Source organism: Aristolochia californica, unplaced genomic scaffold (genome assembly GCF_029961685.1).
Source record: "Aristolochia californica isolate CCGP_79_NKW_82.1479 unplaced genomic scaffold, dmAriCali1.0.hap1 SCAF_8, whole genome shotgun sequence".
Lineage (NCBI taxonomy): Eukaryota > Viridiplantae > Streptophyta > Magnoliopsida > Piperales > Aristolochiaceae > Aristolochia > Aristolochia californica.
Genome location: NW_027182279.1, coordinates 7,644,415 through 7,716,503, shown reverse-complemented (window position 1 = coordinate 7,716,503; position 72,089 = coordinate 7,644,415). Strand labels below are relative to the sequence as shown.

The following is a 72,089-nucleotide window of genomic DNA, read 5'->3' as shown; positions in this document are numbered from 1 at the left end:
TAGACAAGATAACAAAGATTTTGACATTCTGAATTTATTCATCCCCACCTGATATCATCATCATCTGTTGAGTCTGAGTGCCTTACACTTCCACTCAAATCAAGCACAAGCTCCCTAAATCCTTCGACTTTGACAAATTTAATCCATTCTGTGAGATCGGATGAGTATCTGTCACTGAGACAAAAGAATGGGAGAAACTTCTTAATCTTGTCCAGAGTACGGAGTTGTAGAAGTTAGTAAACAGCTTGTACATCCATAATAGTGTCAAGCCTATAATAGCTTCTTTAAATTTGTTGTGACCTCCTTGTCAAGCCTATTATAGTGTTGTAAATCCATAGGGTTTCCACATGTTTATCCATTGCCTAGATAGAATTGATGTCATCACTGCACACTTCAATGGAAGAAAAGAGAGTATGTAGTTGAATAATATTTTATAGTAGCTTGCTGATATTGCTAGTCTTCTGAGTAAAGGTTCTCTTACGCTTTCTGTTTGTTACACTCTGCTATTTGTGATCTGAAATAACAAAAAAAGTATTGTGTTAATCAATCTATTTTCTGGGCAAAAACTTGAGTTCAAGTGATCTATATCCCTGGATAGTTTGAATTAGAATTCGAGGTCAAGGGTGAGCATCACCGTAGCTTAATCCAGGGAGGGTGTTGTTGAAAGTGGGCTTATTTTAAGCTCGACCATTGTACTTAAGACTCTTCAGGTTCGGCTTACTTATCTCCATCTCTTCAGCCGAATATTATCAATCTTCATTGCTTTCATTTTTTAGCGATTTGAGACCATTGAAAATTTAATGAGGCTCCTTTATGCATCAGGTAAAGTCGAGTGAATATTTTGATTGACAAGAGAACAAACAATCCAATTTTCTGAATTTCATCATCCATCGAATATCATCAAGTTCAAGCTACTGAGCTCCTATTGCAGACAAATCAATCCACAGGGTTCTAAAAATAAATGAATATTCTGTTGGTGTTGTTTGTGATACGAAATCAATATTCTGTAACTCTCCAAATTCTCAATAAAATTGTAAAAAAACGTTTTCTGTGTATAGTAATGAATCTTCTGAGGGCTGTACATTTATTCCTTAACTTGTTCCCTCAATAGGATTGTTTGCTGCATTGAAGAGATGATTCGCTACTTCCTCTCACCCCCCTCAACCTCTTAAGCAAAACGAGAGTTGAGTGAAAATCCGAGAGATAACAGAAAATCAGATTGATTTTGGATCTTCAAAGAAACGAAAGCGATAATGACAAAATCGCAAAACCCAATTGCGATCTCTGTTTGACGAGTTGGAACCGATTTCAATTAAACTCAATTAGTTTCGATTTTGACTATGACTTTTTGCCGAAAATCTACCGAGCGAATGTCTTTCTGCTGCTGCAACTCGCTGCTCATCTAATCATCATCTCTGCACGCTCAGCTCTGACTCCCACACATTAGTCTCTTTGCTCTTCTCTCTTCTATTTTATTTTCCTTTTCAGCTTTTTGTCCCTATTCTTCTTCAATCTTTTCTGTTTTAGTTGTGTGTCTCTTCTCTTCCGTATTTTCCACTTCAGGGCAGTTTTTCATCTGCGAACAAGGAAGATAAGCAAGGAGGAGAGGATTTCTCTGTATCTATGATAAATATTGGCATATGAAGAACGTATTGTTTATATGTATGATGCATTAGTTGATGCATATGGTATTTAAACATTAATTTTATTTATTATTTGTATTTAAGGTTTAGGGTTTAGGGTTGCGGTTCAGAATTGGGTTTTTGAAAACATGGCCTTGAACACACATGTCAAGAAACAAGGTTGCGGGAAAAAGAAATGAGTAGGGTTGGAATTGGCCAAGGTGGCGTTTAGAGGTCATGTTTGGAGTGAGGGTTAGATTTTGGTTGATAACAAGGTCAAGGAAACAAAAACACATGTGGGTAAGAATCGATTTTCTAATTTTGGAACTTTTACATGCTTGAGTTGTTTTTTGAAAACCTAAATACAGTTTCGAATAAGAAGGAGTCGAGGGAAAGGGAGCAACCTCTATCTAAAATCCAAATTTTTTTTGAGCCTTGGCTTGGAGACATACCTACATCACGAAAAGTCTAACCCTTAGAGATCTATTTTAGGTTGGGTCCTTTTGGGATAACATTTGGGTTTCCAAGCTTGTTATTCCAACTTCTTTTGGGTTACTACAACCTTTCTGGTTGATTTGGGTATCCCATGTTTGTTTGATGCCTTTTTCATTCTTAATTTCATAAATGTGGGCATAGTGACTCATCTCATTGCAATAGTGGCATCTAATGTGAGGAATGGGAGAAATTTTCTTATTTTGCTTTGTACTCTTCTTTCCAACTTTCTTCTTAGATGTGGATTTGAGAGATGGATTTTTGACTTGATGTTCTAAGTCTAAACTCTTCTTTTAAAATGCAAGCCAATCACATGATAGCTTGTCTATCAATTCATTTTGTCTTGAGGCATTTGCTATATATCTTTCATTAGCCTCCAACAAGCTCTTCCTTGAGCCTTGCATTCTTATGTAATTGAGCATTGTATTTTTCCTTATATTTGTTTAGACGATGAATAGACTCTTTTCTTCAATTGTACCCCAAACTGAGATCAAGACTTTCTTCTTTTTGTTCTTGGGATCTTTGCTTGTAGATGGGGTTCTTTTTTCAAGCTTTGGATATTTGTTCCTTCTATGTCCTAGTTTCCCACACTCAAAACAAACATCAGTTTCCTTATAGAATTTGTCATTTTGAGTTGTATAATGGCCTTTTATGAAATTCTTCTTTTCCCTATAGATTCTTTGAAGAAGTCTAGTGATGAAACTTACGTCATCAGAGCTTTCTTCACTAGAGTTACTTTCAACTCTCGTCTTGGGCTTAAGAGATGTTTTTTTAGCTTGCTCTTCCTCAACACCTTGAGGTTCCATCTCATAAGTGAGAAGGATTCATAGTAGCTATTCTGAGCTTATAGTTCTAAAGTTATCATTCTCATGCACGGTTATCTTCCTTGCCTCTCATAACTTTGGAAGTGCCTTCAGTAGCTTGTCATTTTGTCTATACAAGGAAATTTCTTCTCCTAGAATGCTCAACTCATTAATTATATGAGTGAACCTAGAGTTCATCTCAGCTATTGATTCACCTAGTTTCTTTTTGAATTCATCTTCTGGGGCTAGCAATAAACTAATTCTAGAGTCTTTTACACTAGTGATTCCTTCATGTGTGACCTTTAGTTTTTTCCAAATTTCCTTGACAATTTTACATGTGGGAACCCTATTGAACTCATTTGCTTCTAGGGGGAAGGCCTTAGAGATTGTCTTGAGCTGCTCTTTCTCTTTCCTAGTTAGCTTATTGAATTCATTTTCAATCGGAAGGCCATATTCAAGTTTTTGTGGCTCAAAAGGACCATTCTCTGTTACATGCTATATGTCCAAATTCATAGATTGAAGGAAGAATTCCATTCTTACCTTCAAATATCCATATTTTTTTCCATTGAACAAAGGTGGATAGTTGGCATATTGTTCTTCGGGGAAGAGCAATTTTTCTCGAGATGCCATTTATTATTTTTTCAAAATCATGAGGATTTTGATTTCAATTAAGTGTTTGGCCCACTCTGATACCAATTGTTGGCCCAATGGCTTCTCAAGGGGAGGATGAATTGAGAATATTGAATTAACATTAAGTTGCACGTGTAATAAAAATCATGCATAAAAGTAATTCGATGTAAAACAAAACATGCACACACCATAGGAGACAAAAAAATTTTGTTATTGATGTTCTCCTATTGGTATTCACTGCGAGAGAACCATTGCTTGGGAAATTCCACTATTCAAAAGCTCTAATAGCCGAAATTACATAAAGAGATTTCAGTTTTCTTTAAACCACGTGTAGCTCAATATATGTATTTTACAACACCAATCTTCCCAAGAGATTGCTAATAGATTCTAGCTCTAGCTGGCCCTTTGTATCTAGATTCTATAGGTTCTAGATGTACCTTTCATAAATTTAAGTAAATATATAGGAAAAATGTACACCCTTACTTGGAGAGATCATTCTCCTTGAGAGATCCAAGCTTCCTCTTCCTTGGCAACACAATGTGAAGTGATTGAAGGAGCTTGACTAAATTAAAGCATGGATGGGATGGAAAGAGACTTGAAATTTCAAAGAAAATGACTCACTCCTCCACTCTAAAGCATTTTTCAGAGATTTTGCAAGATTGAGAGTAAATGCTTAGGATATTTGCAAATAAATGCTCATTAAAATTTTCAATACAATGTTTAGTGGGGTATTAAAAACTTTACCAACTCGAACTAGTCATTTTTTTCCCGTTAGCAAAAATCAGTACTTTTATTGATTGATCATTGTTATGTGACTAATCTATCAATTGATCATAACAACTACTTTTCTATTAGACAGTGACATATTGATTGATGGACTGATTGATCAATATATTACAGTTGGTCTAGAAAAGTTAAGTTACTCATTCATTGACTACGGGATGATTGATCAATCAGAATTCCCTTTGACTATGCAATACAAATATGATCGATTAGTGCATTTCCTATGATCAATCATATTTTATGCCTCAGACTTGCAAGATTATGTTTGATTTCCAAGATTATGTCTGATAAATCAATCAGGTGGGGTGATCAATCATTCCATGTAAAATTTGTTTGCCTGGGTAGAATTGATCAATCAATCCAAATGGGATGATTGATCAGGCTCCATAGCATGAAATAGTCATGTTCTAGATGATGGATCTGTCGACTAGTGTTTCTTAATCATGCTTTATATTTCTGGCCCCTGCACTTCTAGATGATCGATCACTCCAGTGTCAGTTCAACTATGTTGACATTTAAAATATGAGAATGTTTTTTTCTCTAAGTTCTCTAACAAGTTCGAAGTCATGTTCTTAAACATATCTATATGCATTTTGTGACTTAAAGCTCCAATTTCACTATTGTACTTAACGAAGGGAGTTTAGGAATACTCTCTTACATTGTGACTTAGTATGGACATTTAATTTTTACATTTGAACTCTAGTCTTCTCGTTGTCTTCTTCCTCGTGGGTGCTTCTTCTTGTGTTGTCCTTCATTGATGCTCGAGATATTGTGTAGGCTTGATCGTTTTGAAGTTTTAAACCTTGAGATGCATTGACTCTTGAAGGTGAAATATCTGAATACTTAGTTTTTCAAATTGTTAGATAAATTTAGTTATGTTATCATAAAAAATAACATAGGAGTCAACCTATGCTCAACACTTAGCCATGAATTTGAAGTGCCTCACATTCATACTCTGTGATCCACTTGTCCCATACTCTAAAATTAGAAGAATGGAGGTCTTCAAATTGAGCTTTTCAAGCAAGCTAAGTATTTGCTTTTACATTCATAGTTATTTTAGTACTTTGTTTGGTTGATTTGAGTTTTGATAAATTATTTTATCTGAGTTTTGAATTTTGATATCAAAACTCTTTGAAGAGATTATTGTATACTTTTAATTTTTATACATAGTGGGGCCAATCATATTTGTAGAACCACTTAAGTATTTTTTATATTATATTATGTTGTTCCATTAATCTATCTGTCTATCAAGAGGCATATTGTGCTTGATTGAAAAGCAAGAGACCTTTGTTATGTAGTCAATTTGTTAACTTGCTAAGCATCTATACTTAGTGTTGTCGTAAGTCCCTATGTGGACAAGTGTTGTTCTTGCCATAAGATCTATGTGGGTTAGTATTTTCTATTGCCATAAGACCATGTCCGGGCAGGAGTTGTTGTTTCCATAAGCCCATATGTGGGCAAGTATAGCTGTTGATGTTGCTATTGTTGTTGTTGTTGTTATTGTTGTTATTGTTATTGTTGTTTTAGTAAGTCCTTGTGTGAAAAAAGTGTTGTTATAGGTTTTTTATTTAGAGTTTGTTAACTATAAGCCCCTAACTGTTAGGGGAAGGTGTTGTAATTGAACCTGTGTGGTTCTAATTTGTAGATGTCGTTTGGCTTTACATAGTGGATCCTTTAACTCCAAGGTAAGAGATCCCTGGGAGTAGAGCCACAATCTAAGATAGTGATTGTGAACCACTTTAAATATTGGTGTTGTGGATGTGATTATGCTAGATTGATTTAAAGTTCATAATTTTTTAGTAAACCTATTCACTCCCTATAAGTTTACTTTGAACGAATCCTTTTCAAACTCTGTCTTAAGTCTCATGCCAAGTGTTGATAGCATTGTGATGCAAAATCCATAGGAACTAGCTCTTAGTTGTGTTTTTTTTTTCTTGTGAGAGTGGCACACACATGGATGGGAAGGGGATCTTTACTCCTGAGTCTTACTCTTCCCCTCTGCTGCACAACCTAAAGCTACACAAAGAAACATGAATATAGAAGACATGCCCAAGGAATGAATCATTAACATAGAAATCATGCCCATGGAAAACCTACAAGAAGATAGGTTCACACCCATGCAAAGGAGACATTATTCTCAGTTAGCAAGCCATGCAAAGGGGGACGTCTTCAAGCATGGATGAATCTCAGCCACCTCAAGGATCTTCTATAATTAGTTATCCTACAATCACCCAAATGAGGGTCCTACCACAAGCAAAATTAGCTATTCAAGATTCTCCTACAAATCATACTCAATTAATCAAAATCAATCAAGGATAATTATCCTGACAAATCAGTCAATAAAAGGAAGAATCAAGGACAAATGAATCACTGAAGTGAAGAGGATCAAGATCCAATAATCGCAGAAGAAGAATGAAAGGAACAACCCATTGATTTGTCCAAATTTGTAAAGACGCCTAGATGACACTAAGACACTTCAATGTGAGGAATTCAGACCTTTGCATTCCCATTTTTTGGGGTTTTGGTAAACTATGTAAACCCATGTATACTTATGTCTTCACACTGATTCAATTCAAGCAATTCTTTTTGTTCCTCTGTTGGTGGTTCAAAGACTTGTTCTTGTGCATTGAAGCGCCTTCTCAAATCTTCCATGATTGCTTGAATTTTCTCACCTTCATCATGATGAATTTATGAAAAAGAGAAATACTTCATTGAATTATTGTAACCAGAGTACATTAACCTCTATTTATAATAGAGGAAGGTAGCAGAGTCCAATTACAATAAAATTACCTTTGTCCTAATTACACCCAAACTCTAACTCTTAAAGATAAGTCCTAGTATAATTAAATAACTCAATATAGGTAAAAGACAAACATTACTCAAACTAGAACTCTTCTAGGACGTGACCATAAGATAAAGATGCCTTTGTGAGTCCTTATTGATCTTCCAACTAATGTGATAAGGATGTCAGCTTGTGGTAATCATGGTTGGTGGTCCTTGGGCCCATCTTGTGGGCCTTTCTTGGTCAGGTGGCCTATGTTATAATACTCTTAGATATGTGGGCCTTCCTTGGTCGTGTGGGCTGGAGCCCATCTTCCAACACATCATTTGGCTACTTCACAATCACCTCCTTTATCTATCCTAGACAAGGTTGAGAAAGACCATACATGAAATTTAATGGGATGCCTTTCGTGATTTTCTCTTCTGAAACACTTAAAAAACATCATTGTGGATCTGGAGCTTTTAGTCCTCTTACCAAGGGATGCGTTTGTCACTTATATAATGTATCGAGTAATATGTGTTGGACTTTGGGTGTGTTGATTAGCTTTGAAAGATGATACATAACTAATACAATCCAAAAAATGATGCATATTAGATGTAATGATACAGATATTATCAGTTACGTCAATTCTTGAGGTTGATACTTAACACATTACCCACCTTGTCTACTTTTTAGTGTTGCTAATTATAGCAAGTTAAACTACAAAGACTAAAAAAATCTTAACTAAGGTGTAGTTTTGGATAAAATTGAAAAGTCACCTACAAAATAATAATTGTCATTTCTAATTAATGTGAAAGGATATCATTTTTATGGGATACCACATTTCCCAAAACTACACCTTAGCTAAGATTTTTCAGTCTAAAGGTAATAGAAGTTAAAATTATTCATAAAGCTGTTTTATTTCTTGAATATTTTTGGATATTATAAATCATTAGAGTTCACGATGTAGCAATTCAATATCTTCTTTTACATTTCTTTTGATTATAAACTAGGAGTATGTTTGTGAGAGTAAGAACGTCAAATAGAGATGTTCTCATCTTGAATATCATAAATTTTAAAATCATTGATGATGAGATTCATCTTGGATATAATAAATGTTTTGGCTGTATTTATTTTAAAATCCATTATTATATTTGTGTGATTTTGTGTTTTGTTTGCTATGTTGTTTTGAGTCTATAGGGTAAATTCAGTCAATGAATAGTGTGCAAGAAGCATGAACGTAGAAATGAGATAGAACGCATATTCTAAAATCAGCATATCTTTTTTGAAGTAGTAAAAGAAGAAGAAAGCAACCTCATAAGGAGTTTGAGATAGAGGCTAGCAAATAAAGAAGCCAAAAAAATGAGATAAGTTGAAAACCAAAATCCCAAAATCTCATTCGATGTCTGCAAATGAAAAACTGAAGGCTCAAAAGGAACTATAGAGTATGGTGAAAGAAATGGAGCATTGGGCTAGTTTATAGAAGAATTAGGGAGAAATGTGCATGAAACCAAATGAAGGGTGGTGAATAAAAGAGATGATGAAGTCACCTGAAGTTGAGAAAGTTGGTCATGAGACCAAGAGTGTCCATTGAGCATAGTTGGTAATAAAATTGAAAAGGAGAAAGAAGCAGTAGGGGAAAGAACGAGAAAATGTAGCCCAAAAGGAGGTTATATACTCTAGACAAGGGTCTTGAAAATTAGCTTCTAGGGAACCACTTAGTAAATATAGGTGAAAGTAGAGCCAAGCTAGCTCAACTTTAGAAGTGAAAATTGACTAACAATTTTGACCAGTGTTTTAGTCATTGTAAATGGTTTTGTGAGTATGAAATGAGACATGTAGTCCCAAGATCCCTATAAAAAGAGTTGTGTTTTTATTTTGATATTACTTGAGACTACTTAAGGATGCTTGAATGCATGAAAATAAAGGGAGTGTAAAATTTAAGGGGGAGTACAATTACAAGCTAATGTACATATCTTAGGGGTAGTAGAATGCAATAGCAAAAGAGAGAGCATCGCATGACGTCGGGGGAGCATCACTATAAGGGGAGCATACCTATAGTCCCCATTATAAATTTTGATGATATCAAAAGGGGGAGAAAATTTGGAGTGAACGTAAAAAAATCCACACAAAGTCAACATAGCATTGAACTTCGAGGAGTCACGATGAAAGAGTTTGATTTTTGTATTTGGTATTCCTTTTATGCATTCATAACATTTGTATCACTAAAAACTTATGAGTGTCTGCTATAAAAATGGAGGGAATGTTGGTTTTAAGAACCCCATTGAGATAATTTTTATAATAACAAACACTGAAGTTACCAATTATATGGCTTAAGTTTGTTATGTAGTTTAGAAATTCCTCAAAGAAAATTTTTGTATTCATTTTATGCACTCGTAACATATGTATCACTATAAACTTGTGAGTGTTTGTCATCATAAAAATGGAGGGAATGTTGATCTTAAGAGCTCCATTGAGATAATTTTGATGATAACAAACACTCAAGTTACCAATTATATGCTTTAAGTATGTTGTGTAGTTTAAAAATCCTTCAAAGGAAATTTCTAGTAGTATATCCATTTGATTGGCTATGGTCCACTTTAACTATTCATATAAAATTAGAAATATTATATTCTAGGATTCCATTAATTTATATTAAGTTTTCTCTTAAGGTTGAGTGTAGAAGAAGAAGAAGGAAGGAAATTGAAGAAGAGAGGAGAAAGAAGAGGAAGAAGAAGAGGAAGGAGAAAGCTACACAAGGGAGAGAGAATTAAGAGGAAAAGAAAGAGAATCTTAGAGCATGTTCCTTTCTTCTCCCCTGGAAAGACTAAATTTAGACAAAGTTGCCCTTTTATATAAGTGAAATAGATGGATAGACATATAACAAAAAAATCAAGAAAAAAAATTACGATTTAGTCTTTTCACTTCTGCACTACTCCCCCTCAAGTTGGTGCATACACATCATACACACCCAACTTGGAACAAGTATACAAAAGTGGTCTCATTGGAATCTCTTTAGTGAAGATATCGGTCACCTGGCTTTGGGAAGAGACATATTCAAGGGATATAATCCCACCTGATTTATTTTTCTCAAAAAAAAATGATAATCAATCTCAAAATGTTTTGTTCCTTTAGAAAAGACTGAATTGTAGATAATTGTTTGATTGTCACAATGAAGTTTCATCAAGGTATCTTCAAAGAGAAGTGAGTTTACCCATAATATTTCACTCAATATATGTGTCATTGCACTTGATTAGGTAACCACATTCTATTTCTTATTTCTATAGTCTAGGAACTCATTTAGTTTATTGAACTCAGAAAATTATTTGAAAGAAATCTCGAAAATCATGTGGAAAGAAACTTCATAACTCAACGAAACCCCATTAAGGTATAACTGATTTTTTTCACATTACTTTGTAAGCATTGAACCAGGCGTAATCTTACTCGGTCCAATTACGATAGGACTAGACTAACGGGCCAGATCTTCCGGTTTTAAGCTAAATCTATTTTCCCTATATAAGAAACAAAAAATCATTAAACCGATGGGTCAGTTTTGGTTCTGACACCACTCATCCATGTGGCTGTTGGCACTTTCTGCTTCCATCCTAAAATGGTTGCTAACACAGCAACATCTGTCACGCCCCATCATCAGGTTTGTAACAACCTATTTCCTAGTGTCTTACAAGTTAGAATTAATTTTCAGGTTTGTAACAACCAATTTTATGAGTGCAATCAATGACTGCATTGTTTGTTAGAGCCAAAAATGCATTTACAAGAGTTATATAAAGCAGGAAAGAGTAGGGGAGGCCACCGATTTGCTGGTGTCCTACATGTTACAGCAAACTTTTAGGTTTGTTACAACCAATTTTATGAGTGCATTGAATGTCTGAATTGTTTGTTACAGTCAGAAATACATAAACAAGAGTTATATAAAGCAGGAGAGAGTTAGAGCAATGAGAGTAAGGGAAAGAGAATAAAGAGTGTTTTGTCTTTCCTTTAATCTTCTTCTTCTTTTGCATTCTATAAAGAAATTGTAGAAAAGAAGAGGAACTACATAGCTGTTCAAACTTGTGATCCTCTTTCTTCTAGGAGACTGGATTCCTATACTGCAATCGATCCATTTGTAAGCCTTTTCTCATTCATTCATCTGTTTAAAATGTGCAATTCTGGTGCTGTCTCCATTGCTATTTGAATCCTCTTTGTTTTTTTTCTTTAATGGTGCTTTCTTAAATATTCTCAACTCCATTTAAGTTCGCCTGCTTGCTTATAGGTAAACATTGCTGGAGCTCCGCCAGTACAAGAGATATTGACAAGTTGAACAATCCAGTTTTCAAATTGAAATGCTCAACCCAACCGGTTTAGATGCTGAACTGGTTGGGTTGAGCATTCAATTTGACAAACTTGATGGTTCAAAGTAGCAGCTGGCTGGGTTGAGCATTCAATTTTAAAGTCTCGAGTACAAGTGGTTTACATCCCTGGATAGTTCGAAGTAGAAGTCGAGGTCAATGATGAGCATCTCGAAAGCTTCATTTAGGGAGGGGATGTCTTTGAAAGTGGGCTTGTCACAACTCAACCCTTGACCTTGAGATTCTTCAGGTTCGGCTTGCTTATCTCCATCTCTTTAGCCAATGTTGATCAATCTTCATTACTTTCATTTTTTAGAGATTTGAAGCCATTGAAATTGTATTCATCAGGTTAAGTTGAGTGAAGATATCGATGGACAAGAGAACAAATAGTCCATTTTTATATAGTTCTTCATCCAACGAATATCATCAAGTTCAAGCTACTTAACTCCACTCTTAATCTTTTCAGTTGAAGATGATCAATCTTCACTGACTTCAGGGAGTTGTAGCAACTCAAAGTCAAGTCCTCGAGAAGAGGGGACCCACTAATTATCTCACCTAATTGATCACCAGTAATGACCACACGATAGAGAGCAACACTTCTTAGGGTTTTGAAACCCTTGACATCTTGTGGATGTTCCAGTATCCAGCAAGTTAAGTTGAGAGATGATACTGATAGAAAAGAGAACAAAGAGTTTGACATTCTGAATTTATTCACCCCCACCTGATATCATCACCATCTGTTGAGTTTGAGTGCCTTACACTTCCACTCAAATCAAGCACAAGCTCCCCAAATCTTTCAACTTTGACAATATTAATCCATTCTGTGAGATCGAATGAGTATTTTTCACTGAGACAAAAGAACGGGAGAAACTTCTTAATCTTGTCCAGAGTATGGAGTTGTAGAAGTTGGTAAATAGCTTGTACATCCATAATAGTGTCAAGCCTATAATAGCTCCTTTAAATTTGTTGTGAACTCCTTGTCAAGCCTATAATAGCTTCTTTAAATTTGTTGTGAACTCCTTGTCAAGCCTATAATAGTGTTGTAAATCCATAGGGATTTCCACATGTTTATCCATTGCCTAACAGAATTGATGTCATCATTGCACACTTCAATGGAAGAAAAGAGAGTATGTAGTGAATAATATTTTCTAGTAGCTTGTTGATATTGTCAGTCTTATGAGTAAAGGTTCTGTTATGCAGAAAGTCCATTGACTGGCTTTTTGTTTGTTACACACTGCTATTTGTGATCTGAAATAACAAAAAAAAGTATTGTGTTAATCAATCTATTTTCTGGGCAAAAACTTGATTTGATCTATATCCCTGGATAGTTCAAATTAGAATTCAAGGTCAAGGGTGAGAATCTCCGTAGCTTCATCCAGGGAGGGTGTTGTTGAAAGTGGGCTTGTTCCAAACTCGACCATTGTACTTAAGACTCTTCAGGTTTGGCTTACTTATCTCCATCTCTTCAGCCGAAGATTATCAATCTTCATTGCTTTCATTTTTTAGAGATTTGAGACCATTGAAAATGTAATGAGGCTCCTTTATGCATCAGGTAAAGTCGAGTGAATATATCGATGGACAAGAGAACAAACAATCCGGTTTTCTGAATTTCTTCATCCATCGAATATCATCAAGTTCAAGCTACTGAGCTCCTATAGCAGATAAATCAATCCACCTCATGAGATCAAATGAGTAGCTCTCACAGGGTTCAAAAAACAAATGAATATTCTGTTGGTATTGTTTGTGATACGATATCAATATTCTGTAACTCTCCAAATTCTCAATAAAATTGTAAATACACGTTTTCTATGTATAGTATTGAATCTTCTCAGGGTTGTACATTTATTCCATAACTTGTCCCCTCAAAAGGATTGTTTGCTGCATTGAAGAGATGATTCTCGACTTCCTCTCACCTTCTCAACCTCTTAAGCAAAACGAGAGTTGAGTGAAAATCCAAGAGATAACTGAAAGTCAGATTGATTTTGGATCTTCAAAGAAACGAAAGCGATAATGACAAAATTGCAGAACCCAATTGCGATTTTCGTTTGACGAGTTGGAACCGATTTCAGTTAAACTCAATTAGTTTCGATCTTGACTATGACTCTTTGCGGAAAATCTACCGAGAGAACGTCTTTCTGTTGCTGTAAGTCACTGCTCATCTAATCATCGTCTCTGCACGCTCAACTTTGACTCCCACACGTGAGTCTCTTTGCTCTTGTCTCTTCTATTTTATTTTCTGTTTCATCTTTTTTCCCTTATTCTTCTTCTTTCTTTTCTGTTTCAGCTGTGTTTCTCTTCTCTTCCGTATTTTCCACTTCAGGGCAGTTTTTCATCTGCGAATGAAGAAGATAAGCCTGCGTGCCTTCATTGGATCATACTGGCCTTTTTTTTTGTTTCACCTTCTTAATGTTGACTATTTATTAAAAATTTTACATTGTTTTTGTTTATTCATAATGGGAGCTTTTTTAATGCCCAATACTGTTTTTGTTCCTACCATTATGTTGGGATTAAGATTTTGAATTTCGGCAGAATTAATTCAGAATGGAATGGATGAGCAAGGAGGAGAGGATTTCTCTGTATCTATGATAAAAATTGGCATATCAAGAACGTATTGTTTATATGTATGATGCATTAGTTGATGCAAATTGTATTTAAGCATTAATTTTATTTATTATTTGTATTTAAGGTTTAGGGTTTAGGGTTGCGGCTCAGAATTGGGTTTTTGAAACCATGGCCTTGAACACACTGGTCAAGGAACAAGGTTGTGGGAAAAAGAAATGAGCAAGGTTGGAATTGGACAAGGTGGGGTTTAGAGGTCATGTTTGGAGTGAGGGTTAGATTTTGGTTGAGAACAAGGTCAAGGAAACAGAAACACATGTGGGTAAGAATCAATTTTCTACTTTGGAACTTTTACAAGCTTGAGTTATTTTTTGAAAACCTAAATACAGTTTCGAATAAGATGGAGTTCAGGGAAAGGGAGCAACCTCTATCAAAAATCCAAAAATTTTTTGAGCCATGGCTTGGAGACATACCTACATCACGAAAAGTCGAACCCTTAGAGATCTATTTTAGGTTGGGTCCTTCTGGGATAACATTTGAGGTTCTAGGTGATTTGGGTTTCCAAGCTTGTTATTCCAACTTCTTTTGGGTTACTACAACCTTTCCGGTTGATTTGGGTACGCCAAGTTTGTTTGATGCCTTTTTCATTCTTAATTTCATAAATGTGGGCATAGTGACTCCTCTCATTGCAATAGCGTCCTCTAATGTGAGGAATGGGAGAAAATTTCTTGTTTTTCTTTGTACTCTTCTTTCCAACTTTCTTCTTAGATGTGGATTTGAGAGATAGAAGTTTGACTTGATGTTCTAAGTCTAAACTCTTCTTTTCAAATGCAAGTCAATCACATGATAGCTTGTCTATCAATTCATTTTGTCTTGAGGCATTTGCTATAAATCTTTCATTAGCCTCCAACAAGCTCTTCTTTGAGCCTTGCAATCTCATGTAATTGAGCATTGCATTTTTCTTTATATTTGTTTAGACAACGAATAGACTTTTTTCTTCAATTGCATCCAAAACTGAGATCAAGACTTTATTCTTTTTGTTCTTGGGATCTTTGCTTGTAGAAGGGGTTCTTTCTTCAAGCTTTGGATATTTGTTTTTTCTATGTCCTAGTTTCCCATACTCAAAACAAACATCAGTTTCCTTATAGAATTTGTCATTTTGAGTTCTATATTGGCCTTTTATGAAATTCTTATTTTTCCTATAGATTCTTTGAAGATGTCTAGTGATGAAACTTACGTCATCAGAGCTTTCTTCACTAGAGTTACTTTCAACACTTGTCTTGGGCTTAAGAGCAATTTTCTTAGCTTGCTCTTCCTCAACATCTGGAGGTTCCATCTCATAAGTGAGAAGGATTCATAGTAGCTACTTTGAGCATATAGTTCTAAAGTTATCATTCTCATGCACGGTTATCTTCCTCCCCTCTCATAACTTTGGAAGTGCCTTGAGTAGCTTGTCATTTTGTCTATACAAGGAAATCTCTTCTCCTAGAATGTTCAACTCATAAATTATATGAGTGAACCTAGAGTTCATCTCAGCTATTGACTCACCTAGTTTCATTTTGAATTCATCTTCTTGGGCTAGCAATAAGCTAATTCTAGAGTCTTTTACTCTAGTGATTCCTTCATGTGTGACCTTTAGTTTTTCCCAAATTTTCTTGACAATTTTACATGTGGGGACCCTATTGAACTCATTTGGTTCTAGGTTTAAGGCCTTAAAGTTTGTCTTGAGCCGCTCTTTCTCTTTCCTAGTTAGCTCATTGAATTCATTTTCAATCGGAAGGCCATATTCAAGTTCTTTAGGCTCAAAAGGACCATTCTTGGTTACATGCTATATGTCCAAATTCATAGATTGAAGGAAGAATTCCATTCTTACCTTCTAATATCCACATTTTTTTCCATTGAACAAAGGTGGATAGTTGGCATATTGTTCTTCGGGAAGGAGCAATTTGTCTTGAGATGCCATTTATTCTTTTTTCAAAATCACGAGGATTTTGATTTCAATTAAGTGTTTGGCCCACTATGACACGAATTGTTGGCCCAATGGCTTCTCAAGGGGAGGATGAATTGAGAATATTGAATTAAAATTAAGTTTCACGTGTAGTAAAAATCATGCATAAAAGTAATTCGATGTAAAACAAAACATGCACACACCATAGGAGACAAAAAAAAATTTGTTATTGAAGTTCCCCTATTGGTATTCACTGCGAGAGAACCATTGCTTGGGAAATTCCACTATTCAAAAGCTTTAATAGCCAAAATTACATAAAGAGATATCAGTTTTCTTTAAACCACGTGTAGCTCAATACATGTATTTTACAACACCAATCTTCCCAAGAGATTGCTAATATATTCTAGCTCTAGCTGGCCCTTTGTATCTAGATTCTATAGGTTCTAGATGTACCTTTCATAAATTTAAGTAAATATAAAGGAAAAATGTACACCCTTACTTGGAGAGATCATTCTCCTTGAGAGATCCAAGCTTCCTCTTCCTTGGCAACACAATATGAAGTGATTGAAGTAGCTTGACTATATGAAAGCAAGGACGGGATGGAAAGTGACGTGAAATTTCAAAGAATATGACTCCTTCCTTCACTCTAAAGCATTTTTAAGAAATTTTGCAAGATTGTGAGTAAATGCTTAGGATATTTGCAAATAAATGTTGATTAAAATTTTCAATACAATGTTTGGTGGGATATTAAAAACGTCCCCAACTCGAACTAGTCATTTTTTGCCCGTTAGCAAAAATCAGTACTTTGATTGATCGATCATTGTTATGTGACTAATCGATCAATTGATCATAACAACTACTTTTCTGTTAGACAATGACATATTGATCGATGGACTGATTGATCAATATGTTACAGTTGGTCTAGAAAAGTTAAGTTACTTATTCATTGACTAGGGGATGATCGATCAATCGGAATTCCCTCTGACTGTGCAATACAAATATGATCGATTAGTGCATTTTCTATGATCAATCATGCTTTATGCCCCTGACTTGCAAGATTCTATTTGATTGGCAAGATTCTATCTGATCAATCAATCAGGTGGGGTAATCAATCATTCCATGTAAAATTTGTTTGCCTGGGTAGAATTGATCAATCAATCCAAATGGGATGATTGATCAGACTCTATAGCATGAAATAGTCATGTTCTGGATGATGGATCAATCGACTATGGTTTCTCAATCATGCTTTATATTTCTGGCCCCTACAGTTCTAGATGATCGATCACTCCAGTGTCAGTTGAACTATGTTGACATTTGAAATATGAGAATATTTTTTTCTCTAAGTTCTCTAACAAATTATAAGTGATGTTCTTAAACATATCTATATGCATTTTATGACTTAAAGTTCCAATTTCACTATTGTACTTAACGAAGGGAGTTTAGGAATACTCTCTTACAATGCGACTGAGTATGGACATTTAACTTTTACATTTGAACTCTAGTCTTCTCGTTGTCTTCTTCCTTGTGGGTGCTTCTTCTAGTGATGTACTTCAATGATGCTTGAGATCTTGTGTAGGCTTGATCGTTGTGAAGTTTTAAACCTTGAGATGCATTGACTCTTGAAGGTGAAATATCTGAATACTTAATTTTTCAAATTGTTAGATCAATTTAGTTTTATTATCATAAAAAATAACATAGGAGTCAACCTATGCTCAACACTTAGCCATGAATTTGAAGTGTCTCACATTCATACTTTGTGATCCACTTGTCCCATACTCTGAAATTAGAAGAATGGAGATCTTCAAATTGAGCTTTTCAAGCAAACTAAGTATTTGCTTTTACATTCATAGTTATTTTAGTACTTTGTTTGGTTGATTTGAGTTTTGATAAATTACTTTATTTGAGTTTTGAAATTTGATATCAAAACTCTTTGAAGAGATTATCGTATACTTTTAATTTTTATACATAGTGGTGCCAATCTTATTGGTAGAACCACTTAAGTATTTTTTATATTATATTATGTTGTTCCATTGATCTATCTGTCTATCAAGAGGCATATTGTGCTTGATTGAAAAGCAAGAGATCTATGTAGTCTTAACTTACTAAGCATCTATACATAGTGTGGTCGTAAATCTCTATGTGGAAAAGTGTTGTTCTTGCCATAAGATCTATGTGGGCTAGTATTGGCTATTGCCATAAGACCCTGTCTAGGCAGGTGTTGTTGTTTCCATAAGTCCATATGTGGGAAAGTATTGTTGTTGATGTTGGTATCGTTGTTGTTGTTGTTATTGTTGTTGTTGTTGTTGTTGTTGTTGTTGTTGTTGTTGTTGTTGTTGTTGTTGTTGTTGTTGTTGTTGTTGTTGTTGTTGTTGTTATTGTTTTTGTTTTTGTAAGTCCTTGTGTGAAAAAAAGTGTTGTTATAAGTTTTTTATTTAGAGTTTGTTAGCTATAAGCCCCTAACTGTTAGGGGAAGGTGTTGTAATTGAACCTATGTGGTTCTAATTTGTAGATGTCGTTTGGCTTTACATAGTGGATCCTTTAACTCCAAGGTAAGAGATTCCTGGGCGTAGAGCCACAATCTAAAATAGTGATTGTGAACCACTTTAAATATTGGTGTTGTGGATGAGATTATGCTAGATAGTTTTAAAGTTCATAATTTTTTAGTAAACCTATTCACCCCCTATAAGTTTACTTTGAACGAACCTTTTTCAACTCTGTCTTAAGTCTCATGCAAAGTGTTGATAGCCTTGTGATAAAAAATTCATAGGAACTAATTCTTAGTTGTGTTTGTTTTCTTGTGAGTGTGGCACACACATGCATGGGAAGGGGATCTCTACTCCTGAGTCTTACACTTCCCCTCTGTTGCACAACCTAAAGTTACACGAAGAAATATGAACATAGAAGACATGCCAAAGGAATGAATCATGAACATAGAAATCATGCCCATGGAAAACCTAAAAAAAGAGAAGTTCACACCCATGCAATGGAGACATTATTCTCAGTCATGCAAGCCATGCAAGCCATGCAAAGGGGGACGTCTTCATGCATGGATGAATCTCAGCCACCTCAAGGATCTCCAATAATTTGTTATCCTACATCACCCCATGAGGGACCCACCACAAGCAAAATTAGCTATTCAAGATTCTCCTACAAATCATACTCAATTAATCAAAATCAATCAAGAATATTTATCCCTACAAATCACTCAATAAAAGGGAGATAATCAAGGACAAATGAATCACTGAAGTGAAGAAGATCAAGATCCAATAATTGTAGAAGAAGAATGAAAGGAACAACCCATTGATTTGTCCAAATTTGTAAAGACACCTAGATGACACTAAGACACTTAATTGAGTGGAATTCTAGACCTTTGTATTTCCTTTTTGTGGGAATTTGAAAAACTATGTAATCCCTTGTATACTTGAGTCTTCACATTGATTCAATTCAAGCAATTCTTTTTGTTCCCCTGTTGGTGGTTCGAAGACTTGTTCTTGTGCATTGAAGTGCCCTCTCAAATCTTCCATGATTGATTAAATTTTCTCACCTTCATCATGTTGAATTTATAGAAAAGAGAAATACTTCATTGACTTATTATAACTAGAGTACATGAACCTCTATTTATAATAGAGGAAGGTAGTAGAGTCCAATTATAATAAAATTACCTTTGTCCCAATTACACCCAAACTATAACTCTTAAAGATAAGTCCTAGTTTAATTAAATAACTCAATATAGGTAAAACACAATCATTACTCAAACTAGAACACTTATAGGATGTGACCACAAGATAATGATGCCTTTGTGAGTCCGTATTGATCTTCCAACTAATGTGATAAGGATGCCAGCTTGTGCAAATCATGGTTGGTGGTCCTTGGGCCCATCTTTTGGGCCTTTCTTGGTCAGGTGGCCTATGTTATAATACTCTTAGATATGTGGGCCTTCCTTGGTCGTGAGGGCTGGAGCCCATCTTCCAACACATCATTTGGCTGCTTCACAATCACCTCCTTTATCTATCCTAGACAACGTTGAGGAAGACCATACATGAAATTTAATGGGATGCCTTTCGTAATTTTCTCATCTGAAACACTTAAAAAAACATCATTTATGATCTGGAGCTTTTAGTCCTCTTACCAAGGGATGCGTTTGTCACTTATATCATGTATTGAGTAATATGTGTTGGACTTTGGGTGTGTTGATTAGCTTTGAAAGATGATACATAACTAATACAATCCAAAAAATGATGCATATTAGATGTAATGATACAGATATAATCAGTTACGTCAACTCTTGAGGTTGATACTTAACACATTACCCACCTTGTCTACTTTTTAGTGTTGCTAATTATAGCAAGTTAAACTACAAAGACTAAAACAATCTTAACTAAGGTGTAGTTTTGGATAAAATTGAAAAGTCACCTACAAAATAATAATTGTCATTTCTAATTAATGTGAAAGGATATCATTTTTATGGGATACCACATTTCCCAAAACTACACCTCAGCTAAGATTTTTCAGTCTAAAGGCAATAGATATTATTCATAAAGCTATTTTATTTCTTGAATATTTTTGGATATTATAAATCATTAGAGTTCACAATGTAGCAATTCAATATCTTCTGTTACATTTCTTTTGATTTCAAACTAGGAGTAAGTTTGAGAGAATAAGAAAGTCACATAGAGATGTTCTCATCTTGAATATCATAAATTTTAAAATCATTGATGATGATATTCATCTTGGATATAATAAATGTTTTGGCTGTATTTATTTTAAAATCCATTAATATATTTGTGTGACTTTGTGATTTGTTTGCTATGTTGTTTTCAGTCTATTGGGTAAATTCAGGCAATGAATAGTGTGCAAGAAGCATGAATGAAGAAATGAGATAGAACTCATATTCTAAAATCAGCAGATATTTTTTGAAGTGGTAAAAGAAGAAGAAAGCAACCTCATAAGGAGTTTGAGATAGAGGCTAGAAAATAAAGAAGCCACAAAAATGAGATAAGTTGAAAAGCTAAAATCTGAAAATCTCATCCGATGTCTGCAAATGAAAAACTAAAGGCTCAAAAGGAACTATAGAGTATGGTGAAAGAAATGAAGCATTGGGCTAGTTTATAGAAGAATTAGGGAGAAATGTGCATGAAACCAAATGAAGGTTGGTGCATAAAAGAGATGATCAAGTCATCTGAAGTTGAGAAAGTTGGTCATGAGACCAAGAGTGTCAAATGAGCATAGTTCGTAACAAAATTGGAAAGGAGAAAGAAGCAGTAGGGGAAAGAACGAGAAAATGTAGCCCAAAAGGAGGTTATTTACTCTAGACAAGGGTCTTGAAAATTAGCTTCTAGGGAACCACTTAGTAAATCTACGTGAAAGTCGAGCCAAGCTAGCTCAACTTTAGAAGTGAAAATTGACTAACAATTTTGACCAGTGTTTTAGTCATTGTATATGGTTTTGTGAGTATGAAATGAGACATGTAGTCCCAAGATCCCTATAAAAAGAGTTGTGTTTTTATTTTGATATTACTTGAGACTACTTAAGGATGCTTGAATGCATGAAAATAAAGGGAGTGTAAAATTTAAGGGGGAGTACAATTACAAGCTAATGTACATATCTTAGGGGTAGTAGAATGCAATAGCAAAAGAGAGAGCATCGCAAGACGTCGGGGGAGCATCACTATAAGAGGAGCATACCTATAGTCCCCATTATAAATTTTGATGATATCAAAAGGGGGAGAAAATTTGGAGTGAACGTATAAAAATCCACACAAAGTCAACATAGCATTGAACTTTGGGGAGTCACGATGAAATAGTTTGATTTTTGTATTTGGTATTCCTTTTATGCATTCATAACATTTGTATCACTAAAAACTTATGAGTGTCTGCTATAAAAATGTAGGGAATGTTGGTTTTAAGAACCCCATTGGGATAATTTTTATGATAACAAACACTGAAGTTACCAATTATATGGCTTAAGTTTGTTATGTAGTTTAAAAATTCCTCAAAGAAAATTTTTGTATTCATTTTATGCACTCGTAACATATGTTTCACTATAAACTTATGAGTGTTTGTCATCATAAAAATGGAGGGAGTGTTGATCTTAAGCCCTCCATTGAGATAATTTTGATGATAACAAACACTCAAGTTACCAATTATATGCTTTAAGTATGTTGTGTAGTTTAAAAATCCTTCAAAGGAAATTTCTAGTAGTATATCCATTTGATTGGCTATGGTCCACTTTAACTATTCATATAAAATTAGAAATATTATGTTCTAGGATTCCATTTATTTATCTTGAGTTTTCTCTTAAGGTTGAGTGTAGAAGAAGAAGAAGGAAGGAAATTGAAGAAGAGAGGAGAAAGAAGAGGAAGAAGAAGAGGAAGGAGAAAGCTACACAAGAGAGAGAGAATTAAGAGGAAAAGAAAGAGAAACTTAGAGCATGTTCCTTTCTTCTCCCCTGGAAAGACTGAATTTAGACAAAGTTGCCCTTTTCTATAAGTGAAATAGAAGGATAGACATATAACAAAAAAATTAAGAAAAAAAATTACGATTTAGTCTTTTCACTTCTCCACTACTCCCCCTCAAGTTGGTGCATACACATCATAGACACCCAACTTGGAACAAGTATACAAAAGTGGTCTCATTTGAATCTCTTTAGTGAAGATATCGGTCACCTGGCTTTGGGAAAAGACATATTCAAGGGATATAATCCCAGCTGATTTATTTTTCTCAAACAAAATGATGATCAATCTCAAAATGTTTTGTTCCTTTAGAAAAGACTGAATTGTAGATAATTGTTTGATTGTCACAATGAAGTTTCATCAAGGTATATTCAAAGAGAAGTGACTTTACCCATAATATTTCACTCAATGTATGTGTCATTGCACTGGATCAGGTAACCACATTCTATTTCTTATTTCTATAGTCTAGGAGCTCATTTAGTTTATTGAACTCAGAAAATTATTTGAAATAAATCTCGAAAATCATGTGGAAAGAAACTTCATAACTCAACGAAACCCCATTAAGGTATAACTGAATTTTTTCACATTACTTTGTAAGCATTGAACCAGGCGTAATCTTACTCAGTCCAATTACGATAGGACCAGACTAACGGGCCAGATCTTCCGGTTTTAAGCTAAATCTATTTTCCCTATATAAGAAACAAAAAATTATTAAACCGATGGGTCAGTTTTGGTTCTGACACCACTCATCCATGTGGCTGTTGGCACTTTCTGCTTCCATCCTAAAATGGTTGCTAACACAGCAACATCTGTCACGCCCCATCATCAGGTTTGTAACAAGCTATTTCCTAGTGTCGTACAAGTTACAATTAATTTTCAGGTTTGTAACAACCAATTTTATGAGTGCAATCAATGACTGCATTGTTTGTTAGAGCCAAAAATGCATTAACAAGAGTTATATCAAGCAGGAAAGTGTAGGGGAGACCACCGATTTGCTGGTGTCTTACAAGTTACAGCCAACTTTTAGGTTTGTTACAACCAATTTTATGAGTACATTGAATGTCTGAATTGTTTGTTACAGTCAGAAATACATAAACAACAGTTATATAAAGCAGGAGAGAGTTAGAGCTATGAGAGTAGGGGAAAGAGAATAAAGAGTGTTTTGTCTTTCCTTTCATCTTCTTCTTCTTTTGCATTCTATAAAGAAATTGCAGCAAAGAAGTGGAACATCATAGCTGTTCAAACTTGTGATCCTCTTTCTTCTAGGGGACTGGATTCCTATACTGCAATAGATCCATTTGTAAGCCTTTTCTCATTCATTCATCTGTTTAAAATGTGCAATTCTGGTGCTCTCTCCATTGCTTTTTGAATCCTCTTTGTTTTATTTCTTTAATGGTGCTTTCTTAAATATTCTCAACTCCATTTAAGTTCGCCTGCTCTCTTATCACAGGTAAACACTGCTGGAGCTCCGCCAGTACTTGAGATATTGACAATTTGAACAATCCAGTTTTCAAATTGAAATGCTCAACCCAACCGGTCTAGATGCTGAACTGGTTGGGTTGAGCATTCAATTTGACAAACGTGATGGTTCAAAGTAGCAGCTGGCTGGGTTGAGCATTCAATTTGAAAGGCTTGAGTTCAAGTGGTCTACATCCCTGGATAGTTCGAAGTAGAAGTCGAGGTCAATGGTTAGCATCTCGATAGATTCATTTAGGGAGGGGATGTCTTTGAAAGTAGGCATGTCACAACTCGACCCTTGACCTCGAGACTCTTCAGGTTCGGCTTGCTCATCTCCATCTCTTCAGCCAAAGTTGATCAATCTTCATTACTTTTATTTTTTAGAGATTTGAAACCTTTGAAATAGTAATGAGGCTCCTTGATGCATCAGGTTAAGTTGAGTGAATATATCAATGGACAAGAGAACAAACAGTCCAATTTTCTGAATTTCTTCATCCATGGAATATCATCAAGTTCAAGCAACTTACTCCACTATTATTCTCCTCAGTTGAAGATGATCAATTTTCATTGACTTCAGGGAGTCGTAGTTACTCAAACTCAAGTCCTTGAGCCACAAATTATCTCACCTACTTGATCACCCGTAATGGTCATGCGATAGAGAGCAACACTTCTTAGGGTTTTGAAACCCTTGACATCTTCTTGAGGCTCCAGTATGCAGCAAGTTAAGTTGAGAGATGATATTGACAGACAAGATAACAAAGAGTTTGACATTCTAAATTTATTCATCCCCCACCTGATATCATCATCATCTGTTGAGTCTGAGTGCCTTACACTTCCACTCAAATCAAGCACAAGCTCCCCAAATCCTTCGACTTTGACAAATTTAATCCATTCTGTGAGATTGAATGAGTATCTGTCACTGGGACAAAAGAATGGGCGAAACTTCTTAATCTTGTCTAGAGTATGGAGTTGTAGAAGTTGGAAGACAACTTGTACATAATATGCCTTCTTTAAATTTGTTGTGAACTCCTTGTCAAGCCTATAACAGTGTTGTAAATCCATAGGGGTTTCCACATGTTTATCCATTGCCTAGACAAAATTGATGTCATCACTGTACACTTCAATGGAAGAAAAGAGAGTATGTGGTGAATATTTTTTGGTAGCTTGCAGATATTGTCAGTCTTCTCAGTAAAGGTTCTCTTATGTAGAAGTCCATTGACTGGTTTTTTGTTTGTTACATACTACTATTTGTGATCTGAAATAACAAAAAAAGTATTGTGTTAATCAATCTATTTTCTGGGCAAAAACTTGAGTTCGAGTAATCTATATCCCTGGATAGTTCAAATTAGAATTTGAGGTCAAGGGTGAGCATCTCCGTAGCTTCATCCAGGGAGGGTGTTGTTGAAAGTGGGCTTGTTCCAAACTCCACCATTGTACTTAAGACTCTTCAGGTTCCATCTCTTCAGCTGAAAATTATCAATCTTCATTGCTTTCATTTTTTAGGGATTTGAGACCATTGAAAACGTAATGAGGCTCCTTTATGCATCAGGTAAACTTGAGTGAAGATATTGATGGACAAGAGAACAAACAATCCGGTTTTCTGAATTTCTTCATCCATCGAATATCATCAAGTTCAAGCTGCTGAACTCCTATTGCAGACAATTCAATCCACCTCGAGAGATCAAATGAGTAGCTCTCACAGGGTTCAAAAAACAAATGAATATTCTGTTGGTGTTGTTTGTGATACGAAATCAATATTCTGGAACTCTCCAAATTCTCAATAAAATTGTAAAGATACGTTTTCTGTGTATAGTAATGAATCTTTTCAGGGCTATACATTTATTCCAGAACTTGTTCCCTCAACAGGATTGGTTGCTGCATTGAAGAGATGATTCGCTACTTCCTCTCACTCCCTCAACCTCTTAAGGAAAACGAGAGTTGAGTGAAAATCCGAGAGGTAACAGAAAATCAGATTGATTTTGGATCTTCAAAGAAACGAAAGTGATAATGACAAAATCGCAGAACCCAATTGCGGTTTTCGTTTGACTAGTTGGAACCGATTTCGGTTAAACTCAATTAGTTTCGATCTTGACTATGACTCTTTGCAAAAATCTACCAAGCGAACGTCTTTCTGCTGCTGTAAGTCGCTGCTCATCTAATCATCGTCTCGGCACGCTCAGCTCTGACTCCCACACGTTAGTCTCTTTGCTCTTCTCTCATCTATTTATTTTCCATTTCATCTTTTTTTCCCCGTTCTTCTTCTTTCTTTTCCGTTTCAGCAGTGTTTCTCCTCTCTTCCATATTTTCCACTTCAGGGCAGTTTTTCATCTGCGAATGAGGAAGATAAACCAGCGTGCCTTCATTGGATCATGCTGGCATTTGTTTTTTGTTTCACCTTCTTAATGGGATGCGTGCGATAGATCATTAAAACATTCAAATTCAAATTGTTGACTATTTATTAAAAATTATACACTGTTTTTGTTTATTCATAATAGGAGCTTTCTTAATGCCCAATACTATTTTTGTTTCTACCATTATGTTGGGATTAAGATTTTGAATTTCGGCAAAATTAATTCAGAATGGAATGGATGACCAAGGAGGAGAGGATTTCTCTGTATTCATGATACAAATTGTCATGTCATGAACGTATTTGTTATATGTATAATGTATTAGTTGATGCATATTGTATTTACGCATTAATTTTATTTATTATTTGTATTTAAGGTTTAGGATTGCAGCTCAGAATTGGGTTTTTGAAAACATGGCCTTGACCACACAAGGCAAGAAACATGGTTGTGGGAAAATGAAATGAGCAGGGTTGGAATTGACCAAAGTGGGGTTTAGAGGTCATGTTTGGAGTGAGGGTTAGATTTTGGTTGAGAACAAGGTCAAGGAAATAGAAACACGTGTGGGTAAGAGTCAATTTGCTACTTTTGGAACTTTTGCAAGCTTGAGTTGGTTTTTGAAAACCTTAATATTGTTTTGAATAAGATGGAGTCGAGGGAAACGGAAGGAAGATGAAAGTGGGATTAGATTTCTAACCTCATTTTTTTTTTTATAAGGTTGGGATTGTTCAATTTCTAGAAATGAGAAAAGTTCACTAACTTGTAGTAATTTGAGTATAATGAGCATCTGTTTATGTTGGAAGATATGATGTAATTGTGGTGGCACTGATGTGATTAGTTTATGTTTTTTGTCTCTTTTTCACTCTTTTAGGGTGAAGGGCATAATTATATTATTATACTTTTATTCATTTGTAAATAGTGCTTCAAGGGGAGGGTTTGGACACAAGTCCATAATCTCATTCTCCTCCTGTTTTCTCCCCAACATGCCTTCTCTCCTTTTGTCCATAGCGTAATCCATGGAGTCTTGAAAATCAACATGGTATCAATGCATTGATTTTCAAGACTCACAGCTATGGTTTTCAGGATTCTAGAAACCCATTATTTTTCGTTGTTCATAATGCCGCTTCATTTCTCATCGTTGCTGGAATTTCATTTCGATATTGTTGATCATCTCTGTTGTTGTTGTTGAAAACTTCATTTTTTTATGTTACTCGTTCCAATGCTAGTGGACAAACTGTTGGAACCATGGTTTCCTCCTAATTGGCTCGTCTTCCTTCCAGCACTGCTCATTTTCTCCTTCTGCCTAGCATTACTATGCCATTACCAATCCTCTCTATTTGGCTTGGATGGTGCCTTTTTTTTCATTGGAGAGACTACTCTATTTCTTCTGCACTACTCGTTGATACGCAGAAAGCATAGGTGTTGATAACAGGGGAGAAATTATTTTTGGAGAAGCTGCTATCTCAGCGGCATAGGCCGTTGTTTTTCTTCTTCTCTTGATCGTTATCTTTTGGAGAAGAGGATGCTCTTCCATTATCTGTCATAGCATCGGTGTCTGATCTCTGAATCTCATACCTCCATTGCTCATCCTTTGATCGGTGTTTAAAGAGAAATCTCTACTCCTCCATTGCTCGGCAGTTGATCACTTCCAACAAATATTCCATCACTCGGTAAATTGATTGTTGGCTTCTGATATCTCTACCAAACTCGTTGGACGAAAGTTGTTGTCATCTTCTGTCAACATCTGTTGATCATTGGAGGTTGGCTTCTTTGCTCGGTTGAACATTAGCTGGCAAAGCGTGGTTGGTTTTATCAATGCCATCTTCAATATTAATTATGGAAACTTACTATTCTTCATATGAGAACGACCAATTGTCTAGTAATGTTATTCGAGCACTGGCATTTCGTATTCCATTCCAAAAATTGCTTCACCAGATAGTCAGGCACTGGTGTGTCATTCTAAAAACGTTGTTGCTTCAAAGGAAGATATCTTCGTTCAACAAGACTTGCTGAAATGTTTTTGGATCCGTTTTTGGCTGAAAAATATTGCTTGATTCATCGTTTCTTCTCTTATGAGATCACATGGAAAATGATATTCCTTCCTGGCTTTGTTGTTCATGCTCAAAATTGATCTTTTGGTATCTTCGGATCTTCGTTATTGATCTTCCGATTCATTCCATTTTTACTTTGATTGCTGAGAATATATTTGCTCTATTCAGGAAGATATCTAGTTGTTTCCAAAAATATTTGATCTTCCTCTGTTCGGAAAGATCACGATAATGTGCCAGTCAGTTTTCTCTCATTTTTTCTTTATGATCTCTTTGACAGCATTGCTTTGTTTGGAAATATTTCATATGACTTAGCTGATTGTTATTTGGTTATTGCTGCCTACCGAGTGATATGCGTAATTTACTCATTTCGAGTTGGTTATTTCTCGAGTGTCAACTCCGTCGCTGTTACAGGAAACAACAACACCAGACTCTGTCGAGTTAATCTAATTAATCTATCAAGTTTGCATACTGATTCTGTTCATGGGTTATTTCCTGAGCACCAGCTCTGTTGCTGTTGTCGGAAATGATGACACCAAACTTGGACCGGGTTAACTCAAACACGATCCAACCTGACTTGGTCTACTTGCTCTCTTCTTGTGTTATACTAGTCTAGGTTCATATCTTTCTTATTCGAGGATGAACTCGCTATGAATTATTTCAGGTGTCCTTATTACTCTTAAGGACTTCCATAATTTACCGGTTATTTGGGCATTGGCCCATTTGTCTCGCTACTATTGTGTCTATTTGATTGAGACATTCTTATTGAAGAAAAACTCCTCAATTGCTTGCCTTGGGTTCATTATTTACTGATTGTTGTCGTCATTGGTTATTCTAATGAATATTTGAATTTCTTACAAAAATAAAACACATAGTGTACCCAACTTCCACACCCTATCTTCCTCATTACCCATTAGCCATTGGCACTCTTTTCTCCTATCGTCATTTATTTGACTCTCACTTACCCTTTTGGCCAAACCTTTCAGCATTGCTTTGGTTGGTCCTTTTATTTATATGGGTGTTTGAAATTGTTTTGAGACTTTTTATTAGTACCCTTGGGTCTTGAAAACAATAATATGGCAATTCCTACTTCAATTCAGACTCAAATACATCAAATAAAAAACTAGAGATTATATCAAATAAGAATTACAAAACGCCTAATAAGAAATTAAGACTGACCCCCTAAAACTCCTACATTAACCAACCTTTTGGCTTTTCTTAACAAAACTTTTCCCATTTAACTCGAAGGTGGCACCCCCCTCCCTTTCTCGTGCTTGGCGTCCAAATGCCAAAAATGACCCTATTAAACTTTACTTACCCCTAGTAATCTCCTTGCCCATCTTATAATACAAACATTAAGGATTACATTGTATACACTAATGCCTTGGAGTCATTTGTATGTCTTTCAAAGAAGCTCCATTGGGAAGTTTTACTTTTTATTAGGTGTAAAATAGTATTTTGTAATTTTAATTAGGGTATTAGATTTTGATTTAAGGGTACGTTGGATATACATGGTTAGGAGTTTTTGCTAATAGCTTGTGAGATTTGTTAGTACATATGTACTAGCAATGGGTTGGTTCCCTTCCCATGGACAAACCATTCTTCCATGTAGACCAATTTTATTTATCCTTTTCATGTTATTAGAGGGGACTAATATCACTAACAAATTTGAAATCCCTATTTACACGTTTACTTCTCTCCTCACTATATCGAATCCTAGGGGTGGGCACAAGTAGGATTTGTAGAGTTCTTGAAAACCTAAATTCCGATACTAAAGCTTGACCCTGAAACCCAACCATTCCCCTTTCTCTAAACCTTGTCTCCACTTCATTTCCTTTTCTCTCAACCTCGTCCTCATTTCAAGTGAGAAAGAGAAAATATGACTATTATGTTACAAGCTCTTGGATTACCATAATTCTAGGAAAAGAGATCAAAATGACAAGGAAAAGAGGAAGGGGAGAGAAAAATAAAAGCGGGTTATGAAAGGGACTTACAATTACTTCAATCAAAGGGACGATAGATAAAATTAATTAGCAGGATAAAAATTAGTAAATTAACTAGAAGAAAATTAAAAAGGAAATAAATTAAACTAACAAAATTCAATGCAGCAAACAATCCTATTGAGAGGAGAAGTTATGGAACAAATATTAACCCCAGAGAAGATTCATTATTATACACTGAAAACTTGTCTTTACAATTTATTTGAGAATTAGGGGAGTTACAAAATATTGACTTTGTATGATAAACAACACCAACAAGATCAGCAGCCTGTGAGACAATATTATTCATCTGTTATTTGATCCCGATGAGAGCTACTCATTTAATCTCTTGATGTGGATTGATTTGTCTACAATAGGAGTTGAGGAGCTTGAACTTGATTTGAGTGGGGTTAAGTAGTTTGAACTTGATGATTATCAGAGGATGAAGAAATTCAAAAAACTAGACTATTTGTTCTCTTGTCCATCAATATCTTCACTCAACTTAACCTGATGCAAAAAAGGAGCCTCATTACGATTTCAAGGGACTCAAATCTCAAAGTCAAAGGAGTTGGAGAGCTTGTGCTTGATTTGAGTGGAAGTGTAAGGAAATCCAACACGACAGATGATGATGATATCAGGTGGGGGATGAATAAATGAGGAATGCCAAACTCTTTGTTCTCTTGTCCATCAATATTATCTCTCGACTTAACTTGGTGCATAGTCGAGCCTCTCCGCATGATTTCAAAGGTTTCCAAGCCCTAAGAAGTGTTGTTCTCTATGGTATGACCCTTAATGGTGTTCAATTAGGTGAGATAATTTGACTTGACTTTAAGTTACCGCGACTCCCTGAAGTCACTGAAGAGATTAATAGTGGAGTCATGTTTCGATGTCATCACATACTCTTATTTCTTGTCCATCAATATCTGCATTCAACTTTACCTCTTGCATAAAGGAGCCTCATTACGATTTCAAGGGAGTGAAATCTCTAAAAAGTGATAGTAGTGAAGATTGATCATCTTCGGCCCAAGAGATGAAAATAAGTAAGCCAAACTTGAAGAGTCTTGAGTAGAAGGGTAGATTTTTTGACAAGTCAATTTTCAAAGACATCCCCTCCCTGAATGAAATTACTAAGATGCTCATCCTTGACCTCGATTTCTTCTTTGATCTATCCATGGATGTAAACCACTAGAACTCAAGTTTTTCAAATTGAATGCTCAACCCAGCCAGCTGCTACCTTGAACCATCACATTTGTCAAATTGAATGTTCAACCCAACCACTTCAGCCTCTATACCGGTTGGGTTGAGCATTTCAATTTCAAAAATTGGATAGTTGAACTTGTCAATATCTTAGGTAATAGCGGAGCTCCAATAAAATTCTTTTCAGGACCCCGTCGTGTTTACCTGTTATAAGCTAGAAAACGAACTTAAATAGAGTTCAGATGATTTAAGAAAGCACTATTAAAGAAAAAAAAGCAAAGAGGATTCAAATAGCGATAGTGAGAGCATCAGAATTGCACATTTTAAAAAGATGAATGAATGAGAAAAAGGCTTACAAATGGATCGATTGCAATACAGTAATCCAATCTCCTAGAAAAAAAGAGGATCACAACTTTGAATAGCTATGTTGTTCCTCTTCTTTGCTGCAATTTCTTTACAAAACGCAAAAGAAGAAAAAGATGAAAGGAAAGATAAAAGACTCTTGATTCTCTTTCCCTCTACTCTCATTATTCTTATTTCTCTCCTGCTTTATATAACTCTTGTTTACACATTTCTGATGGTAACAAACAATGCAAACCTGACGCGGGGCGTGACAGATGTTGCTGTGTCAGCAACCGTTTCAGGATAGAAGCAGAAAGTGCCATTAGACAAAGAGCCACATGGACGAGTGCTGTTAGAACCGAACTTGACCCATCGGTCCAATCATAATTGAACTGGGTAAGATTAGGTCCGATTCAATGCTTACAAAAGTTATGTGAAAAAAATGCAGTTATAGCAGTCAATCAAACTGCTGACTTATATCTAATGAGATGATCGAGTGCGCTACATCTCCCATTACCGTTCGATCACAATTAACTTCAACCAAAGGTTGTTTCTTATTAGAAATATTTTTACAAAATTGCAACGGAATATAAAAGCTAAAGTAAACCCTAACACTCGTAACCCTTGTGGCTCTTTCCCTCTCAGAACTACATCACAATTTTACTGCTCTCTTAGTATCACATAATTACATAGCTTAGGCCTAACAAAACCCTTGTATGGCTTTTTCTATTTCTCTATAAAAATAAATATGACCAATCGCAGTCCAAAAGTTTATACAAGGATTTATTCTTCTTCTTTTTTTAACTTTTCACTATTAAATAGTGTCCATAAATCGCACAAAAGGTTCCAGAGGATTATTAATAATAACCAAGTTTTTTATTTATTTATTTTAATAATTACCTAAAAATATTTTCTGTAACATTGGGATAAGAATAAATCATCTATGAGATAATAATGTAATTATATAATCAATTATATTTAATAATTGATATTAACTAATTCCTTGATCAATAACTCAATTAGTTACTTCACAAGTCATATTACATTAACATGACTTGATCAATTTATAATGTGCATCAATACGATCATGCAAATTATTATACTCTCACTAATTAATAATTTAAATGGCGAACCAAATAGTTATATTTAGTTTATAGTTTACTTTTTCTAACTTTGAAAGTATTTCCATCAATATACAAAGAATTTATGTGTATCTCACTAATTAATTTCTATTTTCCATTTTAAGAAAATCTATAGAAAAAGTTTTTATCAAAATGATTATATATAAGGATAATTGAAAAATTTTAATAATATCAAATAAATTACTTAATTAAAATATATTAATTAAATTTTATATTATGTTAACCAAATTAAGTTGATTGATCATTTATTTATTTTAATTTAACTTTAATATTTTAATTAAATATTTTCTTAAAATACAACAAATAAATTATAATAATATTTAATGAAAATTTAAATTCTAATTTTAATTTTTTTATTTATTCCATTAATAAAAATGTTATCTCATTTCACATAAAAGCACTATTATACTTGATTAATGACTTACATGTTTGTAGTAAGAGGAAATGTTAAATATAACTATATGTGAGAATAGGTGATTAATTATTTGTGATTATATTTTTTTCCTACTTATTCTCGATAAAATTATTCCATCTAGAATAATATATATTTCTTAATGATTTTTGAAATTCTCTGAGAATAAGTGAATATTTCTCTGTAATGTTTTTTTGTTTTTCTACTTATTTTCAATGAAATTGTTTTATCGAGAATAGCATATATTTACCAGAATTTTTTAATTTTATCAAGAAAAGCTTATATTTACTAGAAATTTTTAATTTTATCAAGAATAAGTTGATATTTCTCAATTAATTTGTGTTGTTAATGTTTCCTACTTATTCTTGGCAAAATTATTTCGTTGAGAAAAAATATATTTCTCAATGATTTTTTATTTCATAGAGAATAGTGGATATTTTTTATTTTTTCCTAACTATTTCTTAGAGAAATTACTTCTCTAAGAATAATATATATTTCACAAAGATTTTAAATTTCACCAATAATAAGTGATTTTTTATTTTTATTATCCCTTCTTTTTTTTTGGGGAAATTATTTGATCGAGAATAGCATATATTTCTAAGAGATTTTTAAAATTTTCCAATAATTAGTTTATATTTTTGTTTTGTCTTTATCTAACTTATTCTCGAGGTTTTTTTTGTCAAGAATAGTATATATTTCTCGGTATTTTTTAATTACTTTGAGAATAAGTGAATATTTTTATTTTTAATTTCCCCTCTTATTCTTGTCGAAATAATTTTTCAAAAATAATAAAAAAATTTGTTAATCTTTGAATTTATTTGAGAGTAAGTGAATTATTTTTCTTTCTTTTCCTAGCTTATTATTGACAGGATAGTTTCGACTAGAATATCTTGGTGATTTTTTAATTTCATTGAGAATAATTGGTTCTTTCCATTTAGTGGGAATCTTTTTCTCGACAACATTCAAATTTCCTCGAGAAATATATACTTATCTAAAAAAAAGTTCATGGAGAAGAAAAAAATTTGAGAAACATTAATTTTCTTATAGCATAAGAAGTTAGAGCAACTCAATTGAAGATGGCTATGAACTACTTCCGACAAGCACACTCCTACTTAGGTTGTTTGATTTGAATGTAAGTTGAATTATGTCTAAACTTGTAGCGTTTGCATGAAGTCTTGTTTACTTGAATGGGACACAATCATGTTCAAGCTAGGGAGTAAAAAGTATATAATCAGAAAAGAGTAAATGATTTTATATATTGCGTTGGCCCCAAGATCCCTATTAAGATAATATTACTAATGATATATGTTAAGTATGAGGCGCATAAAAAAATCCCTTTAAAAAAATTTCTAACAACATATTCGTTCGATCCACCATGGCCCATTTCAATGATCCGTAGAAAAGGGAAAAAATTTGCTCATACTAGAAAGCGCACCATCAACATCTAGTAGCACCATTTGACTTAAAAGACAAAGGAAGAATCATTTTTTTTGGAAACAATCGGTCCAAAAAAGGCAGGAAGAATAAAATGAGCAAAAGGAGATGACCATATAGGAAGAAATAAATATTGAAGTGCCAATAGTCAAAGCAGTCAAACCCATCTATAAAAATCAAGCATAATCAGTGAAAAAAATGAAAGCCTAAAATGAAAAGACAAAATTAAGGAGTCAAGCATGTGGTGAAATCGGAGCAAGAAGAGTTGACCCCTATGGAAGGAATCAACCTCATGTCATGATGGAGTGATCATGTTACTGTCCCGGGTCATGGATCGAGTAACACGGCGTGGGATTTGTGAATCCAGCACTGTTACTGAGTTGCTGGACTTGGTAAGGAGGGTTAAAGATCCCTTCTTTGGCTAATTGTCCACCTGTGATCAGTTTCCCTTTTTATGAACTCATTCTAATGTTAAAGTTATAGCTAGAATGGAATTAATTCAGGTGGAGAGATAATAGAAGAATACCTATTCTTGCTCACGTAAATCAGGGTTTCGACCCTGATTTGATGCAGCTCGTGCTAGGATTTGAAGGCCTAGCTTAGGGGGCAGCCTTGGCTCACGTTGATGGCTGTTCTTGCTCTATTTCCGTGATGATTCCCTAACAAGAGGAGTTGCTTTAATCCTTCATGTGGAAGAACCAGAACTCTTCCCTTTTTGCTACTCGTCAAGTGGGAATTGAACCCTACTTGTTGTTGACGCTGATGAGGAGGGAAGACCCTCTCTTTGGGCTCGGGAAAGGGGCAAGAAGCTCCTCATCTTAGTATGGATGATGATGGATGAAGTTGGGTGAAGATGGATAGCAATGGAGGGTGAAGGATAGGTTGGATTTTTGGAGTAAACCATAAACTCGATATCAAGAGGTGATCTCAACCTATTTAAACTAGGTTATTCTAAAATCTCAAAGCTTACCTATTTCATTCATTCATTTCCCTTAAATAGATCACATCATGGGGTTTTAGGGTTAGGGTTACAATAATTCCCCATAATGCCCCTACATATAAAAGTAATTAGAAATAACTCCTACTTAAAAAAATATAAGAAATAAATCCTACTCAAAGTAATATAAGAAATAAATCCTATTGAGTGAATTGTTGTTGCCTCCTTCGTTGTGGAACTCGGTGTGCTATTGAGTCCACAACATCTGCCTCCCCATGGAGAAAGAGCTTGTCCTCAAGCTCAAAAGGTGGGTAGACCAGTTTGAAGATGTCGACACGTTCCCATGTGGCAGCGTTGGGGTCAGTGTCCGTCCATTGAACAAGAATCTCCCGATGGTTATTGGGCAACCGCGTGCGTAACATTGCGGCTAGGTTCAGAATAACCTTGCCATGATCAACCGGTGGTAGGAATGGAGCGGATGTAGGCTGCGCCTCGGAATGTGGCTTCTAAAGAGAGAAATGAAACACATGATTAATTTTGGCCGTGTTCGGTAATTTGAGTTGAGAGGCGACTGGTCCCACGCGTCGAAGAATGAGAAACGGTCAAAAAAATCAGGGAGAGAGCTTATGACGTGGAGGTCCCGCAAGAGACTGTTGACAGTAGGGCTGGAGCCATAGCCACACATACTCCCCAATCTCAAAAGAGACCTCACATTGGCCTTTGTCAGAGACATCCTTCATCTGAGCTTGGGCATGTCAAAGCCGGTTTGTGATATTTTGTAGCAGTAGATCCCTGTCCATGAGCGTCTGATCAATCACATCCACGCAGGTGGACCCTAGGTTGTACGAGAGAAGGCGAGGTGGACCCCGACCATATATAACCCAGAAAGGAGTGGCTTGCAAGGCAGAGTGGAACGAAGTGTTGTAACAGTTTTCGGCCCACGAAAGCCATTGAACCAATTGCCACAGACAATCACCCACCAAGCACCGTAGATACATCTCGATGGTGCAGTTCACCACCTTTGTCCATCTGTCTGTCTGTGGATGATAGGTGGAGGGGAACTTCAATTTAGTCTCACTCAAGCGAAAAAGTTCCCGCCAAAAGTTGCTCGTGAAAATTGCATCTCAGTCACTCACAATGGATTCTGGAATGTCATGTAAGCGGACTATCTACTCCAGGAAAGTCTAAGCAACCCATGTTGCTGTATAAGGATGAGCCAGCGGTATAAAATGTTCGTACTTGGAGAATCTATCAACCACCACGAAAAGTACGGATTTGCCGGAGGACAGGGGTAGACCTTCCACAAAATCCATCGAAATGTCGACCCAAACCTGGTTAGGAAGGGCCAGAGGCTGGAGAAGACCTGCTGGACTCAAGTGCTCGGATTTGTTGTGCTGGCAGACCTGACAGTCGCCCACATAAGTTGCAATAGAGGGTTTCATGGCTTGCCAGTAAAAATCAGCTCGAATTCTATGCAAGGTCTTTTGTATCCCCTCATGTGTACTATCATGGTAGGCCGAGAGAATAGCTGGAATCAACTCGGACTCAGGTGGAAGGCAAAGCCGCTACTCATAATAAATAAGTGAATCCTGGATGGACCACTTCGAATTCATTGTCCCTTCCAAAATCTTCTGATGCATTCCCTGCAGTGCAGGGTCAGTGGCATGTGCATCTCTCACCAAGTCCACAATGAGAAATCTAGATTGGCTGATCGAATAGTCCGACTGTTGATCCTAAAAACACAGTGACAAGGCGTCTGCCACCTTATTTAATCTCTCCGCACGATATTCCACCTAGAAGTCAAATCCCAACAACTTACTGATCCAGTGTTGTTGTGGCGACGTCGTCAAATGCTGTTCTAGTAGGAATTTAAGGCTGTAGTGATCAGTGCGTATGAGAAAAGCCCAGCCCCAGAGATAAGGCCTCCAATGTTGGACTGCCTTGGCCAACCCAATCAATTCGTGCTCATAGGCTGCCAGCTTGTGATGATAAACTGCCAACTGTCTGCTAAAATACGCAATAGGATGGCCCAGCTGCTGTAAAACGACCCCAATGCCCACGCCCGAAGCGTCACACTCTACCACGAATAATTTGTCAAAGTTGGGAAGTTGTAATACTAGCGCGGATGCGAGGGCAGCTTTGAGTGCCACAAAAGACTTGGTGGCCTTCTCATTCCAAATAATGGAATTTTTCTTGAGTAGACTGGTCAATGGTGCTGCCACTGGCCCATAGATCTGAATAAATTTGCGATAGTAGCCCGCAAGACCCAAAAAACCCTGTAATGCAGAACACGACTGTGGCTGCGGCCACTCGTGAATAGCTCGGATCTTCTCAGGATCCACCGTAACCCCCTCATGTGAGATAATGTGTCCTAGATACCCCACATGTGAAGCCGCAAAAGAACACTTGGAATGTTTCAAATAGAGCTGATGTGCTTGTAACAAGTCGAAAACAAACCTCAAGTGTGCCAAGTGCTCCTCAACCGACTTGCTATATATCAAAATATCATCAAAAAATACAAGAACAATTTTTTGAAGATAGGGGCTAAATACCTCGTTCATCAAAGGTTGAAAAGTGGAGGGTGCATTGGATAACCCGAACGGCATGACGACGGACTCAAAGTGGCCATGGTGCGTGTGGAATGCCATCTTCTTGATATCAGAGGGGTGCATCCAGACCTGATGGTATCCCAAACGGAGGTCGAGTTTAGTGAATAACCACGACCCATGTAACTCATCTAGGAGCTCATCCACTACAGGAATCGAAAACTTGTCTTTTACTGTCTGCACATTCAACTCCCGGTAATCCACGCAGAACCTCCATCTCCCATCATGTTTCTTCACAAGTAAGACGGGTGAAGAAAATGGGGAGTGACTGGGACGAATAAGACCATGTTTCAACATATCCTGGCATTGACGCTCTATCTCGTCCTTCTGAAGGTGTGGGTAACGGTACGGTTGCACGACCATTACCTCAGATCCTAGTTTCAGACAGATCTTGTGGTCACAGTGCCTCATGGGAGGCAAACCCGAAGGCTCCTGAAAGAGGTCAGAGAACTCCTCAACCAGACCCTCATTAGTACTGTCAGGTTGTTCATGTGTCTGCAAAGTGTGCATGCAGTGGGCCCTATCCACCTGACAAACCTGTAAGAGCACCCGACTCCCGGCCAAATCAAAGCTCATGGTTAAAGCCGAAAAGTCCCACAGAATGAGCCCCAATGTTTGTAACCATTTAATGCCTAATACCATATCAAATCCCGCCAGGGGAATAACAAAAAATTCAGCATTAAACTAAGTAGGGCTAATGGAAAAATTTACCACCTTACTAATCTCATAGCTGGGGACCTTCTCGCCATTGGCCACTGAGACGGTGGTTGTCGGATGAGTGTGTATCTGGAGCTAGAGATGCTATGCGGCTATCAAACTCAAAAAATTGTGTGTACTCCCTGAGTCGACTAGTCCCACCAGTTCTTGGTCGATGACATGAGCTCAAACTTGCATTGTATTAGGCGATTTCTGGCCAATAATAGCATGCAAGGATATCTCCGGTGGTTCCTCCTCAATAATATCCTCTAGCTCCTCTAGATCCTCTGAATCCTCCACCTCGAGCCAAAATAATAGTTTACATTGGTGTCCTACCCGATACTGCTCATCACAGTAATAATATAATTTTTTGGACCGCCTTTCTGCCATCTCTGCACTCGTTAAGTTTTTTATAAAGCTTGGTAGGGAATTACCTGGGCGGGGATCTGCTACCCGAGTCGTAGTCGGAGTGTGTCTCGATGGGGCTACCCGGAGATGCTCCCTGAGATGAATTATAGCGGCTCCCTTGCCACGTGGAGGAAGTTTTCCTCTCACCTGACCAACCCGACTTACGTTGCTGCAACTGTTGTCGTTGTTCCATTGCATAAGCTAAATCCGTAGGCATAAGGAGTTCTACCTCTAGCCGTAAATACTCATTGAGACCCGCTGTGAATAGGGAGACCTGCTGGTCAACCAATACCCTCTCACCAGCACGAGCTAACTTTTCCTGGAATAGTTTTTGATATTGTTCCACCGAACCAATTTGTCGCAATAGGAGTAACTCTCCCAGGGGGTTGCTGTTGGCGGAAGGGCCAAATCTAACTGTGCATAGATTTTTAAATTCTCTCCAAGTCATCCCTGGTCTCTCTTTCTCTACTTGAGTAACCCATACATGGCTTCATCTGTCATATGGAACGAGGGTAGTTGCACCTTATTCCATTCAGTAGTCCCTTGGTTCAATTTTTTTTTTTTTCACATCTATGCAACCAAATTAAGGGATCAACTGAACCATTGAAAGAGGGAAACTCTAACTTAGTGTACCTTGGAACTGTGCCTCCATGCTGGGGTCCTTGGACAGCAGTGCGCCTAGGCCACTGTTTCCCTCTTCTGTGATATGGTTGAGCAACCTCTCTCACTTCTGGACTCTGATATCTCTCTGTCCTCAACTCCGTTAGCATGCTGATGACTCGGCTCATCTCTTCTTCCAAACCACAAACCTTCCCCAACACTGATTGTGTTATTTCAAGGCTATCTTCTATCTTTTGTATCTTGATTTGGATTTCTTCTTTACTGATATTATCCCCCATGTTACCCTGCTCTGATACCAAGTTGTTACGGTCCCGGGTCATGGTTCGAGTAACACGGCATAGGATTTATGAATCCAGCACTGGTACTGAGTTGGTGTACTCAGTAAGGAGGCTTAAAGATTCCTTCTTTGGCTAATCTTCCACCAGTGATCAGTCTCCCTTTTTACGAACTCATTCTAGTGCTAAAGTTATAGCTAGAATGGAATTAATTCAGGTGGAGAGATAATGGAAGAATACCTGTTCTTGCTCACGTAAATTAGGGTTTCAACCCTGATTTGATGCAACTCATGCTAGGATTTGAAGGCCTAGCTTAGGGAGCAACCTTGGCTCATGTTGATGGTTGTTCTTGCTCTATTTCCGTGATGATTCCCCAATAAGAAGAGTTGCTTTAATCCTTCACATGAAAGAACTAGGACTCTTCCCTTTTTGCAGCTTGTCAAGAGGGAATTGAACCCTACTAGTTGTTGACGTTGATGAGGAGGGAAGACCCTCTCTTTGGGCTCAAAAAAGGGGCAGGAAGTTCCTCTTCTTAGTATGGATGATGATGGATGAAGTTGGGTGAAGATGGATGGCAATGGACGGTGAAGGATAGGTTGGATTTTTGGAGTAAACCCTAAACTCGAGATCAAGAGGTGATCTCAACCTGTTTACACTAGGTTATTCTAAAATCTCAAAGCTTACCTATTTCATTCATTCCATTCCCTTAAATAGATCACGTCATGGAGTTTTAGGGTTAGGGTTACAATCATTCCCCATAATGCCCCTACATATAAAAGTAATTAGAAGTAACTCCTACTTAAAATAATATAAGAAATAAATCCTACTCAAAATAATATACGAAATAAATCCTATTGAGTGAGTCGTTGTTGCCTCCTTCGTTGTGTGACTTGGTGTGCTATTGAGTCCACAACAGAGGAAAACAGTAGTGGGAGGAGTTGATTATTGTACTAAAGTGCATATAGTAAGAGTCGACAACATCGAAGGAGTTGACCACATCTGAGTGAAAAACAACAAAAAGGATTTGACTCTACGCACTAAAAAGTTCTGAAATAAAAAAAAATCAGTCGACCCTTATAGGGTGCAAAAGCAAGAGGAGTTGAACTCTGGGGCAGAGAGGATTCAAACTTTGGGGAGGATTCGACTACAAAATCAAGCTATTAGAAGAAAACATTGTGGAAGCCATGTCATAGCAATTCAATTTCCTGAATATCGGTCCAAATTCAAAAATTATATGTTTCCAAATTATGTAAGTAAACTATAATATGTTCGGTAGTAAAAATAGAAACTATTGATTTTTTTCATAAATTTTAGACCTTTGTTTTCACCTTTTTTTGGTAAATGTTAGAGAATTTGCTCTTTAACCCAAACTCGCCTCTAATGAAATTCTCTCTTCTCACAATGAAAACCAAGCCTCCTAAGCTCTTGCACATGATTTAAGAAGTTTTTGCCTCCTTCAAAGCTAGCTTAAAAGGTTGATAGTTTTCTTTATTGTGCTAAGAAATTATGTGTTGTTCGTTTTAATACTTAAATCTCAGTTAGTTAAACATGTGCTAAGGGATTTTAAGACCATATTTGATTCAACCATTGCATTGTGAGTAGTTGTGTTATGGACAACCATTTGAAATTAGTTTTACAACCTCCTCTATTTTCATATCATATTAATGCATGCATATATGTTATTTTTGTTGGGGCATTTGAAATGGATTTTACTAAGTATTGAAACTTTGGGATAGAATTTCAAATCCAAGTATTTACATTTATATACTTTGAGATATATCAATGATAATTGGTCGAGTACAATGAACTGGTGCTAAGTACACTTTGAAAAATCATTCACTATAATTTATAATGCTACTTATGGGTTATAGTTTGAAATTTATTATTTTTGAGTTAAATTGTTTACATCCCCCGACTTGAAAAGCCAATCCCATATTTAAATTGCGCCTATATTTTCAAATGAACACATCTTTTGCTGCCTATATTTTCAAATCAAATCATAAATGACTACTATGAGTTGTCTTCATTTTAAAATCAAGTCACTAAGGACTATTTTAAACTACTAATTACATTGGATAGATGTACCTATTTGTTTATACCAAGATTAATAAAATTTTCCTATTGAGAGATAATTAATATTGCGTTACATTGTAAAAAAGTAATACTTACAATTGGGTCAAACCTTCCTTAGGTAAGACCATCCTGACCCCAAATTTATTCAAGAAAAAAAAATTGTGGCTAAAGAATTGAAGGTGGGAAGTTGTGTTTGCAGTTGTTCGAGTCATAAAACCTTGTGTAGGTAGGTGATGTTGAAAATCTCTTTGTGGGTCTTAGATTGGTGTGCCTAGTGAGTCATTGAAAATCTATGTGCTGGTCTACCTTGTCAATTGATGAAAAATCTCATTGTGGGTCTAGGCATGTATGCCTAATTTGTTGTTAAATCTGAGGGAGTACCATTGTAAGTTGGTTGTTATGGTCAATTGAATTGCATAAGTCCATTTGTGGGCAACATTGCAATTGGCCTTCGAGGTGATTTATTTTATATGTTTTTGGGCAAGCCAAGATTAGTGGTTCCTTAAGATTATGAAACATCTCGAGGGGGTAGACTCGCAATCAGCTAGAAGGACTTTAAACCACCCTAAAATCCTATGTGTACTTTGTATGTAATTGCTTCTACGAATGTCATTGCTCAATGTGAACATGAACTTTAAAATTGACCTTCAATTTTAAATTAATTAAAAGCACATAGGAACGAAGTAAAAGCAGTTCAAATTAAGAATAAAAGTTCAAAAACCTACCATTTTATCAGACTATATATACCTTAATTGTAGATCATCTATATATTGGATTACCAATCAGTAAAATAGGAAATCAACATATAGAATTTTTTTTTAAAAATGTTTAGAAATCATGTCCAAGAACAGTAGCAAGCAAGTGCCTGAGATTTTACTCACAGCTTTAATGCCCGTGAAGAGTGAATTAAGCAGAGAAAAAAATAGGAAAAAAAAGGTATCAAAGTCATTCGATCCAACGCATTGGTCGAAAGAAGGACAATGTAAACTTTGTGTTCTTGTCATTGCGTTTTTCTCTTCTTAGTAACAAAGGAATATTTTTTTCTAGCAAAAGTTGAGTGGAAGTAAAACTCTTAAGTTTCCTAACAAGAGGACCCGGTTCATCACAAAAATTCTAAAAATTTGTTGAAGCAAAGAATTTTCATTCTCCACAGTGGTTCAAAATCTTGAAGTCACTTGCAGTCGATACAGAAAACATCAAAGACCTCGACACGACAATCACACTCCTAGGCGGCTTGCAATCTGGTAGCTTGCATAGAAAATACAACTCCATTTTGAGTATCTCGATGGAGAAAGCAGATACTTGAGAGAAGAAATTATCTATTTCACATAACAAGGCAATTCAGTCAATTTCTCTTATAGTAAAGTCAATGTGTCATCCACCTCTTTCGTTGGCAACATTGATAAAATTTCTTTCCAAATGGCATATGCTCAACAAAGCAAGCACACACATGAGAAACTTGCAATACGGTAGCTCAATCTGGCCTTTAATGCAAGATATATGGAAATAATATAATACCTACTATTGTGCTAATTTTCATTGAATTACCCCTTTTTGTTGACCCATATTATCAATTCCAAAAGGGCACAACATATGGCTTACATCCTCTTGGTTTAAATTGATTGATAAAACCATTTAAAGTTGCTCTCTTGAAAAATTCAAGACAAGACTCAACGTACTCAACATGTAGTAGACATCTTAGACCATGCATATTGAGATAGAAATGCATACTAAATAAGGCAAAAGAAAAATTGCGTACATATACTTTGTAGATTTTTGGATAAAGTGTCAAAGGCAATTCATCCTTCTGAGTTGGCCATAAACACTACTAAATACAAGGAAGTATCTAATTTTCATAATTAACCATCGAAGTCCCAATGCAAGTAAATCAGGTGTACCACTGATCTTATAATATATTTACTTGTTGAATTAAATCTCCAAATCAATCTTTAGGATATGGAAATTGTGGTACTTCTATATTCAAAATTGTTTGAGTGACACTTAAATACTAGCCCTTCCAAATCAAATTTTAATCCACTAAGTTTTCGTCAAAGTAAGATAAAAAAATCAAATGAGTATGCGGTGGTTGAGGTCCCTCCTTCGGGGGTGGTTACGTGCACAAGTCTTCCAAGCAATCATAGTTGTGGGTGATACCAAATATCAGTTCTATGTACGCCTTTAATCACACAAAAGAATCTTGGAAGCAATGAACTCTATGTTACCAAATCAGTTTTAAAGCTAGATATACTTTACTTGTGAGAAAGCATTCAAAATAAATACCTTTTGGCATATGAATGTTTCTTATAGTAATTAGTCAATATCCTTGAGGCTAAATTAGTTAGTATTCTCCAAAATATTGTAGTTAAGAAAGCTCAACTAGATATACTTTAGACAACGCATGATAAATAAATATCTTTAGGCATATTTATGTTTCATATAGTAGTTAGCTAGAACCTTTGGGGCTAAATTAATTAGTACCGACCAAAATAACTTAGTTAAGAAGGATCATTTCACATGAGCAATAGGATGAATGTGCCAGTCTCAAGATCCTCATGGATATAATTTTTATGACAACATACAATTAAGTTACTTATGCGTGAATTAAGAAGAAAGCAGACGACCCCATGGAAGGGATCAACAACATGTGTCGCTCAAACAAGCCAAATTTTCAAAACAAGATTTCGGCCCCAATACAAGAGTCGACCCCTTATTTCAAAAATTCAATTTTTCAAAAAGTTAGGCCGAGATTTGGATGTTACAGCACTCCCAAATGATCAATAAGTGACATACCAATATGTTTTGTAATAAAAAAGGATTTAATATATATTTGATTAGATTTTTTGGACTTATTTTTTACCTTGTTTTTCTAAGTGACAAAATATCATTTTCTAACTCTAATGGGTTTTTTTTTAATGTTGGAGAGATTTCTATTTAAGAAGATCTCTCACAAACTTGTTTTCAACATGCTACCAAAGAAATTTTTTGAAGTGCTCATGCTCCTAGACTCAAATTTGAGGTTTTAACCATCTCAAGCTCTTAATGGAAGTCAAAACCTGAACTTGAGTATTTTCTCCTAGAGATAATAGTATCAATGTTTATTATTTTAAATATTGTTTAAATATTTAGAACTATGATTGTTGAATGTGAGCCTATTGATTCAAAGATCATATTTGAATTAATACTCGATTGATTGTTTGAATGGTTACCACTCAAAACTAGTTTATCAGCCCCATGTTTGAGCTTCTTATTTTCTAATCACATTATACATTCTTGTGTGTTGATTTATTAGGGTATTTAAAATGGTTTTTACATAGTATTAGAAGTTTGGGGTAGAATTTAAAAATCCAAGTATATACATGCATTTGCATTTAAATCTTAAATTGTATTTGATTGAGAATACTAAAGTAGTGTCATCGAACTTTTAAATCAATCACTGATGTTTAGACTACTAGTACACATGAGCTATACTTTCAAACCATTGATTCCATTGAGGTGAGTGCAACCCTTGCTTTAAAAACCAATCCAAGATTTACCTTGGACTTATATTTTGAAATCTAATGATTAAAGACTATTTGAGATTTTCTTACATATATAGGTACATAGAATTGGTTGTGTTCATTATTTTCTCTTAGATTATAAAATCTACCAATTAGGAAGCTAGTAACCCTTGTAAATTGGGTCAAGCATTGGGTAGACAAGACCATCCTAACCTCAATTTCATTGAGTGCATCCATGTGTGGCTGAAAAAGAAATGTTGTGAAAAATTGCTACTATGATTGTGTGATATAAGTCCTCATGTAGCCAAGCACTCTTGAAACTCTCATTCTTAAGTCTAGGCTAGTACCTAATAAGTTATTATAAATCCTTGTGAAGCTCTAGGCTTGTGTAGTCTACTTTGCTACTAGAAACCCCTTTAATGGTCAGGATTATGTGCCTAGTTTGTGATTGTAAATCTAAGTGAAGATGAATTTTTGTAAGTTAGTTGTTGTTGTCAATTTAGTGGCATGAACGCCCAACACCCCCCCCCCCCCCCCCCCAAGATTTCTCCTTCATTGGACCTAATAGATTGTACCAGCTCCATTTTTCTCTTGCCTACTACTCACTTCCCTTCGTTAAAAGTTGAATGCATGTTGAGTCCTTTTTAAGAAAAAATGTTAGTGGAAGCATTACTATTCCTATTGTTAACTAATTGTGGTAACAAAAATGTACTCAAAGATAAGGCACTTAAATAATAAAGGAATAAGCTAAGACCCCTAGTTGATTCCCCCTTTAGATCTAATTTCATTAAGATATTTTAAAGCTAATTATGAACATATAAACACCATAAATAACTTAACACGAGGATTTAATGCCTCAAGAATCATCTTATCATAAATATGAAATTGACAATAATCCAGTTGTGAAAAGATGCACCCTTTAAACAAAGTTTATTGTGACCATATTGAGTTGAAGCCTCTCATTATCACCTCATTTGTCATGGACATAAAGCTTCTTTGTGCCTCCATGATGAGATTTCTCCCAAATCTTGTCTTTTAAATATTGACATAGTCATGCTCCTCACATTTTGCTTCCAATAAGAACTTATTATGCTTAACTTTTGTGATTTTACTAGAACTCATATGCAAATTTTGGTTTACTTCCTCTTGGCCACAGCTATGCTTGCCTCTTTTTTTCTTTTAATTAGTTTTTATGTGAACATAATCTTCTCTTTCCTCAAGCACTTTTAAATAGTTTTGGATTTTCTTAATTTGGTCCACTTACCCAAGGGTGCCTATATCACCAAGACATATAACATATCAAGTGAGACGTATTGGATATATGGTAACGTAGAGCCCTGAAATATGATACATGTCTGATAAAGTGCAACACATGGTGCATACAGTATGTATCAGATCGAATATTATTCGATATGTTACCTGATACCAATATATACTATCTTACCCACTATGTCAACTTTTTGTTGTTTCCTTTTTTTAGCATCATATCTTGGCAAAAAAAAAACACATTTCCCATACTTATGGTATTCTTGTTTGCCGTTAGTTACACAAAATAATTGTGCATCAATTAGTAATGACAAACTTTATTTTGTGGCTGCTTTTTCCAACCTTATCCAATTGTTTAAGGCACAAGAAATGGAAAATAGCCATAAAGCTTAAAATTAGTATCTTCAAACAAATTTATCCAGATGACATTTCTTCATAAATTGTTACATAAACCATTTTTATGTTGTTCTTATTTTTAATTTCTTATTTTATTATTATGTTAGATCCTGATACTTTAATTGTTGAATCTTAAGATTTCCCAAATCAAGTAGCAATTCTTGAACTTCTTGCTAAACTTTTTCCTTTGGTTTAAATTTATGGAAACATTTGTAACTGTTAGGAAAAAATATAAAAAAATACAAATACAAAAGTCTTTATCCACATAGAGATATTTTTCTCTTGAATGCCATCTGTTCGAAATAATGAAATGAAAAAATTAAAAAGCCCCTTATTTCTCCTACAAAAGGTATCATTGAATATCAAAGCATTTTTCCACATGAACTGGCGTTGAGACTAATCATAGGTGGTAGTTGTGATTGGCATTTGTAGAGCCTTTGAAACAAAAAGGCAATGATTAATCTCGTTAACGGGATTCATTCATAATCAATCCTTAAGTGAACAAATGGACAAATTATTTCCTTCTAATGCAATTGAAATATGTATAATTTTTTTGTCCAAAAACAAGCCTTTGAATATATTTTTGCAATTTTTTGTCCTAAAAATAGATTGACTAACACAATACTTTTTTTGTTATTTCAAGTCACAAATATCGGTGCATAACAAACAAAAGGTCACTCAATGTACTTTCAGCATAAAACAATCTTCACTCAGAAGAAAGACAGTATTACCAAGCTACCAAAAAATATTATTCACCATATACCCTCTTTTCTTCCATTGAAGTGTGCAATGAAGACTTCAATTCTATCTAGGCAATGGATCAACATGTGGAAAGCCTTATGGATATACACAACTATTATAGACTTCGATGAGGAATTCACAAACAATTTAAAGAAGACAAATTATGTACAAGTTGTCCACCAACTTTTACAGCTTCATACTCTAGACAAGGTTAAGAAGTTTCATATGTTCTTTTCTCCCGGTGACATATATTCATCGGATCTCAGAGAGTGGATTGAGTTTGTCAAAGTTAGAGTTGGAGAGCTTGTGCTTGATTTGAATGGAAATGTAAGGCACTCCAACTTGACAAATGATGATGATATCAGGTGGGGGATGAATAAATTCAGAATGCCAAACTCTTTGTTCTCTTGTCTATCAATATCATCTCTCGACTTAACTTGGTGCATACTAGAGCCTCCGCATGATTTAAAGCGTTACAAAGCCCTAAAAAGTGTTCCTCTCTATGGTGTGACAATTAATGGTGTTCAATTAGGTGAGATAATTCTTGGCTCCCCTCTTCTTGAGGACTTAACTATCAGTTACTGTGACTCCCTAATGTCAATAAAGATTGACCATCTTCAATTGAAGAGATTAACACTAGAGTCATGTTTTGTATTGAAGAGATGGAGATAAGAACGCCAAACCTGAAGAATCTTCAGTACAAGGGTCAAGTTTGTGACAAGCCTATTTTCATTGATGTCTCCTCCATAAATGAAGCTACCCTACTGCTCAACCACGATGAGCTTGACTACAAGTTGCATCTCTTGCAGAATTTCTTGACGACGCTTTCACATGTAAGCTCCCTAGAAGTTAAAGTCACAAGTACTCATCCGGTACGTTTCCATCTGCCCATTTCTGTGTAAAAATACATATTCAGGTTTGGTCAACCTGACTAGTTCCTCGTCTATGATACTCCTTGCTGAAGGGTCATGTGACGACGTTCTTTTACATATTTGGAGTTGATCAAGCTAAGATGTCTAAGCTTTTCGGTTACACCCTTTTGTCCTTTTTCTCCTTCAAAAAAAAAGATCTATATACAAGTGAACTTTTATAAATGTCCTAGGCATGTAATCATATAATGTTTTTCTATTTTTTGACTTCCTATTTCCACTAGCAACACATAAGAGGAGATAAATTTGGTTGTTTTTTTAAGTGGAACCCCTCATTGGCTGCTTGCTCAATTTGTCACTTTTTTCTCAACCGAACACTGGAGTCATACCCGTAATACAGAAGTAGTCAATGGAGTCATCATTTTTCATTCGTTTATCAGATATCTAGATACAACGATATCACTGAATGTCATGTCACCAAGATGACTTCTGGTGCATAAGTCATGCAAATGTTTTACATTTTGTGGCAGCTAGAGCCCTCTGAAATTTTTTTCTAGTGTCGGCATAAAGGAATCTGACCCTTTAGTATTTAACGAAGGAGAGAATTTTTCTCAAAACTGGGATAGTGAAAATCTCTACCTCTTCGTCACTCTTGCCTGATTGTGTGCATATGGCAAGTTGCAACTCTGTTGTATGGTGACTACAATGTTTATGTTGTTAAATCCTCTTGAAGTTAACTATTTTTTTAATTATGCATTGCACTTTTCTTATATTCCCAGGTCCTCCAAGAGCATGAAAAATAGAAATTGTCATTGGTCAAACTACTGAAGCGCGGGCACTTATCTTCTAAAGGTGAAATGCATTCCTTGGACTTCTATTAAAATTAGTTCACTTGTTTTGCTATTTTTTTGTAGATGCAGGATCACTTCCTTTTGTTGAGTTCTATTGGATTGAGAAAGTATAGATCTTCACCTTTTGTTTTGAACATGCTTTTATCGCTGGTTTCAATGATGGGAAATAGTTGAGCAGATTTCGCTTCTCCTTGTTTCAGATCTTTTCGAGATCTACTGAAAATAGAATTTGAATATGCATTTGGGTTTTCTTTGTCTCGTCTCTTTATATCTAACTTATGTATTAAAATTTGGTTAAATTAGACTTTGTCCTCTCAAATCAAGGAGATAACGAGGAAGGGAAGATGCCATGCTGAGTTGACTTGATTGTTCTTTCTTTCTCACAGTGGAAAAGATTTTGTAGCTTTCTAGTGTGTTTTTTGCTCTATTGGCCATCATGAAGAGGAAAAGGCATCAGAGATTATGAGGAAACAAGCTCATAATTCTATTCATCGGGTGAATGACATAGAATAGAATTTCATGGCGGGGAAGAAAAAATTTAGGATCATTATTTGGTTAGTTTTTTAAGTTTTTATCAGTAATTTTAGTATTTATTATTCAATCGTTTTTAGCATCAGGATCATTTTTAGGTGTTTGTAAGCAATTTATGTATTTATTACTCAACCAATTTTGTTTTGAATCTACTTGTGTTGTGATACACACATATCTCTTTTTAATAAAAAGAGACATTTTTTTTCCATTAAAGTCCACTATTTGAAGATTTGGTTATTTTTTAAAACCATAAGTTTTCATTTTCTTCAACGACAAGTAAAACAAATTGATGAGTCACATAGATCCAAGTTAGATTTTAATCATTTGAAGAAAAAAAAAAAGGTTAGAATTTCAACAAAGGGTTATTTATGTATTTATATGATTTCATGATTTTTATTATTATATTTATTTAATAACTTACAGAGAAATTAAATATTATAAAAGTAACATTTAATTATGGGGGTATTTTGGTACTTTTATGATAATTTTTATTTGATATATTTAATTAAATATAAAACCTTATTTAAAATTTTTTATTATTAATTAAGTAAGATATAAACTATTTAACTTAAAAGTATTTTATTAGTAAATTATTTTTTTACTTTCCATTATATTTTTAAAGAGCATTCTAACACACACAAAATTATTTTCTAGTGTACTTTCACTTGAGCACATTAACACAAAAGAGTGCATTCTCTAAAGAACCCTAGATTTCGCTCTCTCTCTCTCTTTCCCGAAGGACCTGTATGGAACCCACATAAAACAAAAGAAAATAAAATAAAAGGAGAGAGAAAATTATTTTATGTTGTTTGGTAGCAAGGAATCTGTTGAAGAGAAGATATGGAAGCCTCTTACATGACTCTCACTATAAGAAGTCTTACAAATCCAAAATTTATTATGAAGGAGATCTCATAGAAGAGTTTTAGTTTAAAGGTGTTTTAGTTATATTAGTCTTCTATTTATGTTGAGTTATTTAATTAAGCTAGGACTTATCTTTAAGTGTTAGACTTTTGGTGTAATTGGGACAAGAGTAGTTTAATTGTAATTAGACTCTACTACTTTCCTATATTATAAATAGGGGTTTATGTAATCTGATTAGCCAAAACTTATGCTGACAAAAACATTGTTTGAACTGTACTGAACACCCCAAACCCTAAACCCTAATTCTAGAACCAGAACCTAAACCCTAAACCCTAGACCTTAAAACCCCTTAAAGCCCTAAACCCCAAAAATAGAGAACCCAAAAAAAAATTTTAAAAAAAAACTGAAACCCTAAAAATACAATAAACCCTAAACTAAACCCTAAAATACCAAGCACCAATCCCTAAATACACTAAACCCTAACCCTAATCCCGAAATTAAACCCTATGAAGACAAAATTGAACCATAAACCCCAACCCTAAATCCCACAATTATGCAACAATTGGTACACATTACGGACAAAAAATAAAATTAAATCAAATAAAACCCTAAAATAATAAAAAAAAGTCAGGGTTTAGGCATACCCTTTTAAATTTTGGGAAAATCAAGTCCCAAGGTGAAATCGAAGCCGAATCGAAGTAGAATAGAAATAATCGACGCCAAAATGTCAAAAATCAAAGAAAATCGAAATTGAAAAGGGGGAAATCAAATGAAATCGGGAGGTATTTTGGAGGAAGAGTGAATAGCTACAGGGAGAAGGGAGTGGGAGGCTGAGAGGATGTTCGCAACGAGAGGGAGAAGGGAGAAGGGAGAAGGGAGATGGAGAATGAGAGGGAGGAAAAAAAGTTTTGGGGGAAGAAGAGACCAGAGATGAATTAGACCGAGAGAGGGAAGAGTGAAGAAGAGTGACTGAAAATAAAAAATTTGATGAGGGTTCGAGGCATCCCGCCCTCTTCATCTGGTTGATTCTCAATATACTGTGGAATCCGGATTCCCGAAATTAAACTGTAGAGATGATTTTTGGGTTATTCTTATTTATCAACATGAATTATGGGCCAGTGCTCCCCTAACGATGTCAGGAGATGAACTGAGTAATGCAGCTGAAGTTCATCTCCTGTGTGAGTTGACTAACCCCTCCTATTAGAACTGAAGTCAATTACTTTTTGTGTTTTTTTCCTAGAGTGAGCACAAAGGTGATCTGAAATCTGTCAACATTAGCATCATTTATGCTGAAAATTCAATATTCTTCACGCCTGAAAACTATTTTCTGAGTTGATGGGTTAGTTCATTGGAGAAAGAGAATAGAAACTGATTCTTAAAACATTAACTGAGATTGCAAAAAAAATTTAGCTTGCCTTTCTTAATCAGAATTTTTTCTTTCTACCACATTTATCAAAATGCCAAATTTTATTGATTGCACTCATTCGTGTTACCCTTTCCATCCTACCAATCCCTTCCCTGACTCCCACTTCCCCCGTGTTTTGTCGGTCTTTTCCACATTCTTTCCATAAAATAAAAAGAAATAAATAAATCTTAAGAAAAAATCAAGATATAAAAAATTAAAAAGGAGCTCTATGTCATTGGATTAAAGAAATAAAACGTTCTCTGGCCGTGTCAAAACTTAACTGAATTACATTAATAATGGAAAACAAAAAAAAATTAGTTTTTTCCCTCTTCTCTTCTACCCGAACATTTCGAACTGTTAAAAAAGAAAACAAACTATATATACAAATACGTTTTGTTTCCCCTAGCAGCAACATTATGAGGGAGAAATTAGCTGGTGGCAAAGGAAAAAAGGGTAAAAAGGGGTGCAACAAAAGGAGTTCTTAGGAAGTCACCCATCCAAGTACCACAGTCGCCAAAACACGTTTAACTTCGAAGTATTGATAGGATTCAGTGTATTAGTGTTGGTATAATCACATCCGTCTGTGTTTCCCTCTCCATCCTACCAATCCCTTCCCTGACTTCCCTCTCCCCCCGTATCTTTTCGGCCTTTTCCACATTCCCTCTATAAATTAGAATAAAAAATTAAAATTTTCATAAAAATTCAGGATATAAAAAATTTAAATCATTATGTCGTTGGCTTAAAGAATAAAACATTCATCGTCCGTGTTGAAACTGAACAAAACTACATTAATAACAGAAAACAAAACAAAATCGTACTTTTTTTCTTTTTTCCCCCTCTTCTCTTCTACCCAAACGTTTCGAATCGTTAAAAAAAAACTATATATACAAATATGTTTTGCCGCCCCTAACCATAGCAGTGTGAGGGAGAAATTAGCTGATGGCAAAAGAAAACTGGGTGCTACACGAGGACTTCCTTGGAGGTCAACCATCCTAGTACTAGTCTCACCCAAGCGTGCTTAACTTCTGAGGTCTGATGGGATCTAGTGCATTGGTGCTAGTATGATCGCACTCGTTTGTGTTACCCTCTCCATCCTACCAATCCCTTCCACGACTTCACTATCCCCTCGTGTTTATTCGATCTTTTCCACTTCCCCTACATAAAATAAAATAAAAATTATAATCTTATGCAAAAATCGAGATATAAAAAATAAAATAGGAGCACTATGTTGTTGGATTAAAGAATAAAACATTCACCGTCCGTGTCAAAAGTGTAGCGAACTGCATTAATAAAGGAAAACTAAAAAAAATCATACTTTTTTTTCTTTTTTGCCCCTCTTCTCTTCTATCTGAAAGTTTCTAACCATTAAAAAAGAAAATAAACTATATATACAAGTATGTTTTGTCACCTCTAACCATAGCATTGCGAGGGAGAAATTAGTTGGTGGCAGTGGAAAATAGGGCAAAAAGGGGTGCAACACGAAGATTTCTCAAGAAGTCACCCATCCTAATTATATAACTAGAATGTGTTTAATTAATTAGATAAGTTAGTTATTGCTAATTTTTCTATTAAATAATTGATTAGTTATTACATTAAATAGGTCACTTGGCCGATTAATTAGCAGAAATCATCACGTATTTAATTATTTCTTACTTAATCAATAATTATATGATTAGTAATGTCATTAATTAATTAGTATTAGCTATGATCAAGATAGTTATGTATTACATTAAATGTGCTATTTAATTAATCCCGAACCAACCCTTGCCCCCCACCCAGGCGTGGGTGCGGATGTAGGTGAGGTGTGTGGGTGAGCCACATAGGCAAGGCACGTGTGTCGGTGAATGGGGCGCGTGCATTCAAGCTGTAGAGGCAGGCTATCAATTTCTTTGTCTCATTTAAAATTTTAAATTTTAACTCTAATTGATTCAACTGGTTTTGAATTATATTTTATGATCTTATTTAGGCATTTGTGATAATGCCAAGTTTGAATATAAATAAAGGGGTAAACCTCATACTTAGGTGGGAAGATCATACTGATCCATGTAAGATGAAGGGATAAGGATTCTTATCCCTAGTTTGCATATAAGTAGGCTTTGTAACCACAAGTGTAAACCAACTTCATTTTGTGCAAAGAAGTTTCCCTTATTTTCAAAGCTCTTTTTTTTGTTCTTTTAAGTTATTTCTTCTTCATTTGGGAGGCAAACTAGCCTTCTTTCATCATAGTAAGTTAGGCCATATGTTGGGATTCTAAGAGTGTCCTTGAGGAAAGATTGTTTTGCTTGAAGGCCATATGAATTTGATACTACAAGTAACTCCAACTAATTTTCTGGTTAAACTCCATGTTGCATTCCCCCTTTCTCCAAGGTTTTTCTCCATTGTATTTAATTTATTATTAAAATTCTAGTAATTTTTTTGGGTCAATTTTTTAGTCAAACTCTTGTGGTCAACATTTTTAGTCAATTTTGTGCTCCATTGGTTAGTTACTCTTCTAGTTAATTTTTTTTTTATCATTCTGTTTCTTTTGTCCCCTTCTTGGTATAAAACAATGGTCACTTTTGTTTGTCCTCTATAAATTCTAAAATTTTGGTATAGGTAATGAAACTTCTTGTATTTTTTTCATTTCATATTTTTTATCACTTCAGAGCACTGGCTATACTTCCACTACCTACATAGAACAGTCAGAGTGAGTTAAGTTGTTTTATTCACCAAAGTAGTATGTTTTTGTGAGCTACCATTAACATTGTGAAAACTCTTTCTTTTTTTGATGCACTAAAATTGGGCTTGTCTGCCTTTGAAATTGAAAGGAGTCTTTGTTCAAACATAGACCATTTGAAAGGAATATGAAGTTTTATCGTTTGGCTAGAGTGATGCTTTCTACTCTCGTATTTGCTATGTACAATTTCGGCTTATTTAAAAGGAAAGGGCCACTTAATGGAGAGAAGTAGAAAGAGAAGTTCAAAAGAAGAGGTGTTGAGAAGTAGTGGTGGTAAATTGTTTTTTTTAGAAATAAAGAACATCTAAGTAAGGAGGAGGATAGGAGATGAAAATTTCTTTTCATGCGAAAGTTAGCAACTCCAATTTGCGGGGATTGTTGAAGAAGCAAATATAGAAGAGTCTAATATGATTTTCATGGTAAAGGAGTCTCATGGTGGAAGAATTAGTATGACAAAGTCTTATTTGAGTCTCATGGTGGAAGAATTAGTATGACAAAGTCTTATTTGAGTCTCATGGTGGAAGAATTAGTATGACAAAGTCTTATTTGAGTCTCATGGGAAAGAATCTTACATAAGAAATCTTTTTATTCTATTAGTTTTATGTAGTAGTGATTTACTTTGTTTCGTATTAGGAGTTCTATTCAAGTTGTAAGTGGAACATGGGTAGGTTTAATTTTATTTTGATTATGTGATTTTTCTATATTATAAATAGAGAAACAATGTACTCATTATACAATCAATTAATTGTTTTCTCTCTTAATATTTTAAGAATCAATTTGTATCCCTAATATTTTTAATGACTCAAATAAAACAAATAAAAAATAAAACATAGTATAAAAATAAGATATCCAATTAGAACTTCATAACATGAACTAAAAGCATGGTTCTCCTCATTTGTGCTAATGTAACTCATAACATTACCAAAGGATTTCATAAAGAACAACAAATTGAATAACCGAAAACGTGTCAGTACTTTATCAACTTGAGTCTAATACGTTAATCTTATAAAAAAAGAAATAGAACATGAGATGAAGAGCTGATATGAAAGAGTCTTATATGACCAACCAAGAGAAATGTGATGACTTTGCTAATGAAAGAGTCATATATGTTAGTGCTATTTAATAGAAGAAATGACCAACAAAGAGCTTAATTACTACCATTCAGAGGAATAATATTGGAGGAATCAAAATTCGGAACAGACAAAGTTTGAAGAATTATAAAATAAACAACAATGCTTACTAAAACATGCAATGGAACCAAAAATTGAATATTTACCCACGTAAATAAATTCAAACAAATAAATCAACATGTGAGTAGGCTTAAATTATAACACATAAACGATTTACATCACTTTATCTATTTTTGTGGGCGACTAAAATTTTTTTTTTAAATGTTTCTATCCAATCCAAATTAATCACTTAAATATAACAATTACCACGTGAGGTTAAATTATTAGCTTTCCATGGTTATTCAAAAATTTGTATGTCATTAACGTTATGTGACTAAACTTAATGTCACTAGACATTTTTCATAATTAAGAATGTTGAGGTTATTACTTAATTATTCAAATGTAAACCAAAATATGACATCAAAATAATTGACTCAAAATTATGCCAATTATTAATTTCTTATATTTAGGTCGATCATAATATGCATAGAAGATTAAGTATGCATAAAACCAAAATATATTTTTATACAGATAAAAATTAACTAACACATGCATATTAAACATTCATATATGCATATCCAATTATTTAATCCATATGCACTAAAATGAAAAAGAATGAAAACTAAAATATTCTATTTTTCCTATTATTTATATATGAATTAATTGTATCCAATGATAACACTGGGCTTGGATGGGCCGTGAGCACGTTTGGTGCTCATGCATGTACAGTGGTGCGGGATAGCTGGAGAGCACGATGTTGTGCTCTATGCCTCGATTGTGCTCCAATGAGAGCATGGAACACCGGCGCACACAACACCGGTCTCTGCTTTGTTCACTAGTGCCACTCTCGGCTGCTTACTGCAAGGCGTCTCGTCCGTTCAAGACTCTACTCAACATCCCCGCGCCGCCGTCTCCTTCCTCTGATGCCATTGTCACCGGTGTGCGTCCGACGAGCGCAACACGTCAGTGTACACAGGCTTCCGTTACAACGTCTCTCTCTTGGTGCTTTATGACAGCTCCTCTCGGCTGCGCTTCCTCGCATTGTCTGGTGTTCATTGCCACCCACCGAAGCAAGGTCTCTTGACTGAGAATTAGTTGTGCGCAACGCCGGTCTCCAGGCTACTGGAAGTGAGGAACGGGACCAACCGGGAGTCGGGAAGAAAATGACCACAAAACATCAATGGTTCGATGTCAGCACACACAACGAGCAGCGTTGTTCGACTCCCCTCATCGTTGATCCCCTCTGCAGACTCGAACGATGGCTGACGGCTGGTTGTGGGCATTTTCTTCCCACAGGCACATCTATTCCCAGTAACATGTCGGCACCTCCAACGCACTAAGCGCAACCTACTCTAGCGCACCAGTGCAGTCATCCTGTTTGGTTGGGGATGCTGTTCGAAAAAATCACTGCCTCTCTTGGATGCTGTCTAGCCGGGGAGCTCCAGCGTGATTGAGATCTGCTAGGCACACAATGTATTGACAGTCGCATGTGCCACCACTGGCAATCGAAGAAGCGTGGGGCTCATAAGGCGTCATCGTAAGTCTACATCCTCCTCTACTCAAAAATGACATGTAAATGTTTTTTTTACTGCAAAATAAAAACACAGACAACATTTTACAAAAAAAAAATAATGAAATTGTAAACAAGGCGAGAGATTCCAAATGTAAATCAGAATTTCTAAAGCAATATAAAATTCATAAAAATAAAATCGGAAACCCAAGATGCATACCTTTAGTCATGGTAGGCAAAATTCTAGGAATTTGCAGAGAAACTCGTTGATGGAGAAAACTCAGGCTTATTTCTATACCAAATCCCATTTAACGTATAATCCAAACTCAAGCTCACTATCCTTACATCTATGGGAAACTACCTAATAATGGGTTAAACCTAAAAAAGGAAAACAACTATCAAAGGGCTCATGGGCCATTCTTAAAGGAGGGAGTGGAGGTAGATTCATGAGATGCTTGGTAATAGAATTGTAGAGATAGTAACTGAGCTTGTAATTAGTGTGGATTTTCTTGCACTAGAAGATGACCCCATTACATGAACCCATATTCTTGATGTTGTGATGTGAAGGGAAGACGAGGGAGTCTTGGAGCGTGAGTGCTCCTTTGTCTTCCAAGCAACAAAACATACATTTACGTATGAAGCCATAGTTGGAGTATTTGAGATAGACAAAACCGAAGTCAATTGATTTGGCAATGAAAGAAACTAACTTTCTTGATCATATTCTTCCATTTATTTAAAATAGCTTCACACTTGAGCCATCATTTCTTAGGCAGACGTGAAAGAATTTCAAGTGAGACGTCTTTGTTAAGGATTGTGGAGCCTGGTCCTCTGCACACGACTCTGTTGCTAAAACAGAGACGGTGTGCGAAAAGAATCCCATGGTAGGATGACTTTGTCTCTATTGCCGAAACAAGGACAATGTGCGTAGAGAGTCCTGCATTTCATTGTTTATTCACTATTTAGAATAATCATAATTTGTCGCACTTTTTGCGATCTCTCGTTTGCTTAGACAAAGAGGGGCGAGGGCACATAGAATACATTTGGAAAAGATTTTTGGCGGGAAAAGGTAGGTCTGTTACTCACTTTGGGTAGTCGACCGGGAATGGCAAGTCACCTCACTGTTGTCAAACCGCGTGTGCTCTTTCCTGAATTGCGTGGCGACTTGCGAGTGGCGATGGAAACCGAAAAGTGGCAAAAAATTATTGAAAAGGCAAGATTTAACTGGCACTCTGTTGACTCGACGCCGTTACTATCGCCGCTGCCGTCACCGTTGTCGGTGCTGTAGGGCAGGATTTCGACTCTGTTTCTGAAACAGAAACAGAGTACGAAAGAGAGTCTCCCGACAGAAAAATAAACTCGAGAAGAACAATGATGTTACCATCGTCGTTGCCTTTGCCGTCGCCCTTACCAGTGCTACTGTTCGACGCCGCTTTCGGAAGAACAGAGTCTGGGACTTACAAGAACAGAGAGGTTTACGGAACTCCCTCGAGATTTTGTATCGGTGCCTGTGTGTGCGCAACAAAGACGGAGAGGGGAGAAGTTTCGGTCTCGCCGAAACTCGTTGAGATGATTTAGAGAGAAGACTCTCTCTCGGGTTGTATTTATGGTGTGAGAAATAGACTATATTGTGATTCTTCAACTGATCTATAAAATCCTCTATAGCTCCCGTGGACGTAGGCATTTTTCTGAACCACGTAAAATATTGTGTTGTGCATGATTACTTGTTACTTGTCTTGTTGTCATCAATGATTTTTCCCTAAAAACTGGTATCAGAGCCGAAAGATTATAAGAAGCAAGAATATGATCTTCAATGAGAAGATTGTGTACAAGGACAAGTCCAATACAGTTGCCGAAGCAGCTCCTCAGGAGTCCGACTTTGTCAGATTGGATAACCTACCAGAGGCCATAGTGGAGTGCAGATATGCGAGTGACGGAAAGAGTAGGCCCAGTGCACCCACTCCTATTATTCCACAATCAGATCCAAAGCCGTCCACTCCTGCAGCTGCAGTTCGCAGATCAGTAAGGACTATTCATCCTCCACAGCGTTTCTCACCTACTTTGAATTATATTTGGTTGACAGATGGTGGAGAACTGCAGAGTTACGAAGAAACCTTGAAAGATGAACATTCTAGCAAGTGGGAACTGGACATGAAGGATGAGATGGATTCCCTGTCATGAATCAGACATGGGAGTTGACAAAACTTCCACAAGGGAAGAACCCTATTGATATGTTGACAAAGGGTGTTACTCTTGAGAAATTGAAGTTGTACGCAACTTCAGTTGGTCTTGTAGTATGAAGACAATGGCAGTGAGTTGCAAAGGTGGAGGATTTCATGTTTGAGGAAGAGGGCGATGCAATTGGTGTACCAGTCTCCAAACGGGAGAATTGTTGAGGACTGTGGAGACTCTGTTGTTGAAAGAGAGACGGTTTGTGAACAGAGTCCCTCGGCAGGAAGACTTCGTCTCTATTTCCAAAATAGGGACGTTGCGTGTAGAGAGTCTCTCTGGAGGAAACTGTGACTCTGTTGATGAAATAAAAACCCTTAGGGTTTCCGAACAGGATTACAGCGAAAAATAGAGAGCGTCAAAGGAGCTCTTAGAAAAACAGAGAGGGATTTTTTGAGAGACCTTCAGGCGACGCCGTGGTCAGGAGAAAGAGTGTTCAGAGGCTCGACGCCGTTGCCATTGTCGTCGTCGCTATTGCTGTATCTTTAGGGTGGGACTTAGACTCTGTTTCAAAAATAGAAATAGAGTGTGAAACAGAGTCTCTTGGCAGAAAGAGAGACTCGAGAAGAACGACGATGTTGTTGTCGCTGTTGCCAGAGTTACTATTCGTTGCCTTTGCCGTCGCCGTTACCGGTGATGCTGTTTGACGCTGCTATCGGAAGAACAAAGTTTGGGACTTACCGGAATAGAGAGGTTTACGGAACTCCCTTGGGATTTAGTTTTGGTGCCTGTTTGTGCGCCAGGAAGACGAAGGGGGGAGAACCGAAACTCGTTGAAACAAAATAGAGAGAAGACTCTCTCTGGTTGTATTTTTGGTGTGAGAAACATACTGTATTTTGATTCTTTAATTTTTCTATAAAATCTTCTATATCTCCCGTGGACGTAGGCAATTTGCCGAACCACGTAAAATATTGTGTGGTGCATGATTACATGTTTCTTGTCTTGTTGTCATTGACGATTTTTCCCTAACAGTCTTCGGGCAAGCTGACCTCCATTAAAACAATATGAGAGTAGTAGGTCGATCCCCAAGATGCATGAACAGAGCAAGATCGACAACAAAGATGGAAAACGTGGACTAAAGGAAGATGGTATGATTCGGCAATGCTACGAGGCAGAAGAGAGAAAGTCATACCTCACTTATATATAAACCGAAGAGGCTACCTGTTCTAGTCTGATTTGGGATCCTTGTTTCCCTAGAGTTTCATTTTACGTATTACTTGCTAAACATGGAGCTCTACTTTCCTTGATATTTCGCTAACTAGAGATTTCACAGTTGATAGTTTTTAAGTCTATGATGTAGTACTAGCGCCAGTATTTTGAATTTTGTCATCTATAGAAGCACCTTGTTGTGCTGTGGAGAAAAAGTAAAAGGATTGCTTGAAAAAAGTTTAGAATTATGTAATTGAAACATAAATCTCAATAACTAAAATTATATTTTAATCTTCAATATTCAAAAGAAGAAATTCATTAAATATTACTTTGAATTGTTGTAGCATTAAAAATTTTATGTAATTATTAGATGGATTAATTAAATATTACTTTATTGGTGGGGTACCATTGCATAAAAGTAAAATTTTCTCACAAAAATTATAGAAAATGAGTTGATCAAAATTTGAAAATTTAGTGGTTTTTAGAATTTCTCACTCGATATGCCCTACAAGAAGGTTGTTGTTGTCCAATCTAATTACACCCAATTAGCAACTCATGTAATAAGAAGGATTTTGTGGAATTTTTTTTTTTTTTATATTTCAAGGAATTGTACCCGAATATTGGATTTAAAATTTTTATTTACCAGAATAATTACTTTTTAAACTTATTTTCCTAATTATCTGATTTAAACCTTTGGAATCCTCATAGGATCCATCAACTTCCCATGTTAGTTAAGCTTGCCCATATAGCACCATGTCGGCCCATCCTTTAAAACCTAAAATTCCTCCTTTCCCCATTCTCTTTCCTCTTTCCTCTTTCCTTAATGGACTTACTGATGTGGCGCCATTTGGGCAAGCTCTGTTGACATGGGGAAATTTAAAAAACTAAAGAACAAAAGATTAAAGGAAAAAAAATTTTAAATACAAAAGGGAAAATAAGGAAAATAAAAAAAAGTAAAAATGAAATAATAATAAAAAATGAACATAGAAAAAAATAATAATAGTAGGAAAAGTAATCAGTCATTAAAATAAAAAATAAAAAATAAAACTTAAAAAATTAATTGAATCAATTAATAGTCAAAAAATTATTTAACTATATAAATAGAAAAGGTTATACTAATTAGTTAATTAAGTAAGTCCTGCTAAATAGTTGATTAGTTATATAAATAAATATGTCAATTGGCTCGTTAATTACCACAAATCATCATGTAATTGATTATTTTCTTACCAAATCAATAATTATTCAATCAGTAAATGTATTAAATCTAAATTAATCAACTAGTATTAGTTGCAGTCAAATAGTAAATTATTCTATTTCTTCATACCAACTGCATTGGAATGTGTTCAATTAATTAAATAATTATGTAATTACTACTTATTCAATTAAATAATTGATTAATTATTACATTAAATAGGTCAATTGGCCAATTTACTACCACAAATCATTGGTTTTTAATTATTTTCTTACCTAATCAATAATTATTTAATTCATAAATATATTATTTTAATTAACTAGTATTAGCAATCATCAAATAGTATGTCATTGTGGTTCTTACAGACTCCATTAATCCTACAAACCAAATTAATTAGTTAATTATACAATAAGAATGTGTTCGGTTAATTATATAATTAAATAATTACTACCTATTCGATTAAATAATTGATTAGTTATTACATTAAATAAGAAATCTTACATAAGAAATCTTTTGATTCTATCAGTTTTCTGTAATAGTGATTTACTTTGTTTCGTATTAGGAGTTCTATTCAAGTTGTAAGTGGAACATGGGTAGGTTTAATTTTATTTTGATTTTGTGAGTTTTCTCTATTATAAATAGAGAAACAATGTACTCATTATACAATCAATTAATTGTTTTCTCTCTTAACATTTTAAGAATCAATTCCTATGCCTAATATTTTTAATGACTCAAATAAAACAAATAGCAAATAAAACATAGTATAAAAATAAGATATCCAATTATAACTTCATAACATGAACTAAAAGCATAATTCTCCTCATTTGTGCTAATGTAACTCATGACATTACCAAAGGATTTCATAAAGAACAACAAATTGAATAACCAGAAACGTGTCAGTACTTTATCAATTTGAGTCTAATAAATTAATCTTATAGAAAAGAAATAGAACATGAGAAGAAGAACATATATGAAAGAGTCATATATGACCAACCAAGAGAAAATGTGATGACTTTGCTAATGAAAGAGTCATATATGTCAGTGCTATGTCATAGAAGAAGATGACCAACAAAGAGCTGATATGGAGAGTGAAAATGGGTAGAACCAAGAGAGATTGCCAAGTAGTTTATGAATAGGCTTGTTGAAAATCAATTAACATGGGGATCAGGCGATTCTTGTAGATGTAGGCAATATACTACTATATCACTTTGAAGCGAAGTAGTCACTACAAAAAAAAGGAAACCCAAATGTAGTGCCCTTGATTGCAACCCCTACATTGAGTTGGGAAAATAGTTCACTTACTAAGGCTAAAATGAGAATCTTTTGAGAAATTTTAATGAACAATTACCATTGCAGTGTCTATAAGAGTCATTAGTGTCCATTGTTGTGAGAATACTCCAACATTGATAAATGCAAAACCATTGTGATAGGAGTCTTGTTTGTTCACTATTGAGAATAATCATAATTTGTCGTATTTTTTGTGATCTCTTGTTTGCATAGACAATGAGGGGGTGAGGGACAATAAACATGCACAGATAATCCATTTTGAAAAGATTTTTGGCGTGAAAAAGGTAGGTCGGTTACTCACTTGGGTGGTCGACCGGGAATACGGTGTGTGCTCTTCCGTGGTGACTTGTGAGTGGGGGTGGAAACTGAAAAGTGAAAAAAAAACTGGCACTCACTCTCATACTTCTTCCTCGCTCCTATCATGGTTTCCCCAAATTTCTTCTCGATTTCGCATAGTTTCTATGGTGAGATCTACACTCAAGATGAAGTTCATCAGCGACGAAAGGGCTCGCTGCAAGGTTTTCTAGAACCGAGTGGAAGGGGTGAAGAAGAAGTGTCGTCAATTGTCTCTGCTCTGCAGCATTGACGTCTTCTTCTTGTGTTCTCCTCCCGAAAGCGAGAAAAAATTCTTGCCTCCAAATAAGCTTGAAGTTCTTCGTATCCTCGCAAGGTACCGTAATCGATGCAATGAAGAAATACGTAAGCATCCAACCACTTTAAGCGCCAACTCGTTGAAATAATCTCTACGGAATTTGTCTTATAAGATTTTTGGCAAATGGGAAGAAGAGAAACAAAGATTGGAATTTCCCAAGGGAATGGGACTAGTGTGCGAAGGAGCATCAGACAAAAAAATTGAGACGCAACCCACAGTTGATCATTCACATAATTTGTGGCTCTCTATGAGATGGAGCCTCAGGGTAGCAACAACACTTATCTTCGAATTTCTTACATGAATCCATTTTAGCAGTCTCAGATGGGACTTGGTCTATTACAGCACCCTGTTTCTGCTACTCAACACACATTACGGCATTCTGTTTCTGCTGCTCAGCACACATTACAACACCCTATTTCTGCTGCTCAGCACACATTACAGCATTTTGTTTCTGCTGCTCAGCACACTGTTTCTGCTGCTGACAATGCTGCAAGTCAGACCAGTCACTCTGACTTGTTAGTTATTTTCTTGTTAGTATTGGGTGTCAGAGTACTCTGTTATGGAGGTAGCTGTCATAGCTGTAATTGATTCTGTTAGTTATTTTCTTGTTAGTATTTCGGTGTTAGACTCTATTATGGAGGTACTGTCATTGCTGTATATATTTGGTCATTTGTAAAGTTGTAGATTGATTTGATTCACATTGAATACCAGGAGAATTTCTTCCATCTCTTCGTTTTCCTTTCTTACATTTCTTCCATTCCTTTGTTTTTCTTTTATTACATGGTATCAGATCTAAGGCTCATTTTATGTTCTTGATTTATCATTATTCCTTTTCTGCAATGGAGAAACAAGTAGAAATTCCCATGAATCCTTCTTCTTCATTTCTCAATTTCAATGACCCAAATAACCCATACAGAGTTGATAGTGGAGATCATACCACCATTGTGCTTGCTACTGATCTTCTTACATCAGAGAACTATGTGACTTGGTCTCGAGCTATGCGTAGAGCACTCAGAGCGAGAAACAAGTTGAGTTTTATTAATGGCAGCCTTTGCAAACCTGCTTCATCAAAGGATCCCCTATTCAATGTGTGGGAACGATGCAACGATATGGTTGTGACTTGGATTCAGAATTCCATCAGCACCACGGTGAAGTTGAGTGTGGCTTTTGTGGACGATGCTCATGATATCTGGTATGAACTCAGGGATCGATTCACTCAGAAAAATGGTCCTCGTATATTTCAATTGAAGAGAAACTTGACAAGTCTTCAGCAAGAAAAAGATCCTGTGAGCACATACTATGGTAAGTTCAAGACCTTGTGGGATGAACTTGTTGTGTATGATCCAATGCCTGCTTGCACTTGTGGACAGCTGAATATCTTGAATGATAGGTATCAAAGAGATAATGTCATTAAATTCCTTATGGGACTGAATGAAAAGTATTCTAATGGTAGAGATCAAGTTATGATGTCAGACCCTATACCTCCTGTTAATAAGGTTTTCTCCCTTATACAGCAGCAAGAACACCAGCACAAAATCCTCTCTACTTTCCCAAATCCTGAGTCCATGGTTTTAGCCACAAACACATCCTATTATTCTTCCAAAACCAATACCAAGCCTCTGGCTACCCCGAGGCGAGACAGGCCATATTGCACCCATTGCTGCATACAAGGACATACCCTTGAAACTTGTTTTAAGGTAGGGAATGCACAAGCACCTAGTTGTACCCATTGTAAGCAAACTGGTCATATAGTTGATAGGTGTTATAAATTACACGGATATCCTCCAGGCAATAAATTTTACAAGGGTAAGAATGTTGGACCCTCTGCTCATCAAGTTAGCTTGTCTTTAGATCCTAACCAGGAAGAAATTAATGAACACCAAATCAGTTTCACCCATGCACAATACCAGCAGATCATGGCTCTGCTTCAAGACAAAGGTACTTCCACTGCTTGCTCCTCGGTGAACCAGGTTCAGGTTGTCCATCAACCTATCCTATTTAAACCAAAAGCTTCCAAGATCTCTAGTATTCCTCTTGGCCTCTCCTCCTTTACTCCTCATACTCATATACCTTGGATTCTAGACTCGGGTGCCACAGATCATATGATCTGTAGTACCACTTTCTTTTCTTATGTTCCAGCCAACGTTTCATATTCTGTTAAGCTTCCAAAAGGAACTTCTATTCCTGTTAGTCATTTAGGCGATGTACAAGTCACTGCAAACATCTTGCTCAAGGATGCTTTATGTGTGCCTTCTTTTTGCTTCAATCTAATTTCAGTTAAAAGATTAACAGAATCTCATTCCTGTTATTTGGTTTTCTTGTCTAACCATTGTTTCATCCAGGACCTTTCCTCGTGGACCACGATTGGGATGGCTGAAGTCAAAGACAGCTTGTATCATCTATTGCCAGTGGTTGTTCCTCCACATGCTTTTACAAAAGCTTTATCTTCCTTGTCTTCTAATTCCAAACATTTTGCTACTTCTGTCATGACTAGCAGTAATAGCTCTGACCTTTGGCATTGTCGCCTTGGTCATATTTCCAATTCAAGACTAGTCTTGATTGATGATCCACATGTAAAAGACAATTTCCATGCAAATAAGCTCTCCTTGTTTAGTTTGTCCAATTGCTAAGCAACACAGAAATTTTTTTCCTACCAGCCATCACAAATCTCCTTCACTTTTCCATTTAGTGCATGTTGACATATGGGGACCATGTTCTATAATTGCTTATGATGGAACCAAGTATTTTTTGACTCTTGTTGATGATTTTTCCTGAACCACTTGGGTTTATTTACTGCATACAAAATCAGAAACAAGGGCATGCATTGAATCCTTTTACAATATGACAGCAACTCAATTTGACACAAAAATTAAAATCATTCGAAGTGATAATGGAGCTGAATTCAAAATGATTGAGTTTTTTAATAAAAAAGGCATCATTCACCAATGCTCTTGTGTTGAGACACCTCAAAAAAATGGTATTGTTGAGAGAAAACATCAACACATCCTTAATGTTGCAAGAGCATTGCATTTCCAGTCAAGTATGCCCTTACATTTTTGGAATGATTGCATTTTGACAGTTGTCTACCTTACTAACCGCATTCCCACCCCTCTTCTTGAAAATAAAACTCCATATGAGATTCTATTCTCCACTAAACCTGTATACCATCACCTCAAAAATTTTGGATGCTTGTGTTTTGCAACTACATTGTCCCATGGGCATCAAAAGTTTGATCCAAGAGGCAGAAAATGCATTTTCCTAGGCTATCCTTTCGGGGTTAAAGGTTATAAACTACTTGATCTTGAGTCTCATACACTTTTGTTTCTAGGGATGTTGTTTTTCATGAAGGTACTTTTCCTTTTCTTCAAACTCCTCAATCTGATCTTTCCACTTCTAACCCTCACCATTCCCCAGTGATTTCCCCCCTTTCTTTCCTATTTCATCAGCACCTGAGTTTACTCTACCTCTACCTGATTCCTCTGTTGCCCTGCCCACAAGTCCACCCTCACATACTTCTCCCTCAACTCCACACACACTTGAACTGCCCACAAGTTCATCTTCACATAATTCTCCTTCACCACAACCTGTCACTAATTCTGAACATGTTTCCTCTTCTATTCCACTTCGAAGGTCAACTAGACCACGAACTTCACCTGCCTACCTACATGACTTCCACTGCCAACAAGCTATTTTGACTTCAACATCTCCATCTCTGGCTCAGGTAAATTCTCCTCCTTCTCCTTGTTAATATCCCTTACATGATTACTTGTCTTATGAACATTTCTCACCTTCCTTTCAAGCCTTTTCTTCCTCACTTTCCACTGTTTGTGAGCCCACCTCCTATTCTCAAGCAGTTAAAGATCCCAACTGGTGCATAGCCATGGATGTCGAGTTACATGCTTTGGAACAAAACAACACTTGGGTCCTTTCAGACCTTCCCCCTAGTAAAAAACCCATAGCTTGCAAGTATGTGTATAAAATAAAGCGCAATTCAGATGGTAGTATCGAAAGGTTGAAGGCCCGCTTGGTGGCTAAGGGTTACACCCAGCAAGAGGGGATTGACTACACTGAAAAATTTTCACCCATGGCTAAGATGGTGACTGTTCGTTGTCTTTTATCTATAGTTGCTATTCATAGATGGTATTTACATCAATTCGATGTCAATAATGCCTTCCTTCATGGTGACTTAAAGGAAGAACTCTTTATGACCAAACCACCAGGGTATACTAAGGGTAAGCCCGACCAAGTTTGCAAACTTCAGAAGAGTATTTATGGCTTAAAACAAGCCTCAAGATAGTGGTATGCCAAACTCACTACTTGTTTGTTAGATTTTGGCTTTTTCCAATCCAAGGCAAATTACAGCTTATTTATTAACTCCACTGACAGTACTTTTATAGCTCTCTTAGTGTATGTTGATGATCTTTTGGTGGACACTAATTCTCTTGATTCTATAGCTACACTGAAGGATTTTCTCAATGCTAATTTCAAGATCAAAGACCTTGGTCCTCTTCGATTTTTCCTTGGTATTGAGTTGGCCAGAACTTCCAAAGGGATCCATCTTTCTCAACGCAAATATGCATAAGAGATACTTGCAGATTCTGGCACTTTGGGATCTAAACCAGTCAAAGTACCGATGGACCAAAATTTAAAACTTAGCAAAGACTCTGGCCTTGCATTACAGGACCCCTCCACTTATCGAAGGCTGGTTGGAAGGCTTCTCTATTTGACCATAACTCGTCCTGATCTCAGCTTTGCAGTTCACATACTCAGCCAATTTCTGTCCAAGCCAACTACTGCACATATGGCTACTGCTCATAAGATTTTAAGGTATTTTAAGGTAGCTCCTGGTCAAGGACTTTTTCTTGCTGCTCATTCATCACTGCAGTTAGTTGCATACTATGATTCTGATTGGGTTTCTTGTCTTGACACCCGTCGGTCAGTAACAGGCTACTGCATTCTACTTGGCAATTCACTTATTTCCTAGAAATCTAAAAAGCAAACCGTTGTTTCAAGGTCTTCAGCTGAAGCCGAGTACAAGTCCATGGCAGCAACATGTGCTGAAATCACTTGGCTCAAATTTCTACTTGCAGATCTTCAAGTTTGCCATCCTCAAGTTGTTCATCTTTTCTGTGACAATCAAGCAGCTATTCACATCGCTGCCAATCCAGTTTTCCACAAGCGTACCAAACATATTGAATTAGATTGTCATCTAATTCGAGATAAAATCATGGATGGTTCCATTTCCACCTCTCATGTTCCTAGCCACTTACAACTTGCCGATTTCCTCACCAAGGCTCTACCTTCTACAACCCTTCAATCTCACTTGCTCAAGATGGGAATAGTAAACTTCTATTCTCCATCTTGTAGGGGGGGGGGGGGGGGGGGGGGGGTATTACAGCACCCTGTTTCTGCTGCTTAGCACACATTACATCATTTTGTTTCTGCTGCTCCGCAAACATTATAACATTCTGTTTTTGCTGCTCAGCACACATTACATCATTTTGTTTCTTCTGCTCAGAACACATTACAACATTCTGTTTCTGCTGCTCAGCACATTGTTTCTGCTACTGACAATGCTGCAAGTCAGACCAGTCACTCTGACTTGTTAGTTATTTTCTTGTTAGAATTGGGTGTCAGAGTACTCTGTTTTGGAGGTAGCTGCCACAGCTGTGATTGATTCTGTTAGTTATTTTTTTGTGAGTATTTCGGTGTCAGACTCTGTTATGGAGGTACTGTCATTGATGTATATATTTGGTCATTTGTAAAGTTGTAGATTGATTTGATACACATTGAATACAAGGAGAATTTCTTCCATCTCTTCGTTTTCCTTTCTTACATTTCTTCCATTCCTTTGTTTTTCTTTTCTTACATGGTCTTCCTTCCAATCAATTGTTTTGGGGTAAGACTTAGAGCTCCTACAGCACGGATCTTGGATTCAAATTTTATCGAACGATAACATGAATGGGTTTGGGTTCAATGGAAGTGGATGAGAGCAAGGGTTATCCCCAAATAGGACAAGTTTTATATAAATTTTTTTAAGTAAAGGTTTTATAGAAGAATTTTAAATTCTGTAAGTAAAGCATATTGGTTCATGCTGTATTTTTTACTCTTCAAGTATTTTGTTTGTTCCATTTCGCTTCTCATTGTTTTCTCTAGAAAAGTGAGTCTGCCAATGATAACTGTCGTGACTTTCTTGGAAATTTTCTTTCACGTAGCTTGCTAATCATGGAACCCGACACTGCTCTTTCCTCCAAAAACCCGAAACCCCCTCCTAAGCGTTTGTTTCTTCATAAATCAAGTCCCTGATTCAATTCTTAACAATCCTTCCCTCAATACTGCAGTTTCCCTTCTCCCCTCAAATTATAACTTCAAAATTCATAAATCAATATGGCGAATTGTATCTTCCGGTGCCAAAAGGGTCACCCTTCAATTCCCCGAAGGTCTCCTCATGTACTCACTTGTTCTTTGCGACATTTTTAAAACCTTTGCTTTTGTTGATGAGTGCTTTATTCTGGATGACATCACATGTGGGGCATGCTGTTGTGGGGATGATTTTTCTCGATCTTTTGATCCATTACGAGCATAGCTGTTTAGTCTCGATAGATTACACCAAAATCCCTGCTTTTTATGTTTTTGTTGATATAAAAATTGATGTAGACCATCTCATTAATACAATTAAAGCGTTTTTTTTGTGTGACAAAAAGATTGCAGTGGCAGAGACCATCCATTTCTCAGTAGCTGTGAGAGCTGTTAAATCTGCTTTAGCTGACTCTAGTACTGATATCATTGTTCCACAGTCTAAACCTTTGTCTTCAGGGGAAGTGCATCTCCTACAATTCCTAATAGTGTTGCAGTTGATGCTGTTGTATTTGTTGCAGATGGTAGATTCCATCTAGAGGCATTTATGATAGCAAACCCCCATATTAGGGCATTTCGATATGATCCATATCTCAAACTTTTCTTCTTGGAAGAATATGATCTCAATGGGATGAAAGAAGCTCAGAAAAAACCAATATTGAATGCAAGGAAAGCTAAGTCCTGGGGTATTGTGCTTGGGACGTTGAGGCGACAGTCCATATATACCTCATGCTTGCAAACCCTATTGGGCAACTTGATCCCTATATTGACCTGCTCGACCAAGAGATCGAACATTTTTTTGTCTTCTTTGAAGATCCAAATGTCATAATATTGAGCAATTTGTGGTCTTCTTACAACTATTTATAATCTAAATCTAAGATGGTCCTCATCAAACCACAAAAAATAAAATACCATTTGGTGGATATTTATAACACCTGAATCTCATCTCCACATGGCAAAATCATTCCATAGCACTTCAAAAAATTTCAAAAACATTCTAAAACATTTCAAAATTAACCAAACTAATTCCATTGTAGATGCACTAA

General features: G+C 35.9%; 2 protein-coding genes and 1 pseudogene across 2 annotated transcripts; 1 reads left to right on the top strand and 2 right to left on the bottom strand.

Moving 5' to 3' along the window:
• Nucleotides 1-3,007: 3,007 nt before the first annotated feature.
• Nucleotides 3,008-3,547, bottom strand: LOC137938251 (uncharacterized). The gene is made up of 2 exons (XM_068783242.1): nucleotides 3,458-3,547; nucleotides 3,008-3,412 (listed from the first exon to the last, which is right to left on the bottom strand). Exons 1-2 carry the CDS (start codon nucleotides 3,545-3,547, stop codon nucleotides 3,008-3,010), a joined length of 495 nt encoding a protein of 164 aa, XP_068639343.1.
• A 44,769-nt stretch (nucleotides 3,548-48,316) lies between these two features.
• LOC137938250 (F-box/FBD/LRR-repeat protein At1g13570-like) lies at nucleotides 48,317-49,199 on the top strand. Its single transcript, XM_068783240.1, has 3 exons — nucleotides 48,317-48,800; nucleotides 48,896-49,140; nucleotides 49,185-49,199. The coding sequence occupies exons 1-3, from the start codon at nucleotides 48,317-48,319 to the stop codon at nucleotides 49,197-49,199; spliced, it is 744 nt and encodes a 247-aa protein (XP_068639341.1).
• Nucleotides 49,200-53,739: 4,540 nt separating this feature from the next.
• Nucleotides 53,740-53,858, bottom strand: LOC137939647 (5S ribosomal RNA; annotated as a pseudogene).
• Nucleotides 53,859-72,089: the final 18,231 nt, after the last annotated feature.

Coding starts and splice junctions, on each gene's coding strand:
- LOC137938250 (XM_068783240.1), top strand. CDS start 48,317: ATGAAGACTTCAATTCTATCTAGGCAATGGATCAACATGTGGAAAGCC. Junction 48,801..48,895: donor AATTAATGGTGTTCAATTAG/GTGAGATAATTC, acceptor CTTCAATTGAAG/AGATTAACACTAGAGTCATG.
- LOC137938251 (XM_068783242.1), bottom strand. CDS start 3,547: ATGGCATCTCGAGAAAAATTGCTCTTCCCCGAAGAACAATATGCCAAC. Junction 3,413..3,457: donor AAAAATATGGATATTTGAAG/GTAAGAATGGAA, acceptor TTGGACATATAG/CATGTAACAGAGAATGGTCC.